This window comes from Hevea brasiliensis, chromosome 13 (genome assembly GCF_030052815.1).
Source record: "Hevea brasiliensis isolate MT/VB/25A 57/8 chromosome 13, ASM3005281v1, whole genome shotgun sequence".
Classification (NCBI taxonomy): Eukaryota; Viridiplantae; Streptophyta; class Magnoliopsida; order Malpighiales; family Euphorbiaceae; genus Hevea; species Hevea brasiliensis.
Genome location: NC_079505.1, coordinates 86,149,633 through 86,213,896, shown reverse-complemented (window position 1 = coordinate 86,213,896; position 64,264 = coordinate 86,149,633). Strand labels below are relative to the sequence as shown.

Here is a 64,264-nt window from a genome sequence, read left to right as displayed (position 1 = left end):
TTTTCCTATTTTTTTAGTATTGTTGATATCTTTTCAACCTGCTGTACTTATTCCTTAATTTTTAGTCCTATCTCATCCTTACATATTTTCCTTCAAAGATGTCTATCCCATCATCAACTTTAACTTTCATTTTGTTTCTTAGTCTTATCTTGATTACTAGTTCTATTACTTGAGAATTCTAACCTTACGATTTACTCCTATCAAGACATTCTTCACCTTATGTAACACTTGTAATTAACCATAGAAAATTTTCCTTGTATCCCCTTTTCCCAACTTAACTATCGAATATTATCATTCCCTACCAGCCTTAGTAGGAAATTGCTTATCCTGGATGGATATGAGCCCCAGAACTATAAGTTCCATCTGAACTAACACGGCTATGGAAAATGTGTGCCATGCCTTAATTCTAAACAAGATACTTCACATGTTCATTCTCCTTAATATAATCACATATATTGCCCATAGCTTTCCAAACTCCAGCCTCAACTTTTCCCATTAGTAACAATTTCATCTATTGAAACTCATCCATAAATAGTACTTCATCTAGCTCATAGTTTAGAACAGTCGCAAACCTTAGTAGCTAACTCAATTTAACTCCTGTCATTACTCTGATCGTCCTTTCATACTTAACACTAGGTATGCACTTACTGTCATTCTCATATCAGGAAATTGTATATGAATTGGTGCCTATTAAAATCTCAAATAACTAGGTCTCCTTGCCTCAATTTTTGTTCCTTATACAGCCCTCTAGAACCAATAGCACAAGCTAAACTTGGATAGAAAGAAAAATGTCCTCTTATATTCAACTACGCCGGATTGTCCATATAACAACATTTAACCTATGTTTCTTGGTCTTTCTCTTAAAATTTCATCATCTCCTAGCACAATTGTGCTCTACCTATAAGATGTCATCTGCATGAACTCTTTACCGAACCATTGTCCTTCCTGACATAATATTTTATAATTTATTAACTTTACTTATACTCGACCTCTGATTCATATCCATCATCGTTTATATTGTGCCTTAACTTTTGTTGATTCCTGAAAGATTTCTTTTACTAATAGATTCTTCCAACACTAATTCTAATCTTATCTATGGTCATTAGTTTGATCCTTGAACTTTCTAGTGATTTATAACCACCCAGACTTGTCACTTCTCGTTCTACCCCTACTGTTGTCATGTCGTTATTGCTTCACTACAAACCGATTACGTTGATCACACTAAAAATGTTTGCTGACATTCATAATGAACCTCTAACTACCTTGTCACTATCTCAAAAGTCTAACTTAAAGCCTCTGTGTCATTATCTATCATTCTTTTCCTCTCATCATACCTTTTTGATCCCTTAGATTAATTTTTATTAAACTTACTACTTACTAACTTCTTCTTCTCTGCCTAATTAGATAGTCCACAATATCATCGCACACCTTCTAGCTTTTACTCATTATTATTGTATTCCATACCTCCATCACTGTTCTTACTAATGTGGTCCCATTTTGGGTTTTCCATCATTGTCATTCTCCTTGCCAAGAATAACACTTAGCCTACCCTATATCTTAACCGTTCCTTTTTATTCTGCGCCCTTTAGGTTGTCCTTTCATTTATTTCCTTTTTCTTATCCAAAATAGAACTTAACTATTCTATCCCTGGTTCCATTCTTCTTCCTAACATGACAGCTGTACCTGCTAACTATATCTTTCAGAGTCTCTACCACGTTATCACATATCTGTGCTACTCAGATTTGGTCCTTTGACCACTCTAGCTAGTACTTCCACTGGCATTTAGATTATATTGCATCTGTAATCAATTATCCAAACCTTCATTCTGCACTTCCTCTATCCATTGGCCTTCTATAATTTATCTTCGCTAATTTATTTCTCTTAACACTATTATAATTAGATTATACTATTGTTTTGAATAATGTGAAGTTAGAAAGGAACTCAGGAAATTACAGTCATACTTTTATTGTAGGATCTCTATTCTTATCCTTTAGCTTACATAATATCCTTACTACCTCGAGAACTGATTCTGCAGTAATTTTATTTATTTGTTATTATTATTATTATTATTATTTTTCTATATTTACTCAATTCGCCAATATTTAAGATTCCGGGCACCCAAACCTGCCATCCAATTTAAAGGATTTACATCCATCATGATCTTGACTATATATGATTCCTATAATGGGACTTGTATCCTCTCCAGGATACCCGAGCCAACTACTCTCTACCACACTCTACAGTCCCATCTGGGGCACTATTTTGTTGGTCCCCATTGTTAATAATAACTTTCGATCCCTTCTGAAAATATAGGACTATACCCTAACTTGTTGCAACAAAGGTACTACATTTACCACGTTGCCCAAACCATGTCAAATTAATGACTCTCCTATCATATTATAGCTCTGTGAATCATTAATTCATAGTTTCGACCTTCCCTAGGTAGTAGGGTTGTACTTTATTCCATACTAATACACACAAGGTATACTATTCTCACTAAGCTCTAAGCAAAATGTTTGTCATACTGCAAAAAATCATCCAAAATTCCATACCGAAGACTAGATGGTCTCACTCTATAGGTGTCACCTTTACTTTGCAACTAGTCTGAAACCTCTGGTCTGATGGCAACTCTTACTGTAACTCTAGCTCATGCTAGGGTAGCGAGTCAACGACTCTAGTTACCACCCAACTGTGACCTTTCGATATTTTAGCTCTAGACTCTTAACCAGGAGTTCCCAACTCCTCTGCAGATATAAAACTCTGTTCTGGTATTACTGTACCAAAACAGAGACTGCCTGCAACATCCTCATCATAAGCACTACAGGGAAGTACGTCGCTCTACACAATAATCTCATGTCGATGCATGTGTCTGCACTTACGAGCAGACATCGAGAACATTGTATAGTTACTACGATACGTCCTGACCGACTAGGTCTCCTAATTTCTTATCTCTCTTGAATCTTCTATTATCATAAACTTATTCTGACTGGGTCACCCACTGATGACTGCCAGCAGTGGTATCCTCATCTTTATCTAGGGCAACTGTACTTTCAAGACTCACCTTTATGTACTCGTGCCTTGCACGAAATAGGCACACCATTTAAACCCATACAAACAGAAACATAGCATTTCTTGGAGTACGTATCTTCATGATAGACCTCAACATGTCTGCTAACTCTATTTCACATTTCTATGTACTCCACGAAAATCAAGACACTAACTGAGGTACTTTTATATTTCCCGAGGTATAACGCAGAATCTAGAAATAAAGAATTATAGAAAAGACAAAACAGAATCCTATGCTCCGCATGTAACATCCTAACAAGACTCTTTTTTACACTCCCAATTATATTTTTTCCCATGAATCTAGAACCTAAGCTCTGATACCACATCTGTCACGACCCAACCTATGGGCCGGACCGGCACTAGGACCTGGGCCAGCCTAAAGCCCCCGAGGCCCGTAGTAAGCCTAACTGTTCATTAACCCAACTCTAAGGCCCATTTGGGCCCAATATCAAGAAAACAAACAGATGCAGTCGGCCATAAAATGGACTTACCAACGGGGAGTTTTCGACTCACCCGACCTGTAAACACAATATATAGTCAATTGGGGAGCTCAGCTCACCCTCCACATACTCATCAACATAATAATAAATGGGAGCTCAGCTCCCTCATCCAATCCATCAAACATGCATAGCATATTAAGTTTACAGGTCCCAAAATAATAATTTAGTTTACAGACCCAAATCAAATAACATTTCTAACACATGCGGAAATTCTAAGATTTAACAAGTTTATACAAACGGTAATAATTGACTGCGAGGAGAAAAGCGAGTTAACCAAAATAAAATCCTCCTGTAGCTTTGAAAAATATTGAGCAGTGAGGCGTTAGACTCAGAGTAAAATATCAATTTTAACCATAATCTCTATAACTATCTAGAACTAATGTACCTGTAGAGTGAAATGTAACATTAACAACATTTTCACATCATAACATCAAAAGGTAATTTGGAGCACTCACACACCTGTAGTATCAATCATAACATATGGGAGCCGATCCTATACGCTCTCTTAAATCCAACTTTGGTGCCGGTAATTACTCAAGCTCGGACTTCCACTTAATAACCAAATCGAGGTCCCAGAATTACTCAAGCCGTGACTACCCCTCGAAGGATCGGGTCCCCAATTACTCAAGCCGTGATCGCCTGGCCCTATCCATAGTCCACACCACATCACACGCACGCCAACGCACGCACACCGCTCCAAATTATCACAACAACATTCATGGCACGCACGATTATGAATGCAACATAATTCGTGCCTAGAGTTTAACTACATAAATATATGCATATAAGTGATGCATGGGCATGCTGAACATATAATAATATCGAAATTACAATTAAAATTAATATTTTACTCACAGACTTGACGGCAATCACTGTGGCGGCTGGGCGGAGGAAGAAGGTATCGGCTCTCACTGACAATTATATTACAATTATTTAATAGAAATGACCCAATACAAATCAATAAAAGACCCAATACGTCTAAGTCGCGTAGAAAATCCGTGAGAATCTCCCTATACCTAGGACCTACCCAACTGCAAAGGGCTCAAAACACACTTCTATATCCACAATCCATATATCCACAACTCAATCACATCACACAGCCCCTCCTGGGCCCATCAAATCAATCATTCATCACAATATGTAAAATTTCAATTTAGTCCTTATAATTGATCATTTTTGCAAAAACTGCTCAAATAAGCTCTAAAAATTATAAAACTCTGCCCCGCGGTCCTTAGAAATATTACTAAGCTATTGCAAAAAGAATTGTAATTTTCTAAGCTACCACGAATATTTTATGGATTTTTAATCCTATTTAAGCACTAGAAAATTACGAAAAAACAAGGTTCGGGTTTACCTTTGCCGATTCCGACTTGAAGCGCTCGATGCCTGACAATGGTGGGGTAGCCAAAACTTCGATCCAATTCGGAGACTTTTCCGGTAGCTGGTCTGTCTGGCCGGAAATTCACAGATCCGGACAACTGTCGAATTTCCGCGAATTGAGGATACCTACACGAAGCCCAATAATAATATATAAAAAATCAGGGGTGTTACAGATATTGGGTTGGGCTTTAGGTTAGAAAGAAATATATTGAATTAGCTCTCAAAGTGTATACAATTGCGGAATTTTCTTACGCAGACTAATTCATCATGGATGTATTTACATTATAATTTAATTTTAGTATTATTGAGCTCAATTAATTAATGAATCTAAAATATTAAATTAAATTATCAATTTAATATAATTAAATTCATAATTTAAACTGACAGAAGACCGATAATAGACTGCTTGTTCAAAGCCTTGACTATTATGTTGGGTTAGGAAACAACCAATTGATTCTTCTCTGGCTGAAATGTGGAGCTTAAGCGGTACACTTCAATTGGAGGCATGAACACAGGAGGCTTGGTGAGATACTACTTAATTCTTTCAAACGTAGATTAATAGTCATTTCCTTCCAATCAATTGTTATATTCAAAAGTCAGATCGGTGTACATTTATTTCATATTGAGATCATACGTGTTCTTGATACGCTCGCATTCTAGTTAACACATGAGAAAAGGCTATATGTATTTTTAATAAGTGTAAATTGAATAAAGTTAGTTTATATGATAAAATTTATTTATTAAATATATGAGTTTCACATATTTATATATTGAATCATAATATAACGAGTTAGGTAAAAATTTTCATATAACTGCATCCCAACGCCGTAAGTTTGAAAATATAAAAATAGAAAATCCAAAATTGATGACCAAATCAAAACAAATAGAATATTTTAATTTGATTTTGTTGAATTTATTTATTAAATTTTAATTTGATTGTTTTTTTTTTATTTTTAATAATTTAATTTGAAATGAATTCACTATATATTCTATTTAACTATAGTTATTTCTTTTAAGAAAAAAAAAGAATGAAATTATTGTAGCAGATTGATATATAATTTTGTAAAAGAATGGAGTGTGGATGCAAATTTTACATACTTATATGATAAAGACAGCATGTGATTTTTTCAATGATATTATACATCTATTATATTATATAAAAAATTAACATCCCCAATTAATCAATTAGGTGTACGAAGAAATTTTCTTGTTCTTTTGAGTTGGTATTATAGTAATGGGTTCTTTTTATGTTTTCATCTAGTGTGCATCATTATTATTTTTAATTATGTATAATTATTAAATTTACTGTTATAAGAGCACGCATTATTAATAAATTAATGTTATTAAAATGTTTTATTTAATTTCAATGACCGACTCAATGGAATCATGAGTTAATAAAAGAAAGTTCTTCTTAGATAGAAAATTTGATAATTTATTTTATGAGCATTATAATTGGAATAACGATATAATAATCGCATAATATAATTATGTCTTTCTTATTCCATTTTTTTTAGATAATTCCATTATTATTATTATTATTGCCAAATAATGCCATAGATCCTGCTTGCTCATCTCCTGATCAGCCCAGTGGAATTACAAGGCAGCTAACGACGCGTATATACAGTAGGGTCAAAGATTGGAAGATACTAGAAAATATGACGGTGACCATGCAACAATCAGGATTTAAAAAAAAAAAAAAAAAAAAGAAAGCTGCCAAAACCAAAGGCTAATAATTATCTAACAAAAACAAGTCTCGACGCTATCAATTGAACATGATCTGATTGAAGACGGCACCAAGAAAAATAAAAAGATTTGCAATATATTTAATCTGATGGAGAGGAAATTAAATGGCACAGGTATGTACAATTCAGTCGCAGTATATGTGTACACATTTTACCTTTACAATGGACATAATAAATGAATGGCAAATGGTTGCAGCCTGCCATATTGATGACCTAATTATAAACAAGTCTCACACGATCCAACGAAAAGATTGCAGCGTCTCCTCGAGTTGCGTGGGGAACTCACCTTCCTCTTCAAGACTGTACTTGAACAAACAAAATAAGCTAGCGAGCGTAGAATGGCTGGTAGCTGGACAAAAATTATTAGTAATTTGTTGCTTGTATAATCTATTTTGGACATTTATCCCTATTCGTGATAGGTTTATTGGACCCAGCCTCATTTACAAGAATAGCTTTGTCTACGTATTATTAGCCAAAAAAAGAAAAATCAAACAGCACTAGTTTCAAGTTTCCCAAGTCCCATAATTTATGTATTTTGATGGCCACAGCACTTGCTTACTAATCAACGCCAAAACGTATCTTAGTCAGTAGTAATCACATGAAATCTAAGCGAATATGCCCTTGATTGTCGCCGACAATCCCACTTTCCTATCGACCCAGCTGCAGTGAAAAATTCAAAATATAACAGCATTTCCGCGCTTCACAAATGGAAATTCTTCATTGAGATACTTTTAGGATTGTGCAATTAGCCTTTTTTTTTTTCTATTTTTTTGCCAATTTTACTATAAGTTGCCCGGTGAATTATCCAAGCAACGGAAATGATTGCGCATTTGCAAAAACGAAATGAACAAAATTTAGACTTTTTAATAAATATGTATTTTTTTTTTTTTAATTTCTGACCATTTTGTCTCTGCAGCAGTATATCACAACCACTTATGCAAGAATGTTGTCCTCTTCTATTTTTGATATTGTATTCTATTCGAACCACAAATGAGACTTCCACGAGATATTGAAATTGCTCCTACCAAGATTGACGTCTCCACAGGACCATAACTGGTATTGGTGATATATGTCATTAGATTATTAACGCAGTGTTCCAAAACAATGAGGGCTTTGATTAAAATAATCTAACAATACCAATTTCCCCTCTGTGGCTTCAATCCAAAGCCAAGGAAAAATATAAAAAGATAAAGGTAGATTCCTTCAAGCCCTTTTCAGGCATCTCCACCCACCCACCAACCCCTACCTTACTTTAACTGAACAGATCAGGACACCAACATCTTTTTTGTCTAATTGCTGTACTTGGTTATTAATCTTTGCATTACTCAATAATAATAATAAAAAAAAAGATAAAATGAGCGGAAAACGAAAATGAATAGGGACAGTCACTTTCTTTGTAACTTTATTCCCGTTGAATTCACCCGATTTGATAATCTACAAGAAACCATCAAAAGAAACATTATAATCATGCATGCTAGCCACCACCATCGCCAAGCTTCTATACTTCAACATTTATCACACTAAAAGAATTAAATAAAAAAAATAAAATAATGAAAATAGAAAAATATAAAATTTATTCTGTAAATTACATTTTCTAATTCGTCTATATTCCTGGGTGCTGATCTTGGCATGGTCCAGACAAAGCCACAACATTATAGCCTCCAATGTTGTTGCCATCCAAACACCAATGGGTGATTGGGTGGTCCTGCCTCGTCTATATGCTAGTGATAAATTACACAAGCAAACAATCTGTAATTCTGAAACTTGCTCTTCAACCAAATAAATACTAGTATAGTATACATACAACATTTGTCAAAAAAGAAGACACACCCCAACTCCCTTTCTCTGCTTCAAAAAAGCGTACTATTAACTGATAGTAATTGCCTTTCGATTAATAGTAATAAACCATAACTTGATCTTGATCATCTCTGTTTCACTCGTGTTATGATCTCACCAAAATTGGATACTTGATTCCCAGTTTTCCTTCATATTTAACATCTTATTACCATTTGTAGAACCGCTCCTCTTGCTCCTTGAATCTCTTCAATACCCCATCTATGGCAACATCAAAGGCATCCTTTATACTCTCTAAGCCTTCCTGAGGTCTCGCATACACAAATTTGGGTATATAATCAATCACCTTCTCTCTCATTTTCCTTACCTCTTCTTTGCTGTAACTCTCAAGCACTTCCCGTACGGAAGTCCCATTTTTTACATCATTCCGGTGTATAAAAACAGAGTACCTCTCAGGTTCGCCCGGTAAGAACCAATCGTACTGGTAATAAGCGGTTCGTTTCCAGAACAAAACCGGAATAGAACCCGCCAACATGCAATCAAAGATGGACCTACGGGTGAAACTATCGCCTCTCGGCTGCAAACAAAAATCGGAATTCAAAAACGTCTCGAGAATTGCCGAGGTGCCGTTGGAGCAACGAGTCCCGGCACAATCTACGACTCGACACGAGTCCGACTCATTCTGGCAATGGCTTAGCAACAGGCCTCTAAAATCGTTCTTGATAGCGCCGCGTTTCGCCCCGGCGAAGCAGAAGAGATTCGTACGGTTCCTAGTACGGACAAACTCCTGCCACTGCAGGATATCCGAGTCCGATCTGGGGTGGAAGCCGGTGGGGTAAGGAACACCAACATCGAAATAGTCCCACGGATTTCGTTCAATCAAGAGGCGAGTAATGTTTCTCATACCTGGCATGTAAATGCAGCTTGACCCCCAATCCTGATCTTTCGACCGTCGAAAATCCCACGAGATACGCCCCATGGTGATGAAGTGATTCCAGCCGTTCGATTTCTTGTAGTATGGTTGATCTTGGACCCACGTCAGCATCATTTCGCAGAGCCGATCACGGTCTTTGGCAGTGCAATTATGCCACAAAAACTTGCCTACGGCTAATCCTGCATAAAAAGGAATGTAAAACGCCGTCGCATTATTTGGCTCTGTCGTCCTGCACTTGTGCCTCAAAATCCGATTGTGGAAGATAATCTCCGAGACGAATTGATCAGTCCAATACCATGCGGGAGCCAGACTTTCCGGCACAAGCCCCGAAAGCCCGGTGGCTTTCTGGCCAAAACCGTCATTAGCCAAGGCATCGCACCTGGAACTCCATGGGTTCAACTCGTCGCAGTTTCGAATCAATTCGGTGTTGAACCTGCTGGGGAGATCGTAGACAAAGACTCTTCCTGATCCACATTCATCTTCATCAGTAGTTGCTGCTGCAGAGGGGCTGATATTGATGATGGTTTTGGCAGAGATGTTGAGATGGTCAGTATACGGGGAGGGGAAATGGTGGCGGTGGGGAAAAGAGAAAGGAATTGAGCGGAGACCAAGGAGGAGAATGATCTGGATGGAGAGGATGGAGAGGAGGAGCCATGCGCGGGATTGATTAAAGTAAGAATTCGCAAGGAGAGAATTAAGGGAGTTAAGCGAGCTCTTGCGAGGAAGGACTTCGTCCGGCTGGCTTTTGGGTTTTCTGATATAGGGTTCCGGTGAGGATGGACTGGAAATGGAAAGCATCAGGAAAGGGAAGATTCAGTTTAGAACTTGATTTTCCCGGCGGGGACTGAACCAGAAAAACAGGTGCGTATACAGCCAAAAATGAAATCGTTCCAGTTTATATCCGTACTCGAACAACCAGTGGCGGTGAGAGACAGAGAGCGGGTAAGGTGGGGCGTTTATTGCTGCTCTGTGTTACGAGCTTTTTCGAGGTTTTTGTACAGACAGATGCAGTAAGGATTCGGTGATAAAAGGTAAGAGACAGATGGGAAGGGTTAAGCACGTGCACGTGTACGATTAGATTACCGGCAGCATAGGCAACCGACAAGGAATTCAGGCATTCAGCCGTTATAAGTAACGGGCACGTGGCTGTATCATCTCGGGGCAACTGTGAATAGCTGGGTAATTTGGTCCCTTTAAATTTCAATCAACTACTTTTTCCACAGAAATTCTAAAATGTGAACGCTGAACAGAAATCAAACGTATAAAGGGTAATTTCATCGCAATGATTAACGACGCCTATTACTGCAAACTGGCCCGAATTTCTGTTTGTTTTATATATATATATATATATATATATATATATATATATATATGGAACAGAAATTCTCAAATACGGTTTAAGAAATTAGTTTGCAATAAAAAAGATTTGTTTAGAATAAAAATAAAAAAATAGGAAGAAAATCATTTTAATATATTAACTTTTTTTGTTTTGAATAAAGGGGATGATTTATTCATCCTCGATAAGACTAGGAGCAACGTCTCTCCAGTCACTAAAATCAGACATTGAAACAGAGCTCTTGCTAAAGTATGAGCTGTCCGATTCGCTAACTCACGAATAAAATGCAGTGAATAATCATTCAATTCCTGCAATAAAGTAAAAATCTTTAACATCTACTATTCTCAATCTGAGATTCTGCATGGTGGGCAAAATATTCATACCAACTCTCCAGCAAAAGTTTTTAACTTTGGGCGGAACCTTGCACTTTCAGAATTTTCACCGAACATATTATATTTGTGAGGAATCCGGAAATTTATCTTTAAACAACTGCTGGTAACCACTCTTTACCGTATACTTCCCCTTTCTATCTCCTGTCCAAATCAGCATATCTTGTCGAGCCTGAATGCCAAGAGGAATCTGTAAAATTAAGACATTTTATTTAGTAAAAGACATGAGTATTTTATAGATTTAACTTACTAATTTAATCAAAATATAAACTACATAATTTATGTTAAGAACTATTTTTATAATTTTTATTATATGAAATACATTCGAAACATTTAAAAATGTTATGAATAACTGTAAATACAATCGCTTTCTATAATAATCTATCGAACACTCAAACCGAGTCAAAAACTAGATATCGAGTAACAGTGAGCTATCGCTAATTCGATCGCACATAAATAAAGTTCATATATTACTAATAATTATCACATAATTATTTTTAACATACGGAGATCAAAAGAGTTGAAAATCTAATGACCATCTTTTTTAAATAGTATCCGATCGGAAAAGAGTCAGTGTCACACCCATCGCTAACCTATAGAGACTAATATAACTTGAAAAATTGACAGAATTTTCCCTAAATCTATAGTTAAAAGAATACATGAAACCTGTTAAAATACATATGGTATATAAAATATGGCTCTATGCCTGTTCAACATAATTAAATACATAAATATATATATATCCTCTATGTGAGAATCAAAAGAAAATATTTGTAGATCAAAACTTCTAGTTATTTTTATATATTTACAATAAACTAAATAAAGTAAATATCTAAAAGAAATATATTAGCTCGACCTTCACCAGACTTTATAACTGGTCAGAAGTAGGGGTGAGCATTCGGTTCGAACCGAACCGAATTAAATTATAAAAATTGAATTATGTATTTTAGAAACCGAACCAAACCAAACCGAAATAGGTGAAAAACCAAATCAATTTATTTCGATTCGGTTTAAATCGATCTATTTTGATTTTTGATTGATTTTTAATTTAGACTTGATTTTCAAATTATTTGGTCTAATTTTAACTTTAGTTTGAACCTAATAACCATTAATCAATGAAATTAAACAATTAATATATATAAAATTAAATATAGTTCATAAATTTTTCATTAAAAAAAATCAATTTAAAAATCAATTCGGTTCGATTTAATTCAATTTGAATATATAAATGACTATTCGATTCGGTTCGATTTAATCAATTTATTTCTTTTTAAAATCGAACTGAATTGAAATAATTGAAATTTATATAATATAAAATCGAATCGAACCAATTAAATCAAATTAATTTGATTCAATTTAATTTTTTATTTTGAATCTAAATCTGCTCACCCGGCCACCAGCCTTACCATTTTTTTGTTTTACAGGTTTACTAAAAGCTTACGTGGCACATTGAATAATCTTTTAGAGGCTCACAACGACAAAAGCTGCTTTTATTGCTTTAAAATTGCTACACTTATTTGATGAGATAAATTCATTCATCTACAATTATATATGGCAAATAAATGCACAAATGTTTAATCTTTATTTTTTTTCAAATGTTAAAATTTTCAATATATATATATAAAAAATCTACTATACACATAGTCTTACTCTTTGTTTATATAGATGTATTTTTTTTCTTATTTAGAGAAGAGGAAAAAATAAAAAAAAGTTAATTTTTTATTATTTTCTTTTTAATTTAAAGAGAAAATTAATAAAAAAATAAAAATGAAGGTTGCTTTAAAAAAATAAAATTAATTTTTATTAAATTCTTTTTTTAAATACATATTATAAAATTGTAAATTAATTATAATATTAATCAGAAAAATAATTTTATTTTCATTTTTATTTTATTATTTTGTTTATTCAAATAAAAAATAAGAAATATATATATATATATATATATATATATATATATATATATATATATATATATATATATATTATCGCTGTAATTTCTTTCTCCATTAATACTATGTTTGAATGAGAGGAAAAAAAAAAGAAAAAAAAATAATAATAACCTTCTTATTTTGTGATTGGATTAAGAAGAAAAATATTAAATGAAAAGTTATTTTTTAAGTAATAAAATTATAATAGTATTCTCATATGTTTAAAAAGAACATAAAAAATGAAAAATATTTTTATAATTTTAAATATTTTTCTCTCATTTCATATCTAATTTTAAAAAAAATAAAAATAAAATATAAAAATAAGAGTAAAATGTAACTCTTATTTTTCTTTTAAAATTTTATTTTCACCTTATTTTTCTCTTTAATTAAACATAATCAAATATAAATAAATAAAAAATAAAATTTTTTTCCTCTCCAATTTTCCCTTTCCCTTATTTTACTTCAATCGAAACACTAACATAAAAGTTTTCTAAACATAATGCAAAATGGGAAAATAAAAAGTAGAAACGCATCCTAGCCATCACAGTCACGAAGACACGTATAAGATCCGCCCTCATTTCACCGAAATCACCGAGGAAGTCTTAATTAAATCGAACCTAAAGTCGCCACGTTTCAGTGGAGAAAAGACCCAGACACCTGTTAAATTTTGTCCTCGTTAACCAAACGAGATCGTTTTGCTTAAAACGGCAAAAGCACTGGATGGATGTAATAAAATAATAATAATAATTGAGTGGCGATGGTGATGGGGTGGCGTACGGTGGAGTAACCAACTGTATATTACCAGGAATCATGAATCCACGAAAACGACATGTAGTGTGGTGTTGTTTGTCGCCGCCGAGAAACAGAGTGGTCTAGTCACTGTCGCATGTGGTCCTCTATATATTGAAACTTTGGCCTGTTACTGGACACTTGGCAGCTCCAACGTGGTCAGGAATAAAATTGGGCCCCAGTTTACAGACACTTGGCAGCTCCATCGTGGTAAGGAATATAATTGTAGTTTAATTGTTTCTTAAAAAGAAAAAAAAAATAACTCCCAGCTGCTTGTTTGACTGGCCACAGCCCTGATGTGAAGCTGCCAACCCACTTATAAGACCTCTCTCTAATTAAACATTATAATGAAGTTCAGGTGCATACGTATATAGAAGGAAGTTTAATTTAAAGCCAGCCGAGATTCGCTTTTGCGAACTCTTTAACAATACATACTCATACATTAATCATCTAATATAAATGGCACCACAATCTTGCAACACGTAACAATAACAAGAATATCAAACTTGTTTCTTTAACAAGAAATAAACACACAGAATTAATCTAATTACAAGTGTAAGAGGTTCACTAATAAGATAATGAAATGAGTTGACAATATTTGTCTAGTGCAATGCACGAAAACTCTTTAGACCTTGTATTATCATTTTGTTAGATTGGATGAGAATAGAAACTTAAAAACCATCCAGATTGATCTAGTTTTAGCATAATATTGCTTGAAATAGACAGTCCACCCTCCATATGCTAAATGGATATCCATCCAAGCAGTGCACATGGGAAAGTTTCAGTTCATAGGTTTCGTCCTCTTTATCTTTGCTATCTCATATGGCGGGGCTTTGCGTTATTATTGTGTCTAAATTAAATAGATAGGGCTGGGTGCCTTAAATGAGCAAGTCTTTTTGAAGACTTCGGCTACAAATGAATGGGTGACCACCACAACAGGATGGACCTTTTATTTATTTTTATATTTATCAGTATTTACGTTCTGAGACAAAAGCTCGAGTCGATTTGGCTACTAATGGCTGCTTCTTTTGAATTCTTTGAAATTGCATTTGTGTTGCTTCCAGCTTGCAAATCTTGTTCGATTCGGCCAGGTTAAGCCTAATACCATGATTTTACACTACTTATCGGGACCATTTGCTTTGAATCATTTCAAATCCACCAACTGGCCTTGGATAGCTAGTTGATTTCTCCCTTTTTCAATAAAATTATTGGTGGCCCTAGTATCCATGTAGCTTGTTTAGCATCGTTCATTGGCTTTAATCATTGTGAGTTCTTTGGCATCCAACTTTCATTATTAATTGCCTTCTATTTTATTAATATTTGCAACTTTTTCATCCAAGAATTGTTTCATCTTGTCAAATACTTGTGAAGAAAGCTAATAAAATTAACAAATTAAAAAATTATGATCTAGACCCTAAGCTTTCCAACGACAACTAGTTAGTCGCTTTCCATTTAAAAGAAAAAAACTTCAGAGAATTTAAAAATAGGAACTAATATAAAGTAGGTGTTTTTAGTTCGATTTTGGTTTGATTTAAAATTTACTCAAGAATCAAAATCGAATCGAAATTTCGATATAATTTCGGTTCTATTCTTTATTGTTTCAATTTTGGTTTGGTATGGTTCTTGATTCTTCAATTTCGGATTGGTTTGGTATGATTCCAGTTCGATTATCGATTTTTAAAATAATTTTATATAATTATTTAATTAAAAAGTCATATTTGATTTAATATTTAAATTTTGAATTAAATTATTAATACATAGTATATCATATAATAAATTTTTTAGTTATTTTTAAATTATATTATCTTTACTATAAGTTGCGTATACAATTTAGTGTTAAATTATTATATAATATAATAATATAAGTATACCATATAATATATATTTTAATTATAGATTATATATATATATATATATATATATATATATATATATATATATATATATATATAAAAGATAATAGTATATTTATAATTAAAAGTTATAAGTAATTTAACATATAAAAAAAGTATAATTTTAAATGCGTTAAGAAAAAAGTATTTATATAATTTGAAGTATGATTCTGATATGTAAGTAACGTCCATATCGTCTTCAGCAGTAGAAGATCAACGATTTTAAACAAACAACCCCGTCGCCTAACATGGAAAGAAAACGACATTTCTGTCCACCATGGTTATTCCTAATTCAGCATATAAGTTCCAAATGTGGCTGATGGCATCTTATATTAATAATACTAATAACAGAACCAGAATGAAACCTAGGGAGAGGAAGGCAGTGGTTCTTTCGCAAGAGAAAAGGATAAAGGAGGTGGGGTTTCCAATTTCCATAGCACATGAGGTTGCTTGAAATTATAAGTGGACTCTCTTTCTCCATCACTCATTAATCCTAATAGAGGGTTTCAGGAATAAGATTTATCACTGATCAAAAGACAATAAGCATATATTTTATTTCCAAACATGTAAACAACATAGAACACTAATGTTAAAACTGCAGTAAAGCATGTTTTATCCATATGAAGCAAAGAGAAGTAACAGTTCAGTTGTACCATTGCTTAAGAAAAACAGGACGGGACAACTGATTAGCAGCTGAAAGGTTCAAAAAATCCTTGTTCTTTTCTCAGTTTTTCGACTTAGAATCTTAATTGATCAAGAGAAAATAAACCTGTGCTATAAATTCAGCATGAGGATAAATGGTGACAACACAACTAGTAGAGAATCTTATTTCTGACCTTGCTTATTAACAATATTGCACTAATACTCAAAAGAATTTAGGAAAATACAACCTTTTAACTCTAGAAAGAATATCTCAGATTGAAATACATTTATGCCTATTTACTCTTCCAAAGATAGAGACTTGAAAACAATGGGATGCCTCAACTTCAAATTGACAATGATTGCTTCCTCCCATTTTTGTTCACAAAAATGAAAAAGCACTAATTTAATACTTGGTAAGACATTCTAAGTTCATTGCTGAAGTCATTTCAGGTAATCTCCTTTAAACCTTATACCCTAGATTTTTAACACAAATACGATCCACAAAATCATTCAACCAGACTTGTTCTTCTCTATGGAGAAGAAGTAACTGCCAAATCTAGTTAAGGCAAGCAATGACAATAAGCCAGCAAAGTCACAACAAATAAAAAAATGATATCGTCTCACTACAAAGTTTTATTAAATAATGGTGGTTTTGCAATAGGAAACTAGAGAACTCAACCTAATCCAAAAGAAGTGAGCTGACATCATCACAAAACAACACTAAGAATTTCTAGAGTTAAAAGTTTTACATGGCAATCAACAATTAAAAAAGGACAGATCAGTTACTCTTTCTGCTTTTTCAAAAGCAAAGGTCCAACATTGTCACCAGTAGCTTTGTTGTGCTTTACATGGCTTCCATCACATAGAGGAAAAGTTCCTGACATCCAACATCTAGCATATAACCAATGCAGGTTATCAAATTTTCTACTTGGCAAACAAAGAGAGACCAAAGAGCTGAAATACATTCCCTTTACAGGGATATTGTAACATCAAACATTCAGCAATTTGGATGACGTTATCGGTTTCGCACTAGCATGTAATAGGATGCTTGTACAAGCTCTAGGATGACAAACTTTGTCTAGAAAAGATAAATTTGGAAGTTCAGACTTCAGATTGAAAAAACATGTGAATTCCAGAAAATGTTAACTTGGTAAGAACTTAAGATAGGAAATACTTCATCATCAATGTCACTTCACCTCAGTTAATTTAGTTGACATTCTTTCAGTCACCTCCACATTGCCAGCATCAAAGTCAGATACGTAAGAAATCAATCATAAAAAACGTAAGTACCAAAACATTTGTTGATCAGGCACATTGTTATGCCTCTAAACTACGCATATAGCTTCTTAAGACAACACACTACTGTGCATTTTTACAGGGGGAAAAGAGGTTAGGATTTGTCTATATGCAAGACAAAGATGATGCATAACGTTTCTTACTAAGATCTGGCAAAATGAATTCACAACTTCATAAAAAATAACAAGAATTACAATGCAAACATGCTGTCGAAGAAGAGAATCAGTTAACCGCCAGATCTTCAAAGTTCAAAGTTTTTCCCCAAAAAAATGTTCCTTAAATTCTGATCCAGTTGAAGGAGCTACTATGCTAGGATGACCAACATATCCCAAAATGATAAGCTGGACACAGTCAACAATCCAATTCTGAAATTGATGATTTTGGCTCAATTAATGCAAAAAGAACAGCATTCTTGTGTTTGTTGCATGGCAGAATCAAATGTGAAGCTAACACAAAAAAAAAGATGGGTTATTGAATAGGAAGCTTTATGAAAAATGCCAATATGACGGATTTTTTTCTTAATAAATCTGTCGCCTGGATTGAAATGCGTATGTCAATCACTAAATATTATGAAATCAACAGTAGCTATTCGCTCTGCGTCCATTTATGCGTGCATTAGAAAAAGTGGGCAATATAAACACTGAGAAGACAAAAGAAAAATAAATGAAGTTGACGTGAATAAGACCTGCAATAAGCTGTGAGGGGCTTAGAAAGCTCAGCGACGACAACGGAGTCCACCACCTTCTCCTCGTTCTTTCTAATTTCTGGGTTGATAGCTTGAGCTTCAGCTCTCACCGCTACCATGCGTCTTGGTCTTGCAGCTGAATGAGTGGTTGGCTTGAGTCCTTCGACTCCCAATTTGCTGAAACAGAAACCAGAACCAAACGTACTCGCCAGTGTCACCATTGAAATGGGGGTAAATAGGTCTCTCTGTCTCAGGTGAATTGAGTAGCTCCAATTCCTAACATAGGAGGTTAGGCGGTGGTGAAAGTTTATCAGGATTGAAAAGTGGGTGTTGAACTTGTGGAGAGCACGCTCTCTGTTGGATTTGTGAATGACGTGGAAATCTTCTGATGTCAAGAATATATGGCATCTTTGGTGAACATCCTACGGCATGTCGTCAACAACAGCAGATAGTTCTTCCTTTCTCAATCCCAACGAAAAAGTAAAATGAGACATATTTAACAAATCTATGCTGCTTTTATCAACAGAATCACAATTTAACCCTTTAAGTTCAGCAATTAGGACTATGTAGGAATTGATAAGAGAACCTCATAGCCTATGAACAGGAAGTAGAGAACACGGGTTATCAACTTCTTGACTTATTTTAGTAGTATTCTTTCTAGTGAGTAGAAATGAATGTTAGTATTGTTTGCTATGAAGTAATACATAGGTTCATTTGGTTGTCCAATTGTATCTTGGGCTTGGCCCATTTCAGAAATCCTGGTTTCGGTGATTGATGCATGAGATAATGCTGTTAAAAAGAAGAATCAATTCTATTTCCCAAAGCCGCCCAATTTACATAAAATAAAGTGCGTTCAGATTCTAGTCGATTCTTCGCAGTCTTCTAACACCTACTGCGACTTGAGAGAGAGAGAGGGAGAGAATGGAGCGGGAGGTCGTTAGGCTTCGTTGCCAGCGAATCGGATGCAACGCCACATTCACCGAAGACGATAATCCCGAAGGTTCCTGTCAATACCATGATTCGGTATGCCTTACCTTTTGAATTTGGTTGCATCTTTTCCTTTCTGTTTCTGTAAACCATTGAAATTGTTTTGAAGCTTCATACAGTTCATAATTGATGAATCACGAATTACTGCGTTTCAATTAGGTTAACTAAGTACCAATGAGGATTCCTTGGTCTCTTTTATTTATTTATTTGTTTAAAATGATGGACGTGAGCAGCTTCACCAAGCTACTTTCCGTTTTTAGATGGTTGGCATGAACTGTTAGTTTTAATTCTTGTTTGAAATGGTTGGAATCAACTATTAATTGGAGTAATAGGACCTTCTTTGTTTCATTCACAAATCTGCGAGATTGATCTCATCCTCGGCTATTATGTTCATGATTTTGGTACATCGCCTAATTAGACAAGTTATCTAGTCTTTCAATTGCCTTCTAATTAACGAGAAGAGATCAAAGTTGACGGATCTCTCTTCTGTATCGTGTTGGTTGCTGGCTATAATTCATTTGGCTCTTCAACTTTGTAATTGATGCATAACAACATCTGGCTATTGAGAATTTGAGATGATGTTTGTAATCTCTGTGATTTCCCTTTTTCATGGACTAAGTTGTCAAGCACAGAAACTCCCCAATGTGGACATGTAATTTAGGTTCCTCAAATAGCAAGGCAGAAAACTTTGATGAATATGTGGATATGTAAAAGCTTAGATTTACAAGAGACTCATTCTTAAAGTGTACAATGCACCATTTTTGTTCAATTGTTGATGAGTTTAGGTTTTCTACATAGCATAGATTATACAGTTCAGCATTGTACTTTAAAGTTTAAACTGTGTAGATGGTTGTCGTTTCTGTTGCTAGTTGTTGAAATTGTATTTTACATAGATCTGGGTTTCCAGAAACATCAATTACATTTCCCTCCTTTTTGTTTTAAGAGTCTACATATTTTATTTTTATGTGTTATCATTATCACTGCTGATCGTGAAACCAATTGCTTGCATTGCCCTTTTATTTACTTTTGTAATTGAATACTGAATTTGAAGTATTTTTGGATTATGCTAATTAGCTTTTTAACTTTACATGGTTGGGCTGTGTATCGCTGCAAATGCGCATATGTATTGTCAGGGAGTAAGTCAAAATCTTTAGTCTGATTTATTTAGTTCTTTTCCATAAAAAAAAAAAAAAAGTTCCAGTTCCTGCTCCTCTTTAAACCTTCCTTCTATCACTAATTTTGATATGCTGTTGTCACTTTGCTTGAATGCATTTTCCAGCCTATTTTCCATGATGGAATGAAAGAATGGAGTTGTTGCAAGAAAAGAAGTCATGATTTCACCTTATTTTTAGAAATTCCTGGGTATGTCTGTTTATTTCTCTCTCTCTCTCTCTCTCTCTCTCTCACACCTTCTTTACTTTGATTTGAGTAAAATTTCTGGCTTTTGATTTTTAAACTGAAGATAAAAACGATTTAGAGTCAATAAACTCATATTTGTATTGAAGGAAATGAAGTCTTATATAGATTGGCATCAAGGTTGATTTGAGTGAGGTTTTTTTGTTTTATTGATTATAGATGCTAACATTCAAAGTGAAAATTTTAGTCTGCTGCTTTTTTTTTTTTTTTTTTTCTGTTATGAGAATATCTGTTTCTTTTAATGGAGGAATAAGAACCCTGTAGTTTGTCAATCTGGCCACTCTGTGCCCTTGTAATTGTAATCCTAAATCCTTATTGATCATAACTAAATCATAACTAGTATCTTAAATTGACTGTATATTTATCCATTTATGGGTAGTAGTTTCTCAATCTTTCTTCTGTGATGAAGATGTAAGACAGGTAAACACACAACTGAGAAACCTGTGTTAGCAAAGGCTACTGCAAGTCCAAAGAATCCAATTCCTCCTCCCACTGCAGCTACCACAACCAACTTGTCCTCTAAGGAATCTTGTCCTAGGTGCAAGCAGGGTTTCTTTTGCTCAGATCATGGTAATTTCATCTCCACGTTTTTTTTCCCCTTTGAAGGATTAACAAGTTTTGATCTTTCATGTTGAGATTTAAATGGAAAAGAAAAAAAAATCCTTAGTTGTTAATACTATTGATTGTGAACAACACTGACTTTACTGTATGCAATATTAATTATGAACAACATTGAGGCCATTGCAAACACAGTCCTTAGTTATCAGCAAATGGTAAGTTATGGTTGCTGCTGGCTGCTAGTAATGGCCAGAGATGACTGGTGGCAGTCAGTATTAAAGTTCGTGCCTATTTTGTTCCTAATAAGTATAATTCCTTTTCATGGCCCTGTGAAAGTACAGAAAATGAACTACTACTTTGAAAACAATAAGTCATTCTCCTTGAAATTGGTATATTTTCCCTTTGCCAATAAAACATTTTTCATATCTAAAACTTAAACACCAAAAAATGCTGAAAAAGTTTAGGAAAAATCATCCACGAAACAATTGAAGTCTGTCTTCCCCTCCCCTTTCTTCTTTTTTCTCGTATTGCTTGGTGGAAATGCTGCATCCTAAATATTGTCTACCTCTTCATTGAAGAATGAAGGAAATATAAGAAGTAAAAGTTCAAATGTAGTGGTTTCTCGTGCTGGTATACATCCACATGGTCACAAGTTTAGCAAGCTAATAAGTTAACGGAAATTGGGGAAAAAAAAGAGTTTCGTAGCTTATTCCATTAATGGGATTCTATTTTACCCCATCTTACCACTCTTTATTTTCTCTCTTGAGCATAAAATTGCTGGCTGCATGAAAATTTTTTTATGATCTTTTGATATGCTTTTTTACTGCCGTCCTTTCAACTTCCCCAGTTTTAAGTTTGATTTGTTTTAATCCATTTTAGGTTCCCAAGCAAAGCAAGCTCCACTTGCTAGAAGCAATGTGGGTACGCAAGGGTCCTCTGCACCTCCAAAGATGGTAGTAGACATAAACCAGCCTCAAACCTGCAGGAATCAGGGGTGTGGTAAAACTTTCAAAGAAAAAGATAATCATGAAACTGCCTGTAGTTACCATCCTGGGCCTGCTGTTTTTCATGATCGGTTGAGAGGGGTATGTCCATTATCTATTTTGCTGCATTTACTCTTCAGCTTGTTTTCTTATAGATTGCCTTTAATGATCACCCTTACTTGCATATAATATGGCAGTGGAAATGTTGTGATGTCCATGTAAAGGAGTTTGATGAATTCATGAGCATTCCACCTTGCACAAAGGGATGGCACAATGCTGATCCAGCGTCTTGAGCTTCACGAGATGAAATGTTCCTCTGCTATTTCTTGTATTTGAAAATTTTGTTCAGGGCGATATATTTTCCTGTCTGGCTGTTCCACTGGAATTAAACTTTCTTCCAGTTGGCCTCTCCTTATGATTTCCTTTTTCTTCCTCCAGTCTTTTCGCCTTGTGAAACTGTTGTTACAATTGTGGACTCCTGCTTTTGGTAGGATGCCTGTGAACTTCTTCAATCGTTTATAATGAAGGAACCTGGCCATTTACAAATTTCTATTTTTATTCCAGTTTGATGTTCCACTTTTTTATATGGTTACATTCTGATGTTCTTTGGTTTTATATTCTCATCTCACACGCACATGTGGACGTAAGTTGCAGATGAGAATAAGGTTTATTATTTAATTACTACGCCTTATTATTATCAATAATTATTTAAGTATTGAATCAGTTGACATATCGTACGATTTATACTGTGTTTGAGTTTAGTATAGTATGGATTATTAATATATTGTATTATATGTATTTACTATATTGTATGGGTTTTATTATAAACAAAAAATGGTATTAGTGTGGTACATAATGGTTTAATGATATTTTTCTTGTTTGATTAAGTGATATTATGTGGTATAATAAATATAAAAATTATAAAAATACTCTTATTGTTATTTTAAATATAAAGTGTTGTTTTAAATTTTGTTTGCATTGTTTAAAAAATAATAAATTTTTTTTTAGAATTAAAGAGTTTGGTGTTAATTATTTAATTGATAAAATAGATGAAATAATCTAAATATACGAAATGAAGTCATTAACCAAAAAATGACAAAATATATTCCAAAGTCAGGTAAAGGAAGAATCAGAAAACTAAACTTAAGGATCAAACATAAATAAAAAATGATAATTATCAATAAAAGTTTATATTTTTGATAAGTTTAGATTATACCCATACCAAAAATCGATAGCTAGAGCAGTAGTAGAGAGAGGTATTGACTTATCAAAACTTGAGAAGGGACTGTAGATGACCTGTGATGTGAGAGATGATGGAGGATTAGCTATGGGAGAGACTAAATATTTTTTTATTGGAGAGAGACCGAAAACAAGAGATAAAGAACGTTTATAAATAAAAAAAAATGATATAATTAAAATTTTATAAATTGAATAAATATAAAATTAGAATGCAACAATTATAAATTATTTAAAACCATCAATTTGATGATTTAAAAATATGTGATAAAATTATAGTTAAAAAATAATCATTTTACAATCCAAAACTGTCATTCTCTATAAACAATTTTTACAAATAAATAACATTATTATATCATACATTATGAAATCATGAAAATCATCATTCAAATAAAGGGTTATTAACTGAGAACTTTTTATAAAAATATATACATTTCTTTTTATTTAGAAACTAAACAAATAATTGTAATCAATCAATAATAATTTTTTTATTTTTAATTTTTAAAAGGTACAAAGAGTAAAAAACCCTGAGTAAGTCTCTTTTTATCTATCTAATAATTATTACTCAATTTATTTGAATTTTTATTGAATAAATAGGAATTGAAAAAAGAAAACTTATTATGAAAAACATAGATATGATTTTCCAGTTCCACGGCCTTCGATAAAAAAATAAATAAAAAAATTCCATAGTCACTGATAAGAGAAGGGTGGCAATTGGCATAAATAAATTCACATCAACTCAAAGTAAAACGCAAAAAGGACAGAAACCGTAAACATTTTGGGATAGACGTCACGGGTCCCATGATGGGTGTAATCAATTCCACCTCTTTATTTTTCCACCAACAAACGATACTCTTGGGCTGGACCCCACTTTTATCCTTCTATTTCTATTCTTTTGCATTTGCTACTCCATTATTTAATCCTATTAACATATGTCAATCTTTCATTTGACTTCAATAATACCCTTATACTAATTCATCATCCTTTAGATAACGCCTCACTATATTAATTTAATTTTTACAAAATTATATAAAATAAATATAATTTTTAATTAATGTATTTAAAATAATAAATATATAAATTTAAATATGGACATTTAATATAATGTTTATTAAATTTAATTTTATATAAATTGGAGCATTACGTAACCGTTACCTTTACGATTCTTATGCAAATCCTTTTTCCTAGCTACGGGGAATGGCCTTAGTATTGGAACTTGAACAATGGAAGTCGACGTGGCAGATATTTGTTGGGAAAAAAAAAAAAAGAGCCAGAATCTAACTCAATCATTACAATACCAGTCTTCTGTCTTTATTATTATGAACCTATATTTATTCGTGTGGGTCCTACATGTGTACAAGCCAATGGCTACCACCGGCGAATAAGCCATCGGTGTCCTTGAGCGCCGGCTACCATGAAATGTGTAATGAAAATGAGACAGGTGGGCATACAATTTTAGATGATTTCATTGGCCTAGGCCTCGGCCTAAGCCACCTATATCACTGAAAAGTCTGTTCAAAGCTTTCCACTGTGCAGTGATCAACTGATCATCGCTTCTAAAAGCAGCCCATATTATCTTTAGGGAGGCTAGACAATAATAGATTATAGATAGGCCTAAAAATGATTCAGTCGACACGCAGAATTAGGCAAATATGAATGCAAAATCAGTCTTTCTCAAAAAAAAAAAAAAAAAGCTAAGCAAAGTCGGACGGCTGGGGTTGAAAGTTAATGAAGAAAGAGCAGAGCAGAGCGGAGCAGAGGCATAAAATTGATAATAAAATTGGTGGACAAAGAAAACAAAAGTAAAGTTATAAAAGAGGAGAAGCAAAGGGCAGCTTTATACGAAGCCAACCTGTTTAGTGCTGATTCCAGCGGTTTCTGCAGACGCTGCTGCCTCTGCCTCCTGCTTCTGCATTGCCCGTCCGTTTCTTTTTTCTTTATAATTTTTTTCTACAGCTTCTCGTTCGTAGAAAGCCAAAGGCTATTTTAAAGGATTAAAATACAAATCAAATGGAAATCTCATGAGCTAGTCGAGAGTGGTGTTCACCATCTATTGAAATATGAGTGCATATTTTATATTTTAATATTGCTGCCGTGGAATGGAATTACATTTGAGAATCCCAAGTTACTTTTTTTTTATTGGGTTAATTGTAAAAAAAAATTGAAATTTATAATTTTTAAATTAAAATTAAAATTTATATAATTATTAACAAAACCTCACATTTTATGTCTCAATTTGATTATCAATTTTTTGTTTTATTTTTAATTTCTTTTACCTTTATAATTTTTTTAATACTTTATCAAAATAAATGTGTCAGCATTCAATTCATATTTTCAACTCTAAATGAGAAAGTACTTGTAATTTTTAATTTATATTTCCTGAATTTTTACATTCTTGAGAATAAAGATGTGCTCGTGAGGAGTCTTTGCTATATAAATAAAAGAGAAGATTCATTAGAATAATCAATAAATAATAATATTTTTCTTTTATTTTTTAATATTATCCTTTCTTCTCATCCAATTTACCTATTTTTTCATTTGTTTCTCGCTCTTTCTCTCCATATACCTCTATTTCATTAAGTGTACAGGCTGTTATCTAAAAGGTACCAAGAGCACAAAATTAAACATTCATTAATATTTATATTAGCTATCAATAAATTTATAAAATGTAATTTCAAAATAAAATAGTCAAAATAAAAGCCTTACTGCTTGTGGAAATGTAAGCTTTTTATTTTACAAAACTACCCTTTTTAATTCTACTAACTATGCCACGAAATTTTGACAAAAAAAATCCCGCGAGATTTTTTTTATGATTAATTCTATAACTTAATTATCAAATTTTTTATAACATATTTTTTATCTTATCATATAAATTTCACAAAAGTTTCATATTTTCTATAATTAATTTAAAAAAAGTAGTTTTTTAATTCAACAAATTCAATTGTATACACATGAATGTAATTGAAAATTAAAATAGATGAATTTTTAAATGAATTTTAAATTCAAAATAATAATATTTTTAGACTAAAAGGTCAATATCATTCTCACACATATAATTTATATATAATTATTTGAGAAAAAAATTATATATAATTAAATTATATTCATTGCAAAAAATTTATTATATTATGAATATTTTAAAATAAAAATAAAGAATAAATTTTATTTAATATTATTTTTCAAAGTAAGAATTTGTTATTCAGTGTATTTCAAAAAATCAAGATTAATGAATTTTAATTATAAAATTATATTAAATATAAATTATATGAAATTTCATTAAATTATAAATTAAAATTAAATTATATAAAATGCAACAATTTAATTATAGAAAAATTCTATCTAAAACTTACTCTAAATAAATTTTATATTTAAAGTTTATTTGAGGCAAATGGGTTTTAATGATATAAATATATAAATAATATGAATATTAATAAAATAATATTGGAAATAAAATAAAAAAAATATAACATAAATTGTTATTAAAAATTCTATTTTTATGCTTATATTGTCATTATATTTGTTATTCTTTTATTTTTTAGGATATTATATGATTTGCTTAAAAAAATTCATAAATTAAAATTTATGAAAATCACGTTGAAGTTGATTTGGGGTGGCACGCTCTTAGGACGAGAGCGTGGGCGAGATCCAAAAAGATATAGACGTAAAAAATGCAACCGCTAAAGCGGTAGTACGAATGACGGCCGCGTTTTCTCTCTCCGATTGTCAAATCAAATTTCCTCAGTCAGCCACTAACGTCTACTCACCGTCGTTTAACACAGTCCTTCTCTCTATCACTCGCGACCCTCACTCTTCTCCTGTCACTCTCTCTCTTCATAAAGCATCTGTTTTAACTCCTTCCTTACAGTTCACGCCAAGCGTCTGTGCTCTCTCCCAATCAAAAAATGGAGGTGGAGCCGAGCTCATCTCATGCTTCTCAACCATTGGTCTCTGTTTGCTTCTGATTCGTTGACTCGCTCAGTCACGTTTCTTGTAGTGTGTGATTTGGTTCTGGATTTGTTATAATGGAAGAAGCAGGGAGGGGAACGAAGAAAAAGATGCCAGTGACTTGTAATTGTTTGATAATTGTGGTGTTTTTGCTGCTCTTTCCTCAAGCTTCGCCGCTCAATGATGAAGGTTGCTAATCTCTTTTCATCATCACTTTGTTTCTGAGCTACTCTTTTCCTTCTCTTTGACTTGTTGTGTGTCGGGTTGTGTTTTCTCTTGTCTCCTTATTTGGATACTTTTGAGCATTTGATATTTGTTGGCCAGACTTTAAAGCAATGAAGCATTGCTCTGTTTTGTTGTTTTGATCCAGCATTGACATGTACAATTTGTGTTGCTTTTGAAAGTGAGCCACAGAGAGAATGACTGTTTCCAGACCCAAAATTGCGATGCTAATGCCATTTGTGGCTTGTTTTTATATGCATATTATTTTCATGGTTCATTTTCTTTTTCTTCATTTTTTAGATAACCATGGTTCATTTCTTTTGGGTGGCTGTGCCATTTACAGTTTAATGTCCTTGTCATTTTTGCGGGTTTGATATTCTTCTATGTTTGTTATCTCAAATTTGACTAGATGATTGAAAAAATGTAAGTGGGGGAAATGGTGGATGTAGGGAAAGCCTTGATGTCGTTGAAGGCATCATTTAGCAATGAAGTTAACGTGCTTCTCGACTGGGACGATGTGCACCACCGGGATTTCTGTTCTTGGCGTGGTGTTTTCTGTGACAATGCCTGCTCCTCTGTTGTTTCTCTGTAAGCCTTTTTGCGATCTCTCTGCTCGCTCTCATTTTGTACGGTTGATTGGTTTTCATTAACTTGATTGTATTTTTGCTGGTCGTGAAGGAATTTGTCAAATTTGAACCTGGGTGGGGAAATATCTCCTGCCATTGGAGACTTGAGGAAGTTGCAATCAATGTACGGTTTCTCTCTGCATTATCTGTTTTTTTTTTTTAATTTTTTTGTTAGAATGTTTTGCACTATTAACGAATAACAATATCAGCCGCTAAAAGTGATGCGCGATCTGTTTAATGGTTGTTCATTCCTAAATATGGCAGAGACCTTCAGGGAAACAAGTTGACGGGTCAAATCCCAGATGAGATTGGCAACTGTGCATCTCTATTTCATCTGTAATAACCTACCTTCCCTTCTTATTTTTCTATTTTGCATTTTTATATTATCTATTCAAGAGAATTTAGCGTGCCCTTTTTTAAAATTATTTGATAGAGTTTCACAAATGGGTTTAAATGTGAAACTGCAGGGATTTGTCTGACAATTTTCTGCATGGAGACATACCCTTTTCCATATCTAAGCTTAAGCTGCTGGAATTCTTGTTAGTATTATTGCTTCTATATTCCTTCCTACTATCTTTAACTGTTTCACTAATCAACTTGGTCCTTTGTAATCCTGACCGTAAGGAGATAAATGTCCTTAAATGCAGGAATTTGAAGAACAACAAGCTTACTGGTCCTATCCCGGCTACCTTGACCCAGATACCTAACCTGAAAACTCTGTGAGTTCTTCGCTCTGAAATTTTCCATTCTATAATGTGGATTATCACCAACACTGTTCTTGTTGATTTGATCCTTTCAGCGACCTTGCTCGGAATCAGCTCATTGGTGAGATACCGAGATTACTCTACTGGAATGAAGTATTACAGTACCTGTGAGTATTAGGGCCATTTACATAAACAAGGCTTAAACATGGTTGTTACCTGTTACTGATGTAATGTTTAATATTGATGCGACTTTAATTATATTGCAGTGGGCTTCGAGGGAATTCATTGACCGGAACATTGTCATCGGACATGTGTCAGTTGACTGGTTTGTGGTATTTGTAAGTACCTTAACTGGTTTGAGCAAGTGCCATCGGGAGGAAGGGAAAAGAAGCTGCTTCAATTTTGTATTCCTTTGTTATGTTCTCCCTGCTTGCCAGTTAAATTTTCCTGGTATTTTTTTTTTCCAGTGATGTGAGAGGCAATAATCTCACTGGCACAATCCCTGATAGCATTGGCAACTGTACAAGCTTCGAGATATTGTATGTTCCATGCCATTTTGAAGATTTTGAATTGTTAGTTTGCAAATGCTGTTAATGATTATTTTTGGTTTGATGAATAAAGGGACTTGTCGTACAATAACATTACTGGGGAGATACCATATAATATAGGCTTCTTGCAAGTAGCAACTCTGTGAGTGTTTCTACTTGTTCCGTCATTTTAATAATTTTGTCCCCTAGAAAGCATCTTAGCTGGTTGATGGAAATTCATTGATATTTTCATGACTAAAAAACTGTAAGTTATTTAAGCAATTATTGTCCTCTATTTCTAGTTCACTTCAAGGAAATAAGCTAACAGGGAAGATTCCTGAAGTGATTGGTTTGATGCAGGCCCTTGCTGTTTTGTAAGTGTGCGATGTTTTATAATTTTAATATTAGGGAGGAATGTTTTATGATTTGTGAGGAATTTACATTTATTGCTATCCCTTTCCAGGGACTTGAGTGAGAATGAGCTAGTTGGGCCAATCCCACCAATACTTGGCAATCTATCTTATACTGGAAAACTGTGAGTTTTTTTTTTTTTTTTAAAGGATAATATTTGCTATAGCTTTTAGTTCTTTATGTTGTTAGGCAATATGATTGTTTTGCGAGTTAGGTACCTCTATGGAAACAAGCTTACTGGATCAATCCCTCCAGAACTTGGCAATATGTCAAAACTCAGCTACTTGTATGATGCCGTTTATAACTTTTTTTTTTGTCAATATATCTAGATATAAGCATATAAGTATGATTTTCCTGAGCTCTTGACATTTTGCAGGCAATTGAATGACAACCAGCTTGTTGGCAGCATTCCTCCTGAACTTGGGAAGCTGGAGCAGTTGTTTGAATTGTGAGCCTTTTTAACTTTATTTCCATGCTTGTTATGCCTTTGGATGGTATTTGTTGCCAATTTTATTTATGGTGCAGGAATCTTGCTAACAATGACCTTGAAGGGCCCATTCCACATAACATCAGCTTCTGTTCTGCTCTGAACCAATTGTAGGATCTTTATTCTTAAATTGTTTTCAAGTTGTTAAGCAGTATTTTTATGGCTTGAAACTTTCAGGATTCAATTAATCGTGTTGCATTTCCATTTTAGCAATGTGCATGGTAATCACTTAAACGGAAGTATGCCTTGGGGTTTCAGGAATCTAGAGAGTTTGACTTACCTGTAAGTTCTCAGGGCCAAATTTCTAAATGTTGTTTCTCACAAATTTGAATGTGCTTTTTCTTTCCCCCTTTTAAGATTAATCATAAGGTCTCCCAAACCTACAGAAATCTTTCATCAAACAATTTCAAAGGCAGGATTCCAGTGGAGCTTGGCCATATTATCAACCTTGACACATTGTAAGTTTCTTAGTTGATGCATATTGTCTATGGTTGCATTTTCTTGAACCAGTTTCTCATATTATATTTCATAGGGATCTATCTGGCAATAACTTCTCTGGACCTGTTCCAGCTTCTGTTGGTGACCTAGAGCACCTTCTTACCTTGTAAGTCTATGGAATTTATCTTGCACTTTCATGTGTTTTTAATAATATATTCGATGGTATTTAACTGACCTGATATATAATTACACAGGAATTTAAGCAGGAATCATATTGATGGGCCATTGCCTGCTGAATTTGGGAATCTTAGAAGTATACAGATTATGTAAGCTTAGTACCAAAACTTTGCATGTGATGGGATAAGCCACATCCTACTATCCACACCTCCCCCTTCCCCCTTTCTCCCCCCTTTCTCCCTTTCTTTTCCTTTCGTCTTCTTCTTCTTTCTTGACGACGTTTACTCGTATTTCCAGTGATATGTCATTCAACAATGTCACTGGCTCCATTCCTGCAGAATTGGGTCAGTTGCAAAACATCTTTTCTCTGTAAGTTTGATGTCCGAATGCCCTTGGTTTGATCCCTTATTTACAATGCTGAGTACCTTTGCATTGACAAAAGTGCATGGCAGGATCCTGAACAATAACAACTTGCAGGGAGTGATCCCTGATCAACTTGCCAATTGTTTCAGTCTTACAAATCTGTATGTTCTTTAAATAGCTGCCTTTTTCTTTAGTTCTCTAGCTGCATGTTTTACATGTTTTCTCTCAAAAAGTGTGTGGAGTATTCCTAACAATGAGTTTTCATGTGTCAGGAATTTCTCGTACAACAACTTATCAGGGGTTGTACCTCCCATCAGAAACTTCTCACGATTTCCACCGCTAAGGTAGTAATGCCTATTCTTCAGAATTTATTCTTATTCTGAATCTCCTGGTGATATCATAACGTTTTGCTGTGCCAGCTTCATTGGAAATCCATTGTTGTGTGGCAACTGGTTGGGATCTATTTGTGACCCTTATGAACCCAAGTCTAGAGGTGACAACTTGACCATTAATTGACTTGTTGAGTGCTGGTTGAGTTCGTGTATTTTTCTTGCTGTGATAGTTGTCTGGTGTGGAGTAAGGGTTAGGAATTTTTTTGTCATAATTTTTCAAACTATTGTTTTTTTCTGTCCAGCAATTTTTTCCAGAGCTGTGGTCGTCTGCATGACATTGGGCTTCATCATCTTATTGTCCATGGTTACAGTTGCAATCTACAAATCTAACCAGCAGAAGCAATTGATGAAGAAATCTCACAAAAATATACAAGGCATTTACCTATCTATTTGTTTTCACTGTTTTCTTTCTTATCCCAAGTCTTGATTGTCAGTTTCATTTATTTCCAGGTCCACCCAAAATTGTGGTTCTTCACATGGACATGGCTATTCACACCTTTGATGATATAATGAGAAACACTGAGCATTTAAGTGAGAAGTACATTATTGGCTATGGTGCATCAAGCACAGTATACAAGTGTGTACTGAAAAATTCCCGATCAATTGCAATTAAGAGACTCTACAATCAGTATCCATACAACATGCGAGAATTTGAAACTGAACTTGAGACCATTGGCAGCATAAGACATAGAAACATTGTCAGTTTGCATGGTTATGCTCTCTCTCCATATGGAAACCTTCTTTTCTATGACTACATGGAGAATGGTTCTTTATGGGATCTCCTTCATGGTTAGTCAAGTTTCCTCAACTTCCATTAGTTTTTGCTTCTTTTTTTTTTTAAAAATAAGTTACTTGTGCGATTGTATTGGTAAACTCTCCTTTTTGGGTGGGGGTTGGGGGGACATGCCTCTGCCTTGCAAACAAAGGCATTTTGAGAAAATTAATTTTGAAGTACATTTGTGCAACTCCTTTTTGGTTTGGGTTGGGGAGATGTGCTTCTGTCTTGCAAACAAAGGCATTTTGGGAAAATTAATTTAGAAGTACATTTGGGAACTCCTTTTTGGTTGGGGTTGGGGGGACATGCTTCTGCCTTGCAAACAAAGGCATTGTGGGAAAATTAATTGTGAAGTACATTGCACTCGATGACACTCAATTATAGGTCAAAATCCATCTAAGGTTTTAGGTGAATGATTGTAGTATTGTGTCTATTACGTGCAACAGGACCATCTGAAAAGGTAAAGCTGGATTGGGAAACACGCTTGAAGATAGCGGTTGGAGTTGCACAAGGACTTGCCTATCTTCACCATGATTGTAATCCACGAATTATCCACAGGGACGTGAAGTCTTCAAATATCCTGCTGGATGAAAATTTTGAGGCTCATCTATCTGATTTTGGAATTGCAAAAAGCATTCCAACTGCAAAAACTCATGCTTCAACCTATGTTTTAGGAACAATTGGCTATATTGACCCAGAATATGCCCACACATCTCGGCTAAATGAAAAATCAGATGTTTACAGCTTTGGCATTGTTCTTTTGGAGCTTCTAACTGGGAAGAAAGCTGTGGATAATGAGTATAATTTGCATCAGCTGGTAAGTATCACAAAGTGGCCTCAAAAAATGTTTGATCCTCTAATGGCATCCTCATTAGGAACATAATTTGCTATAGTCAAACGAAGGGGTGGCTATTGGGCAATAGTGATGGGTGTTTGTCATCAAGTTGTATACGTTTGGCAGCTCAGAGTAGGATGGTATTGAAACAACAGGCTGTGTTATTTTTTAGTTGCTTACCTATAACTGTCGTTTTCTTTTTATCTTGTTGCAGATACTATCCAAAGCTGACAATAATACAGTAATGGAGGTTGTTGATCAAGAAGTTTCTGTTACATGCATGGATTTAACTCATGTGACGAAGACATTCCAGCTTGCTCTGTTGTGCACAAAGCGGTATCCTTCTGAAAGACCAACCATGCATGAAGTTGTGAGGGTTTTGGAATCCTTTCTTCCAGCGCCTCTTACGAAACCTTGTTCAGCTCAACCAAAGCGCATTGACTATGCTAAGTTTTTGATTGACAAAGGGCAGCAGTTACCAACACCTCAGCACCAAGCTCAACAGGAAAACAACTCTTCTGATGCCCAGTGGTATGTTCGGTTCCGAGATGTAATATCTAAGAACACACTATAATTTTCTTACACCTAATGAGGGCGGTGGAAACTGGTTCTGACCCCAAGATTTGATGGATGCTGGAGGTTTTGCTCTGACATGGATTCTGTGACCTACTAATTTATGAAATTAGGAACGATCAGATTACTATCTGGGTTGGTTGGTTTGAAAACCTTCCATAGACTTGGTATTTATGGTGTGCCAGAACAACCTTAACCTTATTATGCAAATTATAAAGTACTTTCTAGCAATTTGGTTCTCACAACGGTATATTACACGCCGAGTTTCATGGATGCATTGTTGGTATTAGTTCAGGATGGCATTTTTTTGGTTCTATTTAGCATTTCCATTGAAATTACTATCAAAAAAGAAATTTCTTTATAAATATGATAATAAAAAATATGAAAATTTAATTTAATGTGTTTTAATTATAAAAACTTTTAAATAATTAAATTATTTTTTAAATAATTTTTTTAGAACGTAACATTTTTGTCTGCATGCGACTCCGTTTCACAATTGTGTTTGGTCTACGGTCGAACTTCGACTGGATAGACCTCGAGAAAGAGGAAAGTGAATGTAGAAGTAAGAAGAAGCTAAAAGCCAACGGAAACTTTTAGTAACATAATATTTTCTGTACGCTAGGTCTCCAAAATTCTGTTGATCAATTACTACCTATTGTAGAACGAATAAAATATAATTTCCTCTGGAAGCTACTGAAACGCACGCTACAGGTTTGGGATGGGCATCTTTAAATTCTATGGAACTCATACACGAGTATGGAAAATTCAACAATGTGGAGCCTGGCCAGGATTTTTTCTGCACCGCCACTAACGTATGTCCAAGCTCCTGTGGCAAACCAGGAATTAGATCAGTATGACCTCGTATATAATGTGCTTGAAGACTAAGATGGGTATGAACAAAAGTAGATGGGATCTAATGCTACCTGTTGATTTTTGGTAAAATGGAAGGCACAGTTCTATCACTCCCACATTGAAAATTATTGCCACAAAGCCTTTGTAATTTGGCTACGTTCTTCATCTATTACAAGGATGTTGTCAGACTATTATTCATTGTTTACTAAAGCTTAAAGCCCATGTGAATCTAATAGCAACGCATTGTGCATAAATGGGGACAAACCATCGTACCTCATGTCCTGGAAGGGGAGAACCTGGTGCATTCTCCTTTGAGCCCTTAATTCAGTTAATTGAAGTGTTTGCATATTAATAAGAATACAAATTATCACTATCGAGAAAACTTTGGAGCTCTTCAAACCAAAAGTTTCGAGGAACTAACCTTGGGATGCTGTGGCATTATTGACTGGGACTTCACATTGGACTCGACTTCAGAAGTCAGGGAGAGCTGGATAGCATTTCAAAAAAGCATAAAAAAGTAAGGACAGGGAATGTGTTTATCCATTCTGAAGTTGTGTTTTGAAAAATTCATCAAAGACATCAGACAAACCTTATTAAATTCTTCTATTGGTGGTTCATTGGGGAATCTTTTATCATTTGGGGAGTTACATTCCTGGTAAGAAGTAAAAGCATGGGATTAAAGCAAATAATCAAATGATGAGACACAATAAGAGAGAACAGTACGGAAGACACTCATATCTTCTTACTTGAAAATATCTGCGCGATGCCAAATATAGTTACAGTAGTTAATAGTCACTAACACCATAAACTAGCAATAGGCCAAACATGATTATCATCTCACCTTTGTATTAAGACAGTGAGCTTTAAATTTATCAAGTGCTTCCAATTTCTCCTTTAAGGCGGCAACAGGGGTTACTCTGTTCAAAAGCAATGCGACCTCTTCAAGTAATCAACTCTTTTACAAACTTATCAAGCAAAATTACTATGAAGAATGAGTATCACTAAATGAGATGTGATTAATTTTTTGCTACTGTAATTAAGTTGCTTTATATATCAAAATAACTAATCATTTTATTATTGTAACCTATATTGTCATTTTAGTTCATACATTTTCAATGTGGGATTCCCAACAATAAGACCTTTTTTTTTGTGGGGGGGAGAGGGGGTGGGGGGGTGGGGGTGGGTGTTGAGTTCTTCTGTCCTTCCATTTTTTACTGGGTGAAGGGGTACCAAACAACTCACTGAAAGTAATACTTGAAGGGAAGTTAGCAAAAACATATTTATCTTTAACAATTACCGTAGGCTATCAATCCAAGAACAGTTACCTTGTAGAGCTTATAGTTTCATTCTGTGGAATAGGGCCATAATTCGGTGCGTTTGCAGCCTGAAATGAGAAAATGCTTAGCTTCGAACAGTGTAAAACATGTCAATATCAATTTAGATAGCAAAACTATCATATGTAGGATGTCGACATTTGTCTTTTCACTTACGATAACATATGCATGTTGCACAGCCCTCTCTGATGTCCTCAAATGAAACACCTAAAAGCCATGAAAAAAGAGTAGTAAAAAATCATGCGGTAAACTTGCTTCCATGACTCGATACACTTTCAGACAAAGAACACATAAAGCACATCGATACATGTTTTACTAATTACCTGAAAATCTGGAAGCTGTGGAGTGCTCTTTTTAGGGAGGGGAAATGAGGGAGCCTCAAGAATCTGTCATGCCCAAAAGATATTTAGAAAAGATCCAATATTGCATCTTCTATGTACAAAAAGTTCCTTTTAAAACTTATAGTTTCCACGAAATTTAGAGAGAAGGAACAAAAATTCAATTCTAACTGAAAGTACCAACTTTTCTATTCAAGGGTCTTGCTCTGAAGTTACAAGCATTTGATTTTGCAGTTATGGCCGACTCCAAATTAATCTTGGACCTGAAAATTCAGAACATATAAAACAAACCTAGAGCAAATCAGACAATATTGCAGGGTTCTAGGCTTCAGGACTCCAATGTAAAGTACGACAAACAAAAGGTAGATAATATGAGAGGTGACGAGGTGAACGCTAGGCACCTATGTCTTTCTGCCCTACAAGCAGTTTCCAGATTAGGTTGTCTGGGAATTGTAACTTTAGGTTTAGCAAATGTTGTATGAACGTCAATTACTCCAACCTGCAACAAAAATAAAAGTTGGCAAGGAAATTTGCAGATAACAAGGTTAATAAATTTAGCCTATGATTCAGCAAGAAAATCTCTGCAATTGGAAAATTAATGAACGCTTCTCATGGAAAATCACTATTCAACATAAAATTTGAACCTAGCCACAAGTGTGTCCTTCCTGGGGTATATATCTGACCTTTTTAGGTGCCTTGTGTAAAAAACCAGCTTGATGCTTCAAACGAGCAGCCTGCATAGCAAATTCAATCAGTGCTCTCAAGGCTTTGATGGTTGAAATTGATTATAGCTATAGCGTTCTATAATGCAAAAAGGAGGAGGTGAGGAGAGAGTGAAATAGAGAGCGCCTAGAAACTTCTCGTATTTTACCACTAGAATGTCGATTTGCAGAAGCAAAAGTAAAACAAGTGTTGCTCCGATGTCAATTTCAAAGATACAACATATTTGTGAAAGAGCTCCAATTCATGATTATTACATAAAATATAAATAAATTAAAGCCGCCATGATACTGAATGATAAATTTTTAGTGCACCTTGCATGAATAACCAGCCTCGAGCTTTAGCCTTTTGGTAGCTTGGGTTGCAGTCATTGACGAGCTCCGTGAACTATTCTCTTCAACTTTTACCAACTTCTGAGACCTATAAATATGATTAAGATAATAGCAAAAGAAATTAATAAAAGAACTTGAAGATAACAACTGATTATCACTAATCAATTTGATACTCAAGGAAATAATAAATACCGTCTGATTAATCGGTCACCATGAATTTGTGGAGGGCAATTTTGCTTGGCCAACTGACTTGCCGCGGGATTCTTGAAATTTGAATTTTTTAATAGAGGTGACTTGTTTGAGGATTTGGCTTCACTGTATGACTCTGATCCTGCAGAAATTGATGGTCGTAAACTACATGAAGACTAATGGATGAATTAAAGAATAAATGGAAACACAATTATGCTTCATAAAATAAATTCAATAATTATTTGATTTCACGGTGTACGAATCTTCTGAGGCTAAACAGATCAAGAAAATGTATAACATGGGGAGTTATGATATCATCTATGAAGATCGAGAAAATCGGATTGAAAAAATATTAAGTGCCCATATGCTCACCGAGTAGGAGTGTTACGCGAAAAATTTCACTAATGATCACTCACTCAGCATTTATTTTCAATGCAACAACTGGATTTAAATTACTTGTAAAACAGAAAAGTACCAAAATTCAATTGCTTTATGAAAACACAGGTGTGTTCCTCATCATTAAATAAAATGGCAAAAAGAAGCAAAAATTCTATAAAGCTAAAACTGTACCCGATTTATTATCATCCGCTGAATTTGCTTCAGTGTCCATACTAGTAGACAAGTCTGCGTGGGTGGGATTGGTGTTTTCAGCAGCTCTGCAAATAGAAGAGGAATTTTCACTTGGTAGTGGAACGCTTGGTTGCCAATTCAGCTTTACAATGAGAGCTGAAATGATACACCGAAATACAATTAGTTAGTATTTGGAAAGCAGCCAATTATCACAAGTTTCATAATTCATTTCACTAGCTATAAATAAAAGCAATAGAAAGTGCGCATGGTAAAGCAACTTTTAACTATTTTTCACTTCTCACTAGTACTCTATTTCATTGCCAAAGAAACCAGACTCAGAAGCAAGCAAATCTAAAACTATTTTTTTTTTTTTTATAAAAGAAGAAGAAGAAGAAGAAGAAGAAGAAGAAGAAGAAAAGAGGAGCTTTTATCTGACTCAGCAAATATCAGTGAGAGAATCTTACGCGAGGAAGGATAATATCCTGTGGTTTCAAACCAGCGCTCAGCTTCTTGAGCCTCGAAATCGTTTTCCGGCAGGGTGAAATCGTAGTATTTAGCTGCATCAAACTCGTAATCAATATCGATTTCCTGAGCGAAAAACGGCTCAATAAAAAATTCATCCATGTCGAAATCCATATCTTGTCGCTCCTTCCCTGAGAAAATTATGAGGTCCTTAAAACAGCATTTCATACAACTTGGTGTCAAAATTTGCCGTATTCTTTCATCTAAAGAAAGCTAACATTTCCTCGATTTCTATACACTTTTTTCTCCGAAAAAGAAAACGAAAATTACGGTTTCGGCTTCAGATGATACAACCAGGGGAAATCATTATTAACATGAGTTGATTCCTTTACTTCCCCTTTTGTCTTTGTTGAGCTTAGGGGAAGGTAAAGTATCGTTTATTAATTAATTCTGTAATTTCGTCTCAATTTCTCTCCCTCTCTCTCTCTCTCTCTCCCCTCCTCCCTCCCTAACTTTCTCGGGAAAGTGAGAGAGAAAATTGTAATGATGTGGCTAGCAAGTCCATTCCATTAACCTCTCTCTCTCTCCCTCCCAAAACTATCCAGGAAAATGTGTGTGTAAGAGAAAGAGATGGAGATGGACAGCAAAACCCTAATTTCTCGGTGGAGAAACGATTTTTATAGAAGTGAGCGGCGATAATTACGCTGTATACAGATATAGTTGGAAGGAAAGAACAGAAAAACATAGCAGAGAAAATGGCCGTTTTATAGGTTCGGTGGCAGTTTCGCCTTTGGAGCGAGAATTTTTGAACCGGCGGGTCGGGCAGTGTGATGCGTTTCTAATTCCTGAGTTTGTGTACGAACGATTTCTCGTTAAAATTATCATAATTTTTATTAATTGATATGTATATGTGTTTTATTTATATAAAAAAATATATTAAAAAATTTATGGGGGTAAATTGAAAAATTAAATATACAAATTATTTTAAAAAAATATCAATAATAAATATTTTTGTCTATTCTAAATTAACATTGGATTCCAAAGGTACCTTTGATGTTGAAAACAGAAAATTTTTTATATTAGTCAACAAATGGCATTCATAGAATGACTATGCTTTGCATGATGAACTAAGGAAAAATAGCTCTCAAATAATTTGAAATTTAAATCAAATGAAGACAAAGGCAAGACAGTCAACAAACAGCCCTATGAATTCAAATTCCATTCAAGATACTATCGCAAGGAGTGCCAACCCCAGGACAAAGATGATGACACAAAAACATTATTTTGAAAATTCTTAATTTTAAATTTAAATTAATATATTTTAATTATAAAATTTTGAAAACAATAAAAATACTTTTGTACTGGTAAAATATATAATGCATAAATGGTTTATTACTTGTTCAGGAAACAATAGCCATGATTGAGCAATCATGCATATATATTATAAGCAAAGAAACAGCAGCCAAAAATCATGATGAGTGGAAGATGGAAGCATCAAGTAAAGAATGAGGTTGCTTTCTACTTTATATGATTTTCCTCCTATTATTAAGAAGTTTGTCTGAAGACTAAACAATCATAAGAAAATTACCATTTTCCACCATGCAAAAGGAACTCACAGTATAATTATATATTATGTAACTTATGGCCACTCCATCTTTACATTTTCTTTATCCCTCCTTTTTGGCCCTTTCAACTCGTAAATCTATCATTGTGGCATTGGAGCTCTGCGTTTTGCTTGTGCATTTGTTTTCGCAAATATCATGCAATTCCGCTCAGGCCTAAAGTTGGGATGGGCTACGCCCACAGCAAATGGCCTCACCGGGGATGGATATTGTAGGCCCCAAATATCCTGATGTGTCATCAGATTCGAGGCGAGAAATTAATATATGGGATGGGCATATGTCCCTTATTATTATGATTATTATTATTATTATTTAAAAAAATCATATTCTATTGGGTAGTTGTATATGTCAATGAAAATTTAAGAAATAGTGGTGACATTAAATAATAGCTAAATGTGTAAAGATTAAAAAAATTATATAAATTAAATTCTAATATAAAAATAAAAGTATGGTGGCTAAATTCTTCATCGTCTTGTTATTTTGCAAGACATAAGTTTTCTATTAAGGTAGGTGAAATGGATTAAAATTGCAAAATGAAATTATTATATCAACAAACAGTGCATAGTCTATTGCTAATAAGAATAATTTTAATTGATTTTTTTTAATTTTAAAACGTAGAAAGTGAAAACGTTTTAAATTTTTTTATTTATTTTAAGATTAATTATTTTATTATAAAAAAAATTATTTTAAAATTAATTATTTTTACAATAAGAGAGATAAATAACTACATCCAATGTGCAGCTTAGCATAGCTAATATTTTTTCCATTTATATGCCATAGATTATATAAAGAATTACTCATTTGTCCATAAAAATAAAATTATTTTTATTTTTTATTTGTCTTAAATAATAGGGTTTGGTATGAAACGTTAATTCTTATGTGAGAATGTGCTTTCCAGTCGATAGATCAATTTTAATGGGATCTGTGCAGTGTTTTAATTTTGTATAACTACTCTTAAATATTTTTACTAAAATACATAATAAAATGCCATGAATTAAAAATACACATTTTTGTTTCTCTATTCAATAAATTTGAATATAGCCATATTATATGTTTGTTTGAAATTACCATTAAGATTAGTATTAAAAAAACATTTTTTAATATATTAATTAGAAATTATTAATAAATAATTTAAAATTAAATTTAATTTTTTTAATAATAAAAATATTAAAATAATATAATACTATTTTTTTAAATTATTTTTTCAATGACAGCTAAAATAATAATTTTTTTCTTAAAAAATAAAAGTTTTGGCTTTCCAAACACGACATCTACTGGGCACTACATCTAAAAGGTGATTAATAAATTTAAAAAATAATGTGATTATATTTAAGTTTTTTTTTTCTTTTAAAAATAAAACCCTTCGTGAAATTAATAAAATAAAAAAATATATATACATAAAGGGTAATGTTTAAAAAAATTACATATTTCTATTTTTTTTCACTAATTTTAGCTAATAAGAAAAAAATAAATAGTGTGACTATTTAAATTTTATTAAACAGATAAAACAACATAAAAGGCGATATAAAAAACGTGTATTTTTAATTAAATTTATTTTATTATTTATTAAAATACAAAAAAATTAAGGGCAATTATATAATTTGATCTCATAGTTAGAAAGCACGATCATACCCCACATTTCTTTTTAAAACAGTAATTTATTTAATATGTTCGTATTTAGTACATATTAAAAAGATAAAATTGTTAGTATTTCAAGAATAATTTAATAATATAAGTTATTTAATTTTTAATAAAATAATATAAATAAATTATATATATATATATATATATATATATATATATATATATATATATATATATATATATATTAACTTATGTGAAAATAAAAGTATATTTTTTCCTTCTCTAAACGGGCCAAAGGGAAAAGCAACCTCCAATTCTTATTTTTGTTTCATGTTTTGATCCTCTTTTCTCCCTTCTTGTAGCCTTGGGAATATTTTCCTGCATAAGACACAAAAGGATCGCACATGAGACTGATCTTTGTCATAATTGGGGACATTATCATTTGACTAATTGCCACCAGGCCACTTACTAAGCTCAGCTCATCCAAATAAAAATAATCATAATTCCATATCTCTCCTAGCCTTCAACGAACGGCTCAGAACGCTCCCAAATCCTAGCAACACACAATCTTCTCTCTTAACCGCCTTAGCAAGCAAACTTTCTACACGCTTCACCTCACGGACCTCCCGAGGCCTTCAATCCCGGCGGCTCCATCCGCCAAACCAATGACCCTTACCCAAATCCGAACCCAATCTAAAGAACCCGAGCATCCTCCTCGGAAACCCACCGGAGCCACCGGAATGAGACTTATAGTGCCACTTCAAGGTGTTGTCCAAGGCAGAGGAGGCCTAATATTAGGTTCTCTAATCCCTTGCGCTCTCTTCTACTTTTTCCACCTCTACCTTAAACGGCATCGTTCTGCAAATCCGTCTTCGAACCCTCCGTCGCCTTCCGCTTCATCTCCAAACCTTGCGGATATCCCCAGGACGGCTTCGCGCTCTAACTTATCCAGCCGGGGATCATTTGGCCCGGGTCGGGCATCTATATCGACCCGGGCGATGTCCATTGCGAAGCCTAATGATTCTCCCTACTATATTGGGCTGGATAAGGTCTCGGGAAATCCTTATGATAGAACGAGTAATCCCGATGGGATTATTCAGCTTGGGTTGTCTGAGAACAGAGTGAGTGTTGGCTCTTTTCTTTGTTTAAACTTTTTGTTAATATATATAGCATTATATTGTTTGGGTTAATTGGCTGCTTTTGGTGGCTTCAGCTGTGTTTAGATTTGATTGAGAAATGGATGGCGAAGAACCTGAGGGATTCTATAGTGGGAACAGACGGTGATGATCTGAATATTAATGGTATCACGACATACCAGCCGTTCGATGGATTGATGGAGTTAAAAGTGGTAAAATGAAGTTCTCTTTTCAATTTTGATTTATTTATGCTTCTTGTTATTTCTAGTTCTTGGCTTTAGTTTAGCTCTGCTTGTTCTGCCAATCCTGTGTACGCGAGCCTTTTGCTTTAATTGTCGAGGTTGATAACTTGATTTTGTGTTTTGAGGAGAACTGGAAGTATATTTAGAGTTATGTAGTCGCATTGACAATTCTAATCTGGTGTGTTAATCTAAATGAGCCATTGTTATTGGCATCAAATCTCGTTAATTGAAAATAAATCTTCAGTGACAAAGTGTTTTTATTTACTGCTGAGACTATTTAGTAGGTGTGGTATTCTCTTGTCTTAATAGTGTTGCTGTTTTTTTTTTTTTTTTAATTAATTACAAAGGTAGGGGAGGGAGGAGTCGAACCTGGGTTTTCCAGTTCAACATGTATGCAACTATCACCACTGCCTCTTGTCTTAACAGTTAATTTATCTTTGGTAGTCAAAATAAATTTCTTATTTTTCAATATCTTGGCTTGGATTGCGATCTTTGGGTTCTTTGATTTTTGAATTTTCCATGTGCTTTTGTAGATTGTCATATTGTGAATTTTGTTGCTATGCACATAAACTTTGCTAATAGAAATCTGTACATGCTGTTGTTGTTTCAATGATTTGTTATATTCTCTCTGGAATTTGCAGGCTATGGCAAATTTCATGTCTCGGGTTGTGGGAAAAGTGGTCTCATTTGATGCATCACAGATGGTATTAACTGCTGGTGCAACTCCTGCAGTTGAGATTTTATCTTTCTGCTTGGCAGACCATGGAAATGCATTTCTTGTTCCAACACCATATTACCCTGGGTAATTTATTTCTTGTCCAAACTTATTATTTTCTAACCAAATGATGAAGCAATTAGTACATTTAACTTTTATTTAAAATTAATTCTTGAAGTTAATTAGGAAAAAAAAAATCTGCAGATTTGATAGAGATATGAGATGGCGAACAGGAGTAGAGCTAGTACCTGTTCACTGCCGCAGCACTGACAATTTCATATTAAGTGTCACTGCCCTTGAACAAGCTTACAATCATGCTAGAAAACGAGGTTTAAAAGTTCGTGGACTATTGATTTCTAACCCTTCAAATCCTGTTGGCAATTTACTGCCGCGAGAAAGACTCTTTGATATACTAAACTTTGCTCAAGAGAAAAACATCCACATTATTTCTGATGAAATATTTGCTGGGTCAGTGTATGGAGAGGATGAATTTGTGAGCATGGCACAAATTCTTGAAGAAGAAGATTTTGACAAGAACAGGGTTCATATAATATATGGTCTCTCAAAGGATCTTTCTCTTCCAGGATTTAGGGTTGGGGCTATCTATTCCTATAACGAAAATGTCTTGACTGCTGCTAAAAGGTTAACTAGATTTTCTTCTATTTCTGCTCCAAGCCAGAGGCTACTAGCTTCAATGCTTTCAGATGCAAGTTTCATTGAGGAATATATTGAGACCAATAAAAAAAGGATTGGAAATATATATGGCTTATTTGTTGAAGGTTTCAGGCGATTAGGAATCAGGTGTATGGAAAGTAGTGCTGGTTTATACTGTTGGGCTGACATGGGTAAACTAATCCCCTCTTACAGTGAGAAAGGGGAACTTGACTTGTGGGATAAGCTGTTGAATATTGCCAAGATCAATGTGACTCCTGGATCAGCCTGCCACTGCATAGAACCAGGATGGTTCCGGTGCTGTTTTACTACTTTAACTGAAGATGATATTCCTATAGTCATAGAACGGATTCGTAAAGTTGCAGAAACTTGTAAATCTCCTGGTTGAATTGTAAACTTGCATAGTGAATTTTTTCAGTCTTGATTGCCTTTAGATTTGCTATATAAGAGAGCACTTTTTTCAACAATACATATGGATATTTTTCCAGTTACTGAGTTAATGAAAAAGTTAAAGTTCACGTTTCTTGAAGTTCTAAGAATTCAGCATGTAGTAACATTGTGGAAGTTATAAAATGCTTATATCCTTTCGCCCGGAAGTTGAAAGCTAAAACGAATTTGTGGAGAGAAGCGTCATGGAGCAAACTGAACGCAGGGTGATTCTGAACCACAAGATTTACCTATGTTAGCTTCAATTTTGCGTGATGCCTTTTCCTCTGCATTCCTTCAACCATTTTGATGCCAGCACCAAAGACACAGCAGCCCCAAGCATTCCCATTTAAGTATTCCTGTCACAGGAGCAATCAAGCGAGAGTGAAAGTTGCTTTGAGTCTCTTGTGAAAAATAACAGATTTACAACAACATGAATTTTTTTTTTTTTTAATTCAAGATTTTGCCTGAAGATGGTTCAAATTATATTTGTTCTTCGCTTTAATTAGCTTTTCCCCTTGTATACTTCTTAGTTGTTTAGCCACAGCCTTACATCAGAAATTAGCCTGCGGTATTAATGGTACTGAAAAGGAAGCAGGAACTGGAGATTTACCATTGATAGATTCTGTTTTCCCATTAGAACAGCTTTTCTCTGGCAGCTCCTCCTCCGGCTCATCATTATCAATTCTCCAAGTGTTGTTGGCTTCTTTGCCATGACATTACTGTACCTTTCATGATCAAAATAGCAGCTCTTTAGCTCTGGAGGAGTATGGGAGCTGTTTTTGGAGTATGAAACCTTCCCAAGAAAACCAGAATTGGGTGTATATAATGGAAAGAGACACTCCAAGAAAGAAGTCCCTCTAAGGCTTGAAATGCCAGTTTCATAAGAAGCAGGTGAGGAATAGGTTTCTAACTGGTCATTGTTGTCATTTTTCGCGGAAGTGTTTAGCACTGGAACAGCATTAGAAACTGCTGATGACGATACCAGGCAACTTGCCAAGAGAGAGGGTGCGGAGCTGAATGAATCGTCTGTTTCAAAACTGAATGATTCAGGATTCAAGTCAAACATTCCTTCTTCGTTATTCCTGTGATTGTCATTGCCGCCGCTTTCCTCGTTGTCGAAACTGTAAACATTGAGCTGTTCAGAGGCTTTCCAGGTCGTAAGTGTCATTGATGGCTGTGAGAAACACGATAGAGGCTTTCCAGGTTTTTCCTCCCAGTTGAAAGGAACCGAGGCAACAAGCTTGACTGGAGATGGTAGAGCTAGGGTAGTAACTGGAGAAACCACAGGTCTCCAGTCCTTTTTTGCTACTCCTGGCCTTTCCTCCCAGAGAAATGGAATTGATGGTGGTTGCCTGATGTGCGTTCTTTTCGAGGGTTCAATTACTGCATTCTCTGCCATTATGGGAACAGAGATGAGAAGCTATGATCACTCAATGCGTTGCACCTTTAACTGTTCCCTTTCTCACATATATATGGCGGCAAATAGGGTTACAGAGGTGTGTTAAGTAGTCATCTAAACTTTGCCTGCTAACAGCACCATTTTTTCGAAAGAGAGTAGGCGTACCTGCTTTCTCTACTTTCGCAGTGGCTGGCAACTACTGCCTTTTGGTTTTGGTGAGTAGAATTTCATTTCAGCCAAGTCGGACACTCAGCAATGCCCTACTTGGGGAAAAAAAATATATGAGATTACTATCATTTATATGGAATTTACTTATTTTTATCTAATTCGTCATTTATATTATGGATGGATATATATTATTTGTGGTGCAGTGCTCATTAGGAAATATTTGATTGAAGTGTATGAAATTTTTTAAAATAAGGTAAGGTAATAGATGGTAAAATTCAATTTGAAATGATAAATTAATGTTATAATAATAAATCAGTAGTGGTGAGTTTCATAAAAATAATTATGTTTTTATGTGTTAAAAATAGTGTTTTTTTTTTCTTTCAATTATAACTACTTTTTTCATATAATTATAACACTATGATTAATTTACCATTTCATTTCAGGTATTAATTTATATGAAATAACAGAATATAATATAATTTCTCTAAATTTAGTGGTTAAAAAAGTGCAATTCTTAAAAATTTTGAAGTAATTGATCACTAGCACTAGTTGGCTATGGATGATGCCTGAAATTACATTTGTCCAATAAATCACTTGACCTCAAAACCTATGGTCGTTCTACATTTTTCCTTCTTGTTTAACGGATAAACCTCTGACTGAGATTTGATATAAAACATGCAATTGCCAGCAGCCGTTTGAGCAAAAGATTAAACAAGAAAAATTCCATGGGGATCTCGAATAAAATTCGAGCGATAACGACAAAAGAAGGCAAGATATGGAATCACATAAAAGCATCGATCCACAACACTGGGCTAATTGTTGCGGTTTCAATGGATCGATAGAACATCACTACCTCCAAAGCTAAACGCTCCCTTCGCATTCGTGAAGTCAATGCCTCGATTTTTGTTTTTACATCTCCTGATATTAATGATATTTTCGATTCAAATTCTTTATTTGGTGCTTCCTCGAGTACCACCAAACAGTTTTATACGAGGATTTCTCCTAGGACTAATGGCAATAATTTCCGTTTTTGGTTCTTCAAGTACAACCGGCGGGAAGGATGTGTGCAAATGCAACAGCTGCAACAAGCGGGCCGGTTGTGGGAATATGTTCTGTAGAAAACTCCGGTATCCTCAAGAGCACTCAGTTTAGATTATAAGGCGTTTGCAATGCGCGTGAGATTTTGCTCAAGCAAATTCCGGTGTGCAATATTGATAACTTGCACCACAGAATTTAATTTAGGCATAAGGTTATATCGAATCCTTTAATTACATTTATCTACAAATTGATGCGATCCTCATGGAAAGATTGTTCTATACTTTTGATCCCGTCTTATAAGTGTTGGTTTGATGCAATTTGAATTTGAATTTGTATAAGGTTATGAATTCAAATTCAAATTGCATCAACTTAGCCTGATTTAGTGCCCGATTCATTAACAAAGGCCCAACAGGCATTTAGTTGGACAAAAATAAAACCCTCTGGTTTCTGGGCATTGTGGAACTGGGCCTACACTTGGTCAAATTATCCCATCTTGAAGGACAACAGTTTCCAATAGTCCTTTCAGAAAAAGGGTGGTCTAATAAAGTCAAGAAAAGGGCGGGGCTTAATTGGCATCAAAAGCAAGCAAATTAGGTGAAGTACTACAGTGAGGTAATGGGTACCCACCCGCCTTGCTGGCTTATCTTGGATGGTTAAGGTTGTGAAGATTTTAGAACTGAACATTGACATGGTGTTGGCCCATTGGGTCAGGGACCCAGGGTTTCCAAATTCAGCTTTGGACCACACGCCATTTTGTTTAGGCACCTTGTGAGGCTAGTGTGGTTTTTTTTTTTTTTTTTGTTTTTAGAATATTATTTGCAAGAACCAAGCTGCTGGCTACGCATATACTCAGTTATGGTCTAGTTTGAAATCAAAACCAATTAAATCTGAAATTGAAATTGATTAAAATTGTTCTAGAACCGGGCATTTCAATTTTGGGTTGCAATGGAATTTTTTTTTTCTTTTTAAATTTCAGCTTTGATTAGACAAAACTTTATATAGAAATAAGATTGAAAAAGGATACATGAGGTGGGGCAAAAAGGATGATAAAAAGGTGGGAAGCAAAAGTGAGAAATTTGGGAACATTTACAAAAAAATGAAAATTAGAGGGCACCATGTTTGAAGCTATGAGCTGTAAGCCTAAACGAAATAAAACCATAAACAAGTGAAGAAAAGCGATGTGGATGATAATTGTGTCCGTGTATTAATTCCTTCAAGATATGTTAAACAATCAAACTAGTCCTAGTAATTAATGTTTGAGGTTGTTAACAAAATAAGAAAAGAAAATAATTATATATATTTTTTTGAAATTTATAATTAGATAGATTGAGTGCATATTTATTTATTTATTTATTTATTTTTGGTATAGGAGATAAATATTGTCTATCCTTGCATGATGATAAATTGGTGCTGATTAAAAAGATTCCAGCAATGTGATCATAGACTAGTGTGATCTCAAATCAAATGTATTTGGAGGGCCCATTGAGAATTGATATATCTAACCTCTTCTATATGTAGGTTAGTATATGACTTTATTGTATCAGAGAAAGCATTTCCAAGGAAAATTAGAAATTAATGAACTCCATAATTAACCACACATAAACTTCAAAGAGAATCTTGATTCGATTCAATTATATCAGTATTCAATAATATTCAAAGACCTGTTTTCACATGGCTGCATATAATTATCAGATTTTAAAACTTGAGCATTGCTTGAAAATGAAAGATTACTGAAATCATATCATGTACATACATCTATATTGCCATATACAGATCAGGGTGAAAACAAACCCTTAAAGATCTGAAACTCGGTTCAATCTAGAGATCAAACATGATAAACCTTGGAAACAAAAATTTAGAAAAAAAGAAACCATCCCTAGCTGGAACTCTGTGACTTCAAGAGTCCATTGAAGTTGTTGCATTCAAATAAGGCATTAGCAGTCATCTCCCTTTCGAACCTCCATACATAATTCAAACCCATCAAAAGTTCTGTAATGGCAGCTTCTGTCTTCTCTTTGTTTGCAAAGAATAGTGTTTGCAAGAGAAGAACATTGGTTTTCGGCAACAAATTTTGCTGCTCAAAGCTCCTTTCACTTTGCCATTTGATCATATTATGTGCTAAAGGTGACAGCCATCCCAGTATCCTCCCCAAAGCATCTTTCCATTCTACGGCAAGAACTGGATCGCTCGCCGAGCATCCCACACCTTTCAATCTAGCTCTTAACGAAGATCTTATGCTGTTTGGTAGCATGGAGTAGAGATCATCTCTTGCATTAACACCGACTAGTTGCGGTGACTTGATCATCTTCTCCATAACTATAATCAAATTCGCATAGTGTAGAGCCAAAGCTGCCGCACCAAGCGTCGTTTCCGGTGGCTTTATCAGCTTGGAATTTGACTCCAAAAACCCATTAGCCAAATCTTTATTTCCTTCAAGTTTTGAGTTCGTTAATGGCCCTGACACAAAGCTACAAGTACTAGGGTTTTCAGTTGGGTGGACAGTTGCAGACGCTGAGAGACTGCGGGGTAGAGAAGTTGGACACCCATGACCGATGCCAAAAACTAGCTTGATCCTTGCTAAAACAGTGAAGATAGACCTCACAAGCATCGAGAGAACACCATCGAAGCTTCGATTCCAAAGGGATCTCTCTTTCAGATACTTGACCTCTTGTCTCTGCCAGAATATCTTCTGTTGAAGATCCATAATCTTCTGTTCTTTCGTTGTCGACTCATGTTCACTGCACTGCAAAGCCTTCCTTAATCCATTCTGCAATATGGATAGCTCTTCCATCTCTTTATATAGCGTGGCTGTGATGGTCACGTACCTGTCCATCTTCTTGTTCTTAACTTCCATTTCTTTGCAACTCAAAACCCAGCAATTAGGATCGCGACCAGAGTTGGCAAACTCATCGAAGAGACGTTCAAAACGGTACAAATTGGGATCCTCGCATCGCTTGCTCAATCTAGAGACCGCTTTAGCAACGAGCCTTAGATTCTCAGCCATTTCTGCGCATGCGAGGCCGAGAAGGAACAACTCATCGTTGGAGACAATTTTGTGAACTCCTTCGGCAGAGACGGATTCGTTTCGCAAGCGAACTATGTTCTTATCGGAGAGGGATTGCCATAGATGGAAGAGCTTCGACATGAGACCGGCGATCTCAAAAGCTAAAACTCCAACGGTGAACTTCTTTGAAGTTTTTGGTAAGGGTGCAGAGGTTATGACTGAATCGAAGCTGTGGGATATTGCAGTTTTCACTTTTATAAGCCAAGTTTCAAGAGCCATATAGAATCTTTAATTGCAATTATGTTCAAGAAACAAGTGGGGGTGGTGACTATGTTGATTTGGTGATTGGAAGGAAGGAAACTAGAGGAAACAGAGGGAGAAATAATTGAAGAGTGGAATTGCAGAGGGATAAGTATCAAAGAGAAGCAAGAAAGATGCAAAGCTTGGAGTTGAGAAGAGCATTACAAATAGAACTCTCGAATAGTCTAATAATAATAATAACAAGAAGAAAAAAAAAATATAAATAAAACTGCACAGAAAATGAAATCGTAATGCCCACTTCCACATGCACTGATAGTGCGTGGTGGATTTTTTATTTTTTATTTTTATTTGAAGGATTTTTATTTATTTATTTATTTATTTTTTGTCTCGTATGGTTTAAACTTCAGTAGATTCATATAAGTGCATGGAGTCTTCACTTATGAATTTTTTTTTTCTTTAAATTTATAAATCAATAATATCCCAGTCGGTAAAAAGATGGTGTTTGGATGCTGAGGAACACTTTTCCTTTCCTTAGATGCCATTTCTTTCCATGCACATTTGAAGGCAAAGGGGTCATGTATCATTATTGGCTTTTTCCCTTTAAACTTTTATAGTCTTTTTTTTTTTCTATAGATTATATGTTTGTTTTTGTGTGAATTATTAATCATCCAACAAAGATTTTTTTAACATATAAGGAAAAGAAAAGAAAGAAAGAAAGGAAGGAGAAATTATGTCATGGATTGGGCATCAAGATTAGGAAAATGCTTCCCCTAGCTCGTATTTAATTATAGATTAATGAAAGCTTTGAAGAAGCCTTTGAATAGCAAAAGAAAATGTTTGAAAGAAATAATTTGGATTGAGTATATATATGTACTTTGAGATGGACAAATGTACTCAAGAACCACTCTTAAAGATGGTGATTAATTGTAGTATTGCCTCAGATCTTCAATGATATCGCAGGATGAAAATGTTGGCTTGCAACATCAAATATCATATGGGCTAATTGAGATCTTCTCCTATTGGTTCGAACTTGATTAGTCACATTAATTAGTTTAATTTCATATATATCATTTAATTTAAAATATGCAATTAATTGAGAATTTTAACTTTAAATATTTTTGTTCATAACAATATAGTAGGTAGTCATATATATATATATATATATATATATATATATATATATATACATATATATATATATATACTAATAAAATTGTTTTTGGATCTGTCACTGCACCAATAAATCTTTGACTGTGGCTGTGTTCAACAAACATTACTTAAAGTCAAATTTCTGCCATTGGCGGTGCACAATAATAGGACCCTTCACTGATTGGTTTGTCAAAGTTTGTATAAAATGTGCAAGCAGCCATGCATAAAAAGTAGAGGAAAAAGTTAATATAAGACCGATTTATACAAGAAATTGAATAAAGGGTGCCAATTTTCTTGTCAAAATATATTGATTAAGACAATGATTATTAAACAACACTACTCTAAATAAACCAATATATTCAGATGTGGCCACTTGACTAGTTGGTATCAAAATCTCTAGCTGCCATCGATAGATCTTGCATTCATATTTGGGAATTAAAAGGGAAGCAGCGATTGGTGTGCTTCAAGTTGACTAATAGGATAATGAGGCAGAGATGGGTCTACACATGTTGTAATAATAATATAGAGGATACTATGCTCTATACAACCGCGCATCACTCATTCACACCACATGGCTAAGTGTTGGGTAGGCACATATTTTATGGGTCATCACTGGGAGTTTTTGAGACTGACATTTGAGATTAGTAAAACTAGAGGGGAGAGAGCGGTTTTCAATTGCTATTATTATTATGGTATTTATGGAAATAAAGTTTGTTTCTTTTTTATGCTTTGCCTACAAATTGAAGGGCATTGAAGGATGCCCTTTGTTTAATTGTCGGACCATGAATAAGCAACTATCCTACATTTCCATATCTTGATAAATGTGCCCTTAAATCAATTGAGTATGGTAAGTTTCTATCACTATCAGCCTCATTCCACACCCAATTTGTCTTTGTTTATCCTCATCCTTTCTGTCACTAAACCCTTGACTGTGTTTTTTAATTTCTTTTCCTTTCTTCACGGCCATAAAGTAATAATAACACAAGAAGAAAGAAGAAGGGCCTGTGATGTGAGGGAGGGAGAGTTAAATCTATTCTTTTACTCTAATTTCTTAATTAATTAGTAAGCACTTCTAAGCCACTTTTGGTCTATGTTTTTGTAGCATGGATTTTATACTAATTCCTTTAGTTTTGTGATCATATTGGTGCCCTGCCCGGAGGCACAGGGATTTGCAGCTATTGATTAAGGTGATTTTTGACAATTAATATGCTTAATTATTGTTTTGTTTCTATGGAGAGCCCTTCAAGAATCTTTGGTAAAAGAAGCCTCCCAATATACTTTATACTTGGTGTCTGCTCAAATTTGCACATTTAATGGCTATCTATCAAAATTAACAAGATTCTGTGATACATCTAAGCATCATCCATTGTTTCTCTAAATGTGATTTTGTTCTCTCATTGATCCACTTCAATTCAAGCTATACTTAAATAAACAAAGGCATGCAGACTTGAGATTTGGATACAAAGATCAATAAATTAATAACACTAGGGTATTGATTGGCATGGCATGTCTTTTTCTGCAAGTACAATGTACCGTTCTATACTTGATTTTCGAACTCTAAGAAGATTCTTGATTCCGTCAACTCTATTAATACACTATTGGTCCGTGGATATAGTATCAAATTAGTAGATTAAGCTATATTTTATCTTTAATTAAGCATATTAATTATTTATACAATCAATGAAATGTCCAATTTAACCTGTTTTTATGTGATCTTATCTTCAATATTTGAATGGCTGAGGGAATTTTTTTTGTTTAATTTCTGAATGGAACCAATCAATTGTGTTATGCCATGCGGGTGAATCTGACTCCTATGGGTGGCTAGCAAGCAAGCATGCTGGCTAGCTCTAGTGATGCCACGCAGCCCAGCAAGCACTCGATCAAGCATAAAATCATGATGAGCCCTAAGGACGAAGGGTCGAAGGGTGCAAGAAGGCAAGTGAAAGTGAGTGAGGAAACATTCCATTTAATGGAATATAGGGTAGTGATGCAATCATGGACACATAAGTGGGCAAGTGATGATACCCCACTAGCTAGTTTCCTAACTGTTAGTCCTCCACTTTCACTCTACTAGTAATACATCAGTATTGGACTTACATGGAAATGGAGGAAAGTGTTTGTGAAAATGGCACCATCAATACTGTACTGTATGAATATAGTTTGAGGCATGAGGTTAGCTTAATTATGGATATGTCTATGAGGACCATTTTCAGCCATAATAATTTGGGGTCAAAGCTGAATTCTTTCTTGATGAATGTTTCGCATGCTACATTTCAAGTCAACTCATGAAAAGTACCATTATTTTGTGAGTATTTATATTTTATATACCCAAATGGATCCATTCCATGTTAATTGTAGCAATATAATGCTACTACCATTATAAATGTATTCAACTAACTAGGCAGCTTTCTGTATGCCATCTTTAAAGAAATTTTCTTTTAGAAGAATTTTTAAAGAAATTAAAGAATGAATTTAAGAAACAAACATATAAAATTTATATTTTTAATAGGTGAATTTCACTATATTTTCAGTTCATGTTATACCAAGTTTAAGTAAGAAAAATCCTATATATACATTGCTCATTTTTCCAAATGTCTCAAATAAAAAATCAAATTCTGATAATATGTTCCAACATGTCAAGATCGAGTTCAATATCAAAATTAATTCTTTTTATTATTTGGTGATGAATTGAATTTAACTAGAACTATTTTAATAGTTTGATACCAAATACATAATTAAAATGCAAACCATATAAAAATTATAGGATCCCAAATCCAAACAAAATGATCTAACATCCCATGCCATACCACTAATATTCCTCTTCAAAAGAAATGATCAATCTCCTGAATGTGAAAACCATCATATATACAAAACATAGAGTACAATCGAAATGTCCTTTTCTTTATCTATGTGTTGTGCCTTGAAAAATTTAGAAAGAAAAAACATACATTCATATGCATGTGGGCTGCATTCGCTTGTGACATTGACCATGCCCTTCTCCCCTTAAAAGGAAGAAAAAATAGAAGAAGAAGAAGAAGAAGAAAAGGAATAGAACCAATAAGATAAAGGCAAGAAGAAATTAAGTTATGAGTAGTAACCACTTGTTTTTTTCCTTTTGATGCAAAATGATCTATAAGCATATGACTTTGATTTAATTGATGGGACTATAGCAAGAATGGAATCCAATCGATCGAGTGACTCAAATTCAAATGGAACTCAGTTGGTATATGATAAGGCTTCTCTAGCTAGCTAGCTAGCCAAACGAGTTGACTCAGGATAATGCATCACCAAGACTTTGGTCCCATGAGGAGAATTTCAAAGGCAATTGAAGAAGGTAAAAGAAAAATGAAAGGCAGAGTGCAAGAACTTTGATGGGGACCTAAGTGAGCATTACTAAGATCCCACTATTGAGTGCTTTTGAAAATTTGGGCACTCTTAAATGGGTGATCTATATTAATGTAAAAAAAGAAAAGGGTATTAACAAAAATAGAAATAATAAAGAAAGGAAGGAAATGTTTTATATAAAATTAAAATGAAGTATTGCGCATGAGAGGGGGAGACATTATAATATGGGCTCTCATTCATCAGAAATGAAGGGGAAGTGTTCCACTTTTGCTAGACATTCCTCGGAAGAAAATGGTCCCAAAGCCAAGCGGAATACACTTTAGAAACATCTCTTAATAGAAATTGGGATGCTCCCTCTCAACCCTATTGATGAATTATGCCCACGTGTGTCATCATCATTGTACTGCGTACGTGGTAGACCAAATTATTCAATCACACCCACGTGCATTAGGCCTAGGCCCAGGCCCATTTCATTTTTCTCAAACGTTTTTTCTTTTTCAATGGTTACATGGTGTACAGAAGAGAAAGAAAAAGGGTTGGATGAATAATCCCAATCCCAAAGGCATTGAACACGAGAAAGACGACATTTATTCATCATGATTTATAGTTTTAGTTGTTATTTTAGTCTGATGATAAGGTGAGACCATTTTAAAAATACACTGTAAAATTAAATCTCATTAATATAATTTATTTCCTTAAATATTAGATATGTTATCAATGCATTACTTTTACCCTAATAAAATATGAAACTAACAGTTAGCTAATAAAAATAAAATGTTTGCTTGAAAAATGACATAACCCAAAAGAAATGTGATGATTGAGGTCATACATGGACTCATCAGGCTATAATTTCAGATTCTCAAGAAGTGACCCCATTTGATAATTGCATTATCTGAAAATGCTCAATTATCATTCCATACCTAACATATAATGGAAGATTTTTATTAAGATGCAACCTCAACAAACTTAGCTATTTAGCATTCGCCCAATTATCCAATGCCATCTGTTGAAAATTAAAAAATTTTCTCTACTTTCTGAATTTGGTGGTTGCTCTCCGTAACTACATGGCCCATGTTGATTGGGAACAAATTTTAAACGAGGTACCTTAGTCATTGATGCTCTTTAACTAATCTTAGACCTAAGTTCGTATTGCAAGTCATTTTAATGCATATTAGGCTTTGATTTGAGTTTCAGGCATCATTAATTCAATTTGTTGCTTTGACTAATTTAGTTGATGGGGCTCCACTGAACAACCTGAAAGATGATTACATGACACGAATTGATCATGGGTCATTAGTCGTACCTATTTGTGAAGAATCTTCAACAAGAATTAATTGTATTTGAAGGAAACTACAGTTTTAGCATTTAAACATCATTGAAAGACGATGGTTACCCTAGAGTTTATTGTCTCATTTTTATCCTTTACCAAACAGGTTTAGATTATTCAATAGCAGATCGAGACTATGAATGTCTCCATTAGAACCATCAGAAAAGGTCATGATAGACTAATATGGCGGCTAGAAAACCGCAGTTCTAGCAGAAAATGTTGCACTAGGCTTCATATGGGAATAGCCTAAGTCCTGTGAAAATCCTGAGAATTTTAATAGATCAAGTGGACAAAAATTGCAACATCCTGTTAGTGGCTCATCTTTAGGGGGTAAACTCAATAGATAACAAATGCTCTCGTGCTCCAAGAAGACTCTACGTGCTTTGTTCTTAAACAAATTAAAAACATTAGCTGAAGAAAACATCAACACATCAATCGTATCATGCCATACAGTCAATCATATGGATTGTAAAGAACTAAATCATCTTTCAGCAGGAATCAAAATCCAAAACTAAGGTAATCAATCGTCAATCCAGAAGCCTTTAGGTTGCCGCATCTATACAACCTAGTTTTCCAAGAACATTTTAAAATTTCCAATACACGAAATCTCTTTCTGATATATATATATACAGCCCACTCAATCATATACTTGATGCAAACAACGTTAGGGCAGCTCATCTTCTTTTGATACATTTGAAACCAAAAAGCTCTCAACATAGCTCATTTAATCGGCCCTTTTCACACAACAATACATACAACAAATATATGAAGGCTGTTATCCAGTATTAGTCCTCCCTGGGATCTTAAAGGAGGGATCCCAATGCAGCTTTGGACTCGACTCCTGAATTGGGCAGCATAAGAACATTAAACAATGGCCCTTATAAAAGCTACAAGCCTCACTTCATCCTCGCCCTCATAAAATATACAGGCCGTCATTTCTTCTAGATCAGCTGCACTCACAAAAAAATTGTCCGCAAAGAAAGGTGATTCAAATTTGATAAAATTTGTGCACGGGTCGTTCCAACCTGGTGAGCAATCTCTAGTTGTTCCTCCAATGGAAGCATTTCATAACTACATATACATATATAGTCTAGTAAGCAGTGACCAAAAGATGTTCTCGACATTCAAACACTAATCAATAGAATTGAACAAGCTGTGATACACAAATTCCAAACACGCAACCTACTGAATCTCGAAATTGCAAGATTTGATTGCGCCATAACAAAAATAATAGATGATTACACACAATACTCAAAACTTTGGGGATTAATGCAACCCAAATCCTATGCTTTAAATGTTACAATTTCAACCTTAGGCTTTACTTTGTACTTCAATACTCTCCTGCGCCCCCTCCTCCCTCCTCCCTCCTCTCTCTCCTTTCTTTTTTTTTTTTATATATTATAAAAATTCTCTTAATTCATGTTTTGTTTGCAAATTAATTAAAAGTTTTAAGTATCCATAGAACAAAATTTAATTTTAGACATGATTTATACAGAAATGGCTTACCATTATACAAGAGATCTTAAAAAAGAAATTTCCAATGTATATAAACTTTTGCTGTCTTTAAAAATTGAATACAAAATTTTTCTAATTGATAACAGGCTTTTTTAAGATCCCGCATTTTCAAGATTTCATGGAGAAATGGATTAGAATTTGACAAGAGAAAATTTTAAGAAGTCTTCAATTGGAAATGTTTATAAAATTCAAAGTTGACATAACATTTAAAAGCATGTATTCAATTTGTAATAATAACTAAAATTCAAGGTGTTTGGTGTAATTATCTTTAGAAAATAATAATGAAACATATGTTAGAATTATAGTTGATTATTAACTTGCAACATGTAAGATCAAATCACTGGAGTTGCACAGAAAGGAGAAATGTTTTTATAAGGCAAGTACCAAATATTTAGAAAAAAATTATTATTTCCTAGCAATATGTAAGATTTGAGAACTTGAAGACCTATGTAAGATTTAGTCACGTCACTCTAGTCCATAAATTGCTTGGAACAAGAACTTACAGAGAAAGCAGCTCACAATCTACCATGCTTTCTGGGCCAGGTCAGTGAACCCTTCCATCTTCCCGAAACTGGCGGAATGATCTTGGGTTTTAGCCAGCAACATGGCAAGCAGCATCAACCAGTTTTTTCTGTAGTGACAGCAACCTACGAAAGTTGAGCTCATCGAGAGGGGCAATACAACCAATGCTGCCATCAAGAGTGCCAAACAATAAAGCAAAGCGATTGGTCTTATCAGAGCCTGCTGCAGTACTGCCTTAATCAGATTTAAAAAGCATTTGCAAACATATGAAATTAGTCACATTGGCACCAACATGAAATTCAGCCCTTGAAAGCAGTTTCTGTCCTTTCCGACTCTCAGACATCTTCGGTGCATAATAGAATATCTGTTGACGTATGTAGTATTCAGAGATTAGCTAAAACCAAATCTGCCCCATCACTTTGTCCGTGTCAACTTAAATTCACTATATTATACTTGTTCCATCCCTGAATCATCATTATCATTCATCCTTAAAAAATAAAAAAATAAAAAAAAGAATCACTTTGAAACACAAGATCAAGTGAGCTTTTTAAGCACAAAATTAACCACAGAGAAGAATTTAACTAGAAGACTCGTTATTATTCCTTGATTCTTCCTTGTGTGTTGATTATGGTTGTAGAGCTTCTTGCATTCATGAGATTAGCGTGCAGTCATGAGGCAGCAACGCTTTGATGCAAGTGATGCAAGAGGTTTAGATTATTCAATAGCAGATCGAGACTATGAATGTCTCCATTAGAACCATCAGAAAAGGTCATGATAGACTAATATGGCGGCTAGAAAACCGCAGTTCTAACAGAAAATGTTGCACTAGGCTTCATATGGGAATAGCCTAAGTCCTGTGAAAATCCTGAGAATTTTAATAGATCAAGTGGACAAAAATTGCAACATCCTGTTAGTGGCTCATCTTTAGGGGGTAAACTCAATAGATAACAAGTGCTCTTGTGCTCCAACAAGACTCTACGTGCTTTGTTCTTAAACAAATTAAAAACATTAGCTGAAGAAAACATCAGCACATCAATCGTATCATGCCATACAGTTAATCATATAGATTGTAAAGAACTAAATCATCTTTCAGCAGATTCTAAGGTAATCAATCGTCAATCCAGAAGCCTTTAGGTTGCCACATCTATACAACCTAGTTTTCCAAGAACATTTTAAAATTTCCAATACACGAAATCTCTTTCTGATATATATATATATATATATATATATATATATATATATATATATATATATGTATACAGCCCACTCAATCATATACTTGATGTAAACAACGTTAGGGCAGCTCATCTTCTTTTGATACATTTGAAACCAAAAAGCTCTCAACATAGCTCATTTAATCGGCCCTTTTCACACAACAATACATACAACAAATATATGAAGGCTGTTATAAAGTATTAGTCCTCCCAGGGATCTTAAAGGAGGGATCCCAATGCAGCTTTGGACTCGACTCATGAATTGGGCAACACAAGAACATTAAACAATGGCCCTTATAAAAGCTACAAGCCTCACTTCATCCTCGCCCTCATAAAATATACAGCCCGTCATTTCTTCTAGATCAGCTGGACTCACAAAAAAATTGTCCGCAAAGAAAGGTCATTCAAATTTGATAAAATTTGTGCACGGGTCGTTCCAACCTGGTGAGCAGTCTCTAGTTGTTCCTCCAATGGAAGCATTTCATAACTACATATACATATATAGTCTAGTAAGCAGTGACCAAAAGATGTTCTCGACATTCAAACACTAATCAATAGAATTGAACAAGCTGTGATACACAAATTCCAAACACGCAACCTACTGAATCTCGAAATTGCAAGATTTGATTGCGCCATAACAAAAATGATAGATGATTACACACAATACTCAAAACTTTGGGGATTAATGCAACCCAAATCCTATGCTTTAAATATTACAATTTCAACCTTAGGCTTTACTTTGTAGTTCAATACTCTCCTGCGGCCCCTCCTCCCTCCTCCCTCCTCTCTCTCCTTTCTTTTTTTTTTTTATATATTATAAAAATTCTATTAATTCATGTTTTGTTTGCAGATTAATTAAAAGTTTTAAGTATCCATAGAACAAAATTTAATTTTAGACATGATTTATACAGAAATGGCTTACCATTATACAAGAGATCTTAAAAAAGAAATTTCCAATATATATAAACTTTTGCTGTCTTTAAAAATTGAATACAAAATTTTTCTAATTGATAACAGGTTTTTTTAGATCCCTCATTTTCAAGATTTCATGGAGAAATGGATTAGAATTTGACAAGAGAAAATTTTAAGAAGTGTTCAATTGGAAATGTTTATAAAATTCAAAGTTGACATAACATTTAAAAGCATGTATTCAATTTGTAATAATAACTAAAATTCAAGGTGTTTTGTGTAATTATCTTTAGAAAATAATAATGAAACATATGTTAGAATTATAGTTGATTATTAACTTGCAACATGTAAGATCAAATCACTGGAGTTGCACAGAAAGGAGAAATGTTTTTATAAGGCAAGTACCAAATATTTAGAAAAAAATTATTATTTCCTAGCAATATGTAAGATTTGAGAACTTGAAGACCTATGTAAGATTTAGTCACGTCACTCTAGTCCATAAATTGCTTGGAACAAGAACTTACTGAGAAAGCAGCTCACAATCTACTATGCTTTCTGGGCCAGGTCGGTGAACCCTTCCATCTTCCGGAAACTGGCGGAATGATCTTGGGTTTAAGCCAGCAACATGGCAAACAGCATCAACCAGTTTTTTCTGTAGTGACTGCAACCTACGAAAGTTGAGCTTATCGAGAGAGGCAATACAACCAATGCTGCCATCAAGAGTGCCAAACAATAATGTCGACACCATATTTTGGCCGATCCCCAGAATCAACAAACTTCGAAACCGATCCCTAGCACTAAGTCTCTCCTTGCCATCTAATCACAGTTCCGATCTCTCTTCACAGAGAGTTGAGTCAATGCTAAGCTCTCGTATCAGTCAAAGCCTTACCGGTCTCTCAAATCATTCACCGATCTCTCAAGCCAATTGTCGAATATCCTGACCAGTTAACTATATTCCCGATCTCTCTTGTCAGACGAAATTGAACTAACACTAGAACCTTGCTGCCAATATTTATGATCGACCTCTCTTTTAAAAGTTTAGGAATAATCAAGCTAAGGTTCCAATCCGGTTTAATGAAGATCCCGATCTTAGATGTTCAAATTTTCAATGAAGTTCCGTTTAGCGTTGGTTCCTTACCAGTCTCATGCATGTCGTGTTTTCCGATCTCTCACACTTAGGATAATAATCGCTTTCAGTTATTTCAATATACTCAGACAATCAAGTGTTTAGAAATTTTCCGATCACAACCATTCATTGAATAAAAGAGTCATTTCATTTCATTTCATTGCATAATTTGTATAAGTTATTGGTGGGGATCACCCCGGCTGATCTATTCGCTCATCCTCTCCCTCCTCTTCACTATCCTCACCCTTGGGAGCAGTCGGCCATCCAAGAGAAGTCCTCTTGGTAACGCAGGTTCGGCCAAGAGGTCCTTGTGAGCATTCACATAGGCACCAGCTATCCCTGTCACCATTTCTTCGTCTTTCGCCTTAAGCTCCTCGATAAGTTGGGCGACCTGAGAAGCATCGTTGGCCCGGAGCGCCTCGACTTCCCTGAGAGCACGATCCCTTTCAGCCAGAACATGATTCTGTTCGGCCACTCTGTCTTCATAGAACCGCCCGCCCCTCAACTTGAGATATGTAATCACGAGCGGATGCGAGTTGGGATCGGAGGGAAGCCATTTCCTGATTCTTCTTCTCAACCTCCTTGCCCAGGCGATGAGCCTTTTTCTGAACTATGGTCTGGTTCACCAGGCACTCCACGTTCAGGCTCATGGCGCGAGTCAAGATATCGTCAAGGCTGTCCGGGGATAGCCTGTCCCGATCCTCCCGAAGGCAGATGGAAGACCCCAAGACTTTGGCAAAACCGGGGTTCTCTCGAACAATCCGGTTATTCTTCAGGGATTCGATCAACGTTTGAGCGCCACGAGAAGAGGATCTCACAGAAGATTGAGAAGGACCCCTTTCTGTGCTTGGAGCAACTGGAGGTGGAGCCGCTCTTCTGTTGAGGAGGAGATCGGACAGCCGATGATCAGCGGACCGAAGGTCGGGACGGGCCTCCTTGCATCTCCCCTGGTTCATGGCCGGGAGTTCGAAGCTTTTCCGAACGCTTCATCTCCTTTACTTTCCGGGAGATCTCTCTTTCTTTCTTCCGCTTCCTAGAGCCCTCATCACCCGCCATACCTGCACAAAGAAGAGGTCAGTGAGATCGCTAAGGTCCTGAGATCTGAGATGTAGAAAATACCAGTGCCGAGGTCAGAGAGCGGAAGATCGCGATCTTGGCCGGTGAGCAGCTGTAGGGTCCAATGGTGCAGCTCGGCGGTCACCGCGTCTAAACAGGAATACTTTTGAGTGGCAGCCTGATTCTTCAGATCCATCACTATTAAGCTTTCCTCCTGGTTCAGGTTAATGCGCTTGAGCGAGGGCCCTAGTGCCACCAGCTACGGGGAAGTCCTCAAAGCAGGTCGGATTTTTGCTCCTCAGAATGAAGAAGCGGTTCTTCCAATTTTTAAGGGAGGAGGGCAGATCGGTGAAGAGCCCGCAATGAGGCTTCGCCTGAAAGAACCAGTGCTCGTCGTCCTTTCGGCGAGTTAGCCTGTGCAGTTCGGCGAACACCTTAGCCGTAGGTCTGATTCCCTTAGCTCGGCACAGACCTCGGAAGGCTACTAAGATCCGCCACGAGTTAGGATGAACTTGAGCAATGCACACCCGGTGAAGTTTTAGGACCTCCTTGAAGAAGTCATCCAGAGGGAACCGAAGACCGGCCTTTAACTGTTCCTCGTATACCATAACCAGGTCATTCTCTTCAAAGAAGTGATCGGCTCGGTGATCGCCGTGGCACCGGATAAGTTCGTACGAATCAGGGCGAATATTGTACTCCTGGCTAAACGATTGTAGATCGGACTCTTGTAAGATCGATGGCAGCTCGTCCATAGGGAGATTCTCCCTCCCTGAAGAAGGTACGTGCCTTGATGGTCCGATCCGCCCAGAGTGGAGCAGAGGCCCTAGGAGGTTCTGTTTGCGCGTTTGGCCCGACCACCTCTTCTTCGTCAGACGACCACGAGAACTGAATGGAAGGAGGACTCGCCGCTCTTTGACCCTCGGCACCGCTCATTTTCAAAGAAAACAAAGAACTTAAACTAAAAAGAGGATCAAAGCCCTTACCGGAGTCTGATCGGCGTCGGAAG

General features: G+C 34.8%; 8 protein-coding genes across 11 annotated transcripts; 3 read left to right on the top strand and 5 right to left on the bottom strand.

Annotated features, from left to right (window-relative positions):
• Nucleotides 1-8,245: 8,245 nt before the first annotated feature.
• Nucleotides 8,246-10,600, bottom strand: LOC110669619 (xyloglucan galactosyltransferase XLT2). The gene has a single exon (XM_021831340.2). The coding sequence runs from the start codon at nt 10,212-10,214 to the stop codon at nt 8,691-8,693; it is 1,524 nt and encodes a 507-aa protein (XP_021687032.2). The 5' UTR covers nt 10,215-10,600; the 3' UTR covers nt 8,246-8,690.
• A 6,365-nt stretch (nt 10,601-16,965) lies between these two features.
• On the bottom strand, nt 16,966-19,027 carry LOC110669630 (CDGSH iron-sulfur domain-containing protein NEET-like). Of its 2 annotated transcripts, none has more exons than XM_058132692.1 (2): nt 18,374-19,027; nt 16,966-17,283 (listed from the first exon to the last, which is right to left on the bottom strand). In XM_058132692.1, exons 1-2 carry the CDS (start codon nt 18,592-18,594, stop codon nt 17,175-17,177), a joined length of 330 nt encoding a protein of 109 aa, XP_057988675.1. In that variant the 5' UTR covers nt 18,595-19,027; the 3' UTR covers nt 16,966-17,174. The 2 variants fall into 2 exon arrangements, with proteins under 2 accessions (XP_057988675.1, XP_057988676.1); XM_058132693.1 differs by lacking the exon at nt 16,966-17,283 and adding an exon at nt 17,653-18,134 and having other exon boundaries at nt 18,374-19,015.
• Nucleotides 19,028-19,085: 58 nt separating this feature from the next.
• LOC110669628 (cysteine and histidine-rich domain-containing protein RAR1) lies at nt 19,086-22,863 on the top strand. 2 transcript variants are annotated; one of them, XM_021831352.2, is made up of 5 exons: nt 19,086-19,396; nt 20,640-20,722; nt 21,186-21,346; nt 22,214-22,419; nt 22,515-22,863. In XM_021831352.2, the coding sequence occupies exons 1-5, from the start codon at nt 19,295-19,297 to the stop codon at nt 22,608-22,610; spliced, it is 648 nt and encodes a 215-aa protein (XP_021687044.2). In that variant the 5' UTR covers nt 19,086-19,294; the 3' UTR covers nt 22,611-22,863. The 2 variants fall into 2 exon arrangements, with proteins under 2 accessions (XP_021687044.2, XP_057988674.1); XM_058132691.1 differs by having other exon boundaries at nt 19,086-20,496.
• Nucleotides 22,864-27,245: 4,382 nt separating this feature from the next.
• Nucleotides 27,246-34,259, top strand: LOC110669547 (LRR receptor-like serine/threonine-protein kinase ERL1). 2 transcript variants are annotated; one of them, XM_021831253.2, is made up of 27 exons: nt 27,246-27,687; nt 28,170-28,308; nt 28,399-28,470; nt 28,611-28,682; nt 28,814-28,885; nt 28,994-29,065; nt 29,146-29,217; nt 29,317-29,388; nt 29,518-29,589; nt 29,672-29,740; nt 29,880-29,951; nt 30,041-30,112; nt 30,203-30,274; nt 30,365-30,436; nt 30,514-30,585; nt 30,686-30,757; nt 30,862-30,933; nt 31,008-31,079; nt 31,168-31,239; nt 31,388-31,459; nt 31,543-31,614; nt 31,726-31,797; nt 31,873-31,946; nt 32,088-32,219; nt 32,296-32,634; nt 33,067-33,437; nt 33,670-34,259. In XM_021831253.2, exons 1-27 carry the CDS (start codon nt 27,576-27,578, stop codon nt 34,027-34,029), a joined length of 2,964 nt encoding a protein of 987 aa, XP_021686945.2. In that variant the 5' UTR covers nt 27,246-27,575; the 3' UTR covers nt 34,030-34,259. The 2 variants fall into 2 exon arrangements, with proteins under 2 accessions (XP_021686945.2, XP_057988672.1); XM_058132689.1 differs by having other exon boundaries at nt 27,355-27,687; nt 28,130-28,308.
• A 343-nt stretch (nt 34,260-34,602) lies between these two features.
• Nucleotides 34,603-39,578, bottom strand: LOC110669644 (protein TPX2). The gene is made up of 16 exons (XM_021831381.2): nt 38,828-39,578; nt 38,364-38,519; nt 37,797-37,935; nt 37,587-37,692; nt 37,236-37,286; nt 36,954-37,051; nt 36,737-36,815; nt 36,538-36,600; nt 36,371-36,421; nt 36,206-36,264; nt 35,722-35,797; nt 35,470-35,532; nt 35,302-35,367; nt 35,154-35,198; nt 34,952-35,046; nt 34,603-34,854 (listed from the first exon to the last, which is right to left on the bottom strand). Exons 1-16 carry the CDS (start codon nt 39,051-39,053, stop codon nt 34,836-34,838), a joined length of 1,392 nt encoding a protein of 463 aa, XP_021687073.2. The 5' UTR covers nt 39,054-39,578; the 3' UTR covers nt 34,603-34,835.
• A 2,926-nt stretch (nt 39,579-42,504) lies between these two features.
• Nucleotides 42,505-45,265, top strand: LOC110669626 (probable aminotransferase ACS12). Its single transcript, XM_021831349.2, has 4 exons — nt 42,505-43,152; nt 43,245-43,379; nt 44,051-44,211; nt 44,329-45,265. Exons 1-4 carry the CDS (start codon nt 42,697-42,699, stop codon nt 45,182-45,184), a joined length of 1,608 nt encoding a protein of 535 aa, XP_021687041.2. The 5' UTR covers nt 42,505-42,696; the 3' UTR covers nt 45,185-45,265.
• Nucleotides 45,181-46,946, bottom strand: LOC110669627 (uncharacterized). Its single transcript, XM_021831350.2, has 2 exons — nt 45,836-46,946; nt 45,181-45,581 (listed from the first exon to the last, which is right to left on the bottom strand). Exons 1-2 carry the CDS (start codon nt 46,622-46,624, stop codon nt 45,474-45,476), a joined length of 897 nt encoding a protein of 298 aa, XP_021687042.2. The 5' UTR covers nt 46,625-46,946; the 3' UTR covers nt 45,181-45,473.
• A 2,593-nt stretch (nt 46,947-49,539) lies between these two features.
• LOC110669589 (protein PSK SIMULATOR 1-like) lies at nt 49,540-51,321 on the bottom strand. Its single transcript, XM_021831298.2, has one exon. It carries the CDS (start codon nt 51,111-51,113, stop codon nt 49,707-49,709), a length of 1,407 nt encoding a protein of 468 aa, XP_021686990.2. The 5' UTR covers nt 51,114-51,321; the 3' UTR covers nt 49,540-49,706.
• Nucleotides 51,322-64,264: the final 12,943 nt, after the last annotated feature.

Excerpts from the sequence above, each read along its gene's own strand:
- LOC110669628 (XM_021831352.2), top strand. The coding sequence starts at position 19,295 with ATGGAGCGGGAGGTCGTTAGGCTTCGTTGCCAGCGAATCGGATGCAAC. Across the intron at positions 20,723-21,185 it reads TTATTTTTAGAAATTCCTGG|ATGTAAGACAGGTAAACACA; the intron begins GTATGTCTGTTT and ends TCTGTGATGAAG. Across the intron at positions 22,420-22,514 it reads TTCATGATCGGTTGAGAGGG|TGGAAATGTTGTGATGTCCA; the intron begins GTATGTCCATTA and ends ATAATATGGCAG.
- LOC110669644 (XM_021831381.2), bottom strand. The coding sequence starts at position 39,053 with ATGAAATGCTGTTTTAAGGACCTCATAATTTTCTCAGGGAAGGAGCGA. Across the intron at positions 37,936-38,363 it reads AGCGGATGATAATAAATCGG|GATCAGAGTCATACAGTGAA; the intron begins GTACAGTTTTAG and ends CAATTTCTGCAG. Across the intron at positions 35,047-35,153 it reads CTCCCCTTCCAGGACATGAG|ATGAAGAACGTAGCCAAATT; the intron begins GTACGATGGTTT and ends TCCTTGTAATAG.
- LOC110669626 (XM_021831349.2), top strand. The coding sequence starts at position 42,697 with ATGACCCTTACCCAAATCCGAACCCAATCTAAAGAACCCGAGCATCCT. Across the intron at positions 43,153-43,244 it reads TTGGGTTGTCTGAGAACAGA|CTGTGTTTAGATTTGATTGA; the intron begins GTGAGTGTTGGC and ends TGGTGGCTTCAG. Across the intron at positions 43,380-44,050 it reads GATTGATGGAGTTAAAAGTG|GCTATGGCAAATTTCATGTC; the intron begins GTAAAATGAAGT and ends TGGAATTTGCAG.
- LOC110669589 (XM_021831298.2), bottom strand. The coding sequence starts at position 51,113 with ATGGCTCTTGAAACTTGGCTTATAAAAGTGAAAACTGCAATATCCCAC.
- LOC110669619 (XM_021831340.2), bottom strand. The coding sequence starts at position 10,214 with ATGCTTTCCATTTCCAGTCCATCCTCACCGGAACCCTATATCAGAAAA.
- LOC110669630 (XM_058132692.1), bottom strand. The coding sequence starts at position 18,594 with ATGGTGACACTGGCGAGTACGTTTGGTTCTGGTTTCTGTTTCAGCAAA. Across the intron at positions 17,284-18,373 it reads CCCCTCACAGCTTATTGCAG|ATGTTGGATGTCAGGAACTT; the intron begins GTCTTATTCACG and ends GTTATATGCTAG.
- LOC110669627 (XM_021831350.2), bottom strand. The coding sequence starts at position 46,624 with ATGGCAGAGAATGCAGTAATTGAACCCTCGAAAAGAACGCACATCAGG. Across the intron at positions 45,582-45,835 it reads GAAAACAGAATCTATCAATG|GAATACTTAAATGGGAATGC; the intron begins GTAAATCTCCAG and ends CTCCTGTGACAG.
- LOC110669547 (XM_021831253.2), top strand. The coding sequence starts at position 27,576 with ATGGAAGAAGCAGGGAGGGGAACGAAGAAAAAGATGCCAGTGACTTGT. Across the intron at positions 28,309-28,398 it reads TGCTCCTCTGTTGTTTCTCT|GAATTTGTCAAATTTGAACC; the intron begins GTAAGCCTTTTT and ends CTGGTCGTGAAG. Across the intron at positions 29,066-29,145 it reads ATACCTAACCTGAAAACTCT|CGACCTTGCTCGGAATCAGC; the intron begins GTGAGTTCTTCG and ends TGATCCTTTCAG.